This window comes from Megascapheus bottae, chromosome 18 (genome assembly GCF_031878675.1).
Source record: "Megascapheus bottae isolate mThoBot1 chromosome 18, mThoBot2.hap1, whole genome shotgun sequence".
Lineage (NCBI taxonomy): Eukaryota > Metazoa > Chordata > Mammalia > Rodentia > Geomyidae > Megascapheus > Megascapheus bottae.
Window position 1 is genome coordinate 28,545,370 of NC_143526.1, and position 69,972 is coordinate 28,615,341.

Sequence of the window (69,972 nt, forward strand, 5' to 3'; positions counted from 1 at the left end):
CAAGCAGAACCACGCAGTGCTGGGCAAAGCCAGCCCTACTTAACAAGGGCTGTTTCCACTGGGGAATCCCCATGGTTAGTTTCTGGTGGTTGAATGAATGCATTTAATACTACTTTCTTGTAGACTTACCTAACATGTCTGTCTGTCCCTCCTCCTCCTCCTCCTCCTCTTCCTCTTCCTCCTCCTCCTCTTCCTCCTCTTCTTCCTCCTTCTCCTTTTTTTGTGGGTCATGGGGCTTGAACTTGGCCTGGGCACTGTCTCTGAGCTCTTCAGTTCAAGGCTATTGCCCCACCCTTGAGCCAAGTCTCCACTTACAGTTTTCTAGAGGTTAATTGGAGATGAGAGTCTCGGGTCCTTTTGTGTCCCTGCTGGGTTTGAACTTTGATCCTCAGGTCTCAACTTCCTGAGTAGCTAGGATTACAGGCTTGAGCCACTGCGCCCAGCCATGTCTGTTCATTTCAAGGAGTTCTTAGGAACTTTGAGTGCATTATGTTTGAGTTGTCCTCAGACTTTCAGTCCTCTTGACTAAAACTTTCCCAGTACTGGGATTAGTTGTGCACCAGCTTGGCTTAACCTTTCCAGCTCTCTCTCCCTTCCTACCCCTCTTCCTTTCCTCCTTCCTTTCTTTCTTTCCTTCCTTCATCCCTTTCTCTTTCCCTCCTCTCCCTCTCTCTCTCTCCCTCTCCCTCTCTCTCCTACTCCCTTTCTGTTTCCCTCTCCCTCTCCTTTCAGCTTGAATTTGAGGTCTGGGTGTTGTCCCTGAGTTTTGTGTTTTGTATTGTTTTTCTCACAAGGCAAATACTCTCCATTTTCAATTTTTTGGTAGTTAATTGGAGATAAGTATCTCATGAACTTGCATGGGTTGGCTTTGAACTGCACTCCTCAGATTTCAGCTTTCAGGTGTGAACCATGGACACCCAGTTCCTATTGTGTGTATGTGTATGTATATATGTATATATATATATGTATATGTGTGTGTGCACACACATGCATGCTTGCTGGTATTATGGCTTGAACTCAGGCCTTGTGCTCTTGCTAGGCTTTTTCCTTTAGGGCTGGTGCTGTACCACTTGAGCCATGCCTCACATCTGCTTTTTTGCTGAGTAATTGGAGATAGAGTCTCGGAGATTTGCCTGCTGCATCTTGCTCCAAACCAAGCTTCCCAGATCCCTTAAATTGTAGCCTTCTGAATAGCTGGATTATAGGCATGAGCATGGTACCCAGCTTCTAACTCACTTTTGAGAAAGGGTCTTGGCCTCGAACCATAATCCTTCTGTTTCTGCCTCCTGAATAGTTGGAATAACAGATGTGGCCTATCATGCCATTTTCTTTCTTTTCTTTCTTTCTTTTTTTTTGGTCAATCCTGGGATGTGAACTAGGCTATTGCCTTACTCCTTGAGCTAGGGCACCTGCCACGTCTGGTTTTCTAGTGGTTAATTGGAGATAGTCTCTTGGACTTTAATTCTGAGACTGGCTTTGAACCTCAATCCTCAGATCTCAGCCTCCCGAGTAGCTACGATTACAGGCACGAGCCACCTTGCCCAGCTGTTTTTTTTGTTTGTTTTTGTGTCAGTACTGGGGCTTGAACTCATGGCCTAGGTACTATCCCTGAGCTTTTCTTTTCAAGGCTGGTGTTCTGCCACTTGAGTCACAGCTCCACTTCCACCTTTTTGGTGGTTAATTGGCGATAAGAGTCTCATGGATTTTCCTGTCCAGGGTGGCTTTGAAGCTAGGTCCTCAGATCTCAGCCTCGTGAGTAGCTAGCATTATAAGAGTGAGCCACTGGCACCTGGCTTCCTATGCTTTTGTTATTTTTTTTTTGTCAATCTGGAGCTTGAAGTTGGGGCCTGGGTGCTGTCTCTGAGCTTTTTTTTTTTTTGTGTGTGGCTTGAACTCAGGGCCTAACTTGAGCCACTTTGTGCCCAAGGCTAGGGCTCAACCACTTGAGCTACAGGTTAACTGGAGATAAAGAGTCTCTAGGGAGGCTTTGAACTACAATCCTCAAATTTCAGTCTCCAGAGTAGCTCATGAGCCATAGCTTGGCTATTTCTGAGCTCCTTTGCTCAAATCTGGTCCTCTAGCCCTTTGAGCTACAAAGCTACTTCTGATTTTCCGATGGCTAACTGGAGATGAGTCTCACAGAGGGCCGGGAGTTTGGCCTAGTGATAGAGTGTTTGCCTAACATGACCCTGGTTTGATTCCTCCGTATCTCATACATAGATAAAAGCTAGAAGTGGTGTTGTAGCTCAAGTGGTAGAGCTCTAGTCTTGAGAAAGCCCAAGGACAGTGCTCAGGCCCCAAGTTCAAGCCCAGGACTGGCAAAAAAATAATTAAGAGCTTCGTTCCAGTATTTATAGTAGTATCCCTCTCTTGAAGTTTAGATAATTTCAATTGTTTTCTACCTTCCAATTGTTTTTTTTTTTTTTTTTTTTTTTTTTTTTGGCCAGTCCTGGGCTTGAGCTCAGGGCCTGAGCACTGTCCTTGGACTTTCTCAAGGCTAGAGCTCTGCCACTTGAGCTTCAGCACCACTTCTGGCTTTTTTTTTCCTATGTCTGTGGTGCCGAGGAATCGAACCTGGGTCTTTGTGCATGCTAGGCAAGCACTCTACCACTAGGCCAAACTCCCGGCCCCCAATTGTTTTTGAAATGGGAATGCACTTTAAAATCCATTCTCCATCTAACCTACTGTGTCCAGAGAGCAGTGGAGCCCAGTGCAGGGGGCAGGTAGGGTGGTAGTGGTAATGTACACTGTGAAGGAATGCAGCCAGCAGCTGTGGCTAGATTTGTCTGGGAGGAAAATGGGTTTAGGACTGACTCCAAGAAGAGAACTTCCATTTTGAGTGGGAGAAGACTGTTTCTGAAGTCTGAGGGCAAAGCATGGTCCAGAGTTGCCTATTGGGCACCTAAGTGGAGAGGCTCCATTAGCCAGCTGGGTGTATGTGGCTGGCATTGAGAGAGTGGTCTAGACTGGAGTTATGAAGCTGTGTGGCAGGTGGGCATAGATGGCATCCCAAGCCATGAGGCTGGAAGGGAACAGGAGTGGAGAAAGAGCAGACCAGGAAAAAGAGGAGAGGGCTGGGACTGAGCCCTCGGATAGTCAACATTCAAGGGGGAAGAAGGCTGGGTGGCAGTGGCACAAACCCAGCTATTCAGGATGCTGAGATCTGAGGACTGAAGTTCCAAGCTAGCCCAGGCAGGAAAGACCCCGGGACACTTTATCTCCCGTTAACTCCCGAAAAGCTGGAAATGGAGCTGTGGCTCCAGTGGTAGAGCACTTGCCTAGGGTATGCATGCTCAGGGACAGGGCTCGAGGCCTGAGTTCAAACCCTAGCAGACACAGACACACCAGGAGACGAGGACCCTTTAAGGGAGGTGGGAAGGCACGCAGGAGGCCACTCCAGGGAGAAAGGGTTTCAGGGAGAAACACAATCCGTTCGGATCTGGGTGAACACAAACTAAAGGCCATTTGAAGGTGGGGGGTGGGGGCGCTCCATCCGCCCGCCTTCGGAGATTGGTTCTCGGGACGCCCCGTAGTTGGGCGTCTCGTTTCCATGGAGACCACGAAGAGGGCGAACAACCCGGGTCTGCCTGGGAAGTCTGAATGAATCCGGTGACGGTTGGATCCTCTGGAAGACGAGGAAGTCTGGGCCATACGGGCTCACGACTGTTCTATTTTCCTTAATGGCGAACCTCTCCCAGAGGTAAGGAGGGGGAGGAGGGGAGGGAGGGGGAGAGGGCCTGGCCGGAGTGAAGTGCGCATGCGTGCTGCTCTTTGGCCTTACCCCGGTAGCAGCCCCTCCCTCCCATCACTCAAAACCTCCTGACCCCGCCCCCTTGCCCCCCCCACCCTGGAGCTCTTTGGGCCTGGGATGATGGGAGTTTTTACCCCCATTCAACTCTTCACAGATCTAGCCACTCTGGAACGTTCTCTACCATCCATAGGTTTCAGGTGAGTCCAGGAGGATGTGTGGAGGGTCCTGGGGGTGTGTGTGGGGGAAGGGGCTGCATGACCCGACCATCTGCTTACCCTCAACTCCCATGACATGACAGAGCCCAAAGACCTGAATCCCAGGTCTAGCCGCGACTCACAGTTGTGGCACCTGGGGCAAGACGCTGAACCACACCGTCCCTACTGCTTTGTCAGAATGTAAAGGCCTGTCAGGGGATCTCATGAGCAGGATAGAGCCGCCTATTGGTGTCCTGGGGGTGAGTGTTGGGTCCTTCTCAGGTCTGCCGTTCTTACTTAGCACTATATGGTGTGGTTTTCCTTAAGAAATTCTGATTGGTGGGCCGGGAGTTTGGCCTAGTGGTAGAGTGCTTGCCTAGCATGCATGAAGACCCAGGTTCGATTCCTCGGCACCACATACATAGAAAAAAAAAGCCGGAAGTGGTGCTGAGGCTCAAGTGGTAGAGATCTGGCCTTGAGAAAGTCCAAGGACAGTGCTCAGGCCCTGAGTTCAAGCCCAGGACTGGCAAAAAAGAAAAAAAAATCTGATTGATTAAAATAAAAGAAGTGATAACCAACGTTTATGGATTCCCTTACCATAGGTTTTTTTTTTTTTTTTTCCCAGTCCTGGGCTTGAGCTCAGGGCCTGAGCACTGTCCTTGGACTTTCTCAAGGCTAGAGCTCTACCACTTGAGCCTCAGCACCACTTCCGGCTTTTTTCTATGTATGTGGTACCAAGGAATCGAACCCGGGTCTTCGTGCATGCTAGGCAAGCACTTTAACCACTAGGCCAAACTCCTGGCCCTACCATAGGCTTTAACTCACACAATTATATTGGGATATAAGATCACCTTACAGATGAGAAAACAGAAAACTGAAGATATCTGGTTCAGGGATCAGGTATCTGAAAAGAGTGGGGCTGGGAGTTGAACCCCTTGTGCCTTGTGACTGTGTTTCCTGGTTAGATTATGTTCCTTTGCAGCAGTCCAATCAAAAATTGAAACAATGGATTCTGCCCCCACTCCATCGAACTGTCAGCCACAATAAAGGCAGAATGAGGAGTTCGAATAGAGCCCAGCAAGGTAGGTAGAGGCCCTTGAGGCTGTGTGAGTGTTGAGGACCAGCTAAAATATCTAGTATTGAGGATGTAGCTGGTATGGTTACAAACACATTGAGGCATAGTGCCTTATTTTTTGTAGTATGAGGGTTCAAATTCAGGGTATTGTGCTTGCCAGACCAAAGATGTACCATATGAGCCATGTCTGGAAACCTCTTCCTCCCCAGCTCCTACTTCCCTGCAGGCCCTCCTGGGCCTGCATCCTCCTACTCTTGCCGCCCTGCTGGCTGGGACTGCAGAAGGTGCTATCATACTGGGCCTCATGGTGACTTCTTGCCCACTTCTCCCCACTTATTTTATTTTTATTTTTTTCCAGTCCCGGGGCTTGAACTCAGAGTCTGGGCACTTCTTTTGCTTAAGGTTAGCACTCTTATCACTTCAGTCATAGCACCACTTCTCACCTTTTCTGTTTATGTGTTTACCCATGCATCTAGGCAAGCACTCTCTACCACTAAGCCACATCCCCAGCCCCATCTTCTCTCCACTTTCTTACCTGGTCTTCCTGTCTGCCAGGTTGGGAGAGCAGGAATTTGGACTGTAAGATTTCTGGATTCTTCTAGCCAGGCATGTGTGTGTGTGTGTGTGTGTGTGTGTGTGTGTGTGTGTGTGTGTGTGTGTGTGTGTGTGTGTGTGTGTGTGGAGGTGTCTGCTTGGTTTCTTTTAGCATTTCCATTAAGACTTTGAAGTTTACTGTCTCAGGGGAGGGTCTGCCCTTGTTAGTCCATCAAGCTCTCTGCTCATTCCTATGGTGACTACTTTCCCCTGGGCGGGAAAGGCCTAGAGTGGGGCTGGGAGCTTCTTGGCTGGTGGGAGTCTCATCCTATGATGATATCACATCTTAAGGCTGTCAGTCGGTGGGGCTGGGCTCCCTCTCCTTCCCTTTTCACCCCCCTTACCTTCTTCTTTGTGTTCACAGTGGTGCCCTCCAAGGCTGTCTTGATATCACCAAGCCAGCTGAAGAATTTAACAGAAGTACAGGGAAGGGAGCAGCCACACCCTGGGAAGATCCAGGCCAGACTCCGGCTAATGCGGGTAGGAGGGGTGTCATCCCCAGTCCTAGGAACCAGGAATGGGGACAGGGACATAACTGTCTGCACTGAGCACTTCCTGGGTGCCACTCATTTTCTCCTCATCGCAACCCCATGGGTCTGCTTTCCATTTCTATTTTACAGATGGGGAAATGGAGGTACAGGGACATGCAGCAGGCCACATAGCCAAAATGTAGCAGTGCCAGGTGTGGAGACCCAAGTTCAAGGGTTTGCCGCTGTGATTAGACTCAGGCTGGCCTTGAACGCTTTGATTCTTCTGTCTCAGCCTATTGAGTGTGGCTTTGGGCAGCCTGGGATGACTGGAGAATCTGGCATAGGTCAGGGGTATAGTTGGACTTTGGTTTCCACAGCAGTCCTTGCTTTGTAGAAGCTGGGGGGAAAGAGGGAGGGAGATGGAAGATGTCAATTCTGACAGTCTCAGGATGCTGGTTTTGTCTGCCTGCTGTAATTCTGCAGGGAGAGCCTTGTCTGTGCCAGGCACAAGGTTGAGGAAATAGCTAAGGAATTTGGAGTTCATGCAGTATGTCGCTCATAATTTTTTTTTTTTTGGTCAGTTTTGGGGATTGAACTCAGGGCCTGGGCACTGTCTGTCTCTGACACTCGTGCTCAAGGCTAGTGTACAACCACTTGAGCCACACAGTGCCACTTACACTTTTTGAGCAGTTAATTGGAGTCCCATGGGGATTGTTCTACCTGGGCTGGCTTTGAACCTTGATCCTCAGGTTACAGCTTCCTGATTACAGGCATGGGCCACCAGCACCCAGCACACATCACGCGTATGCACGCTACACACACACACACACTCACACTCACACACAAAACACACTTCTAATCCAATGGAAAACCGACCAAGCAGACAAGTAGAGAGGACCCAGTCACGCAGAAAGGAACTCACTCTCTCCTGGACACACACAGGAAACAAGCAAGCTGATCAAAAGAAAAATACTCAGGAAGAAGTCCTAGGAGGAAAATAAGTTGGGAAAGGGAGTATAGTTACCTGATAGTGGAAGAAGGGAATAATCTGGAAGGAAGGGAGTCAGGGCTTGGTCACTAAATCGTCTGTTTCAGTCGTCTGGGGGTGGGATGTGATAATATTTGCTATTCCTGGTACTGCCCAGAGAGGTTGGCTCCATGAGCCTCAGTCTTGGCCATTCATTTCTTCATAGGCTGTTTCTGCTTATTTTTATCTAGGGACAGGGAGGTAAGATAGTGAGTGGGTGGCCAGGAGCCCAGACCTGGGCGCTAACAGCTCTGTCATGTGTGACCTTGGCTAATAATAGTACCCACCTCCTCAGGCACAAGTCAGCACTCAGTAAATCTGCATCGTTCTGCAAGGGGTCTAGGAGCTGAGGGCTGGGAAAGGGTAGTGCCCTGTGAAGGACAAAGGAATGAGGAGAACAGAGGGAGGAAAAGAGAACGTAGATAGGCCAGCACCAGATACAGTGTCAGTTATTGTCTGTTGAGCCATATGGAGTGAACACTAAATGACTTGCTTGTGACATTTTCTCTCTCTAATAGCAGCTTTCTGAAGTACACATTACTTATTGGCAGCATTAGATTGAGTAGAAATGGGTTCTAGGAGGTTAATTAACATCTGTGACTTAGGTAATGAGCTGCAGAAGTGAGATTTGAAGTAAGGTGTGTTTAGGCCTCACATCCCAGGCACCCTCAGGCACTCCCAAGCACGAAGGCTATTCTGTTCTTGTTTTACTATAGTGGAAAGACCCAAACGGGGGCTTAGGAGCCTGGCTCTCCAGGCCAGCACTACTTCTTGGCTGTGTGACACTGAGCAAGTCATTGAACCTCTCTGAACTTCTCTAAACCTCCACTTACCAACTGGAGGATGAGCTGAGTCCACGGGTTGCCTGCCTGGCATGGCACAGGCCCTCCATGCTTGTTAGCATCAGTTAGTCGTGTGTGCCTGCTGAGTGTAATCTTAGGGGAGTCACTTAACTCTTCAGAACTCCCGTGTCCAAGCTGGGGCTGTCATCTGATGACAGGATGTGAGTCCAATTCATCTTCTCCAGATCTGGCCGATCACCTCCTTAACCTACTGGGGCATCATCATCATCATCATCATCATATCATCATCATCATCATCATCGTCATCATCATCATCATCATCATCTCATTACATTACACTGATTCCAAAAAGCCTCAGAAAACAAGGCACATCTCTCCCCCCGCCTTTTCTTTTTCTGCTGGTCCCTGAGCGTGAACTCAGGGTCTGGATGCTGTCCCTGAGTTCCTTTTGCTTAAGGTTAGCACTCTACTTCTTGAGCCGCAGTGTCACTTCTGGCTTTTTCTGTGTTTAATTGGAGATAAGGGTTTCTGGGACTTTCCTGCTGGGCTGGCTTTAAACCTCAATCCTCAGATCTCAGCCTCCTGAGTAGCTAGGATTACAGGTGTGAGCTACTGGCCCAGCCAAGGCACTTTTTTTTTTTTGCCAGTCCTGGGACTTGAACTCAGGGCCTGGGCACTATCCTTGGACAGGTTTTTTTTTTTTTTTTTTTTTTTTTTTTTTTTTTTTTGCCAGTCCTGGGCTTGAGCTCAGGGCCTGAGCACTGTCCTTGGATTTTTCTCAAGGTTAAAGCTCTACCACTTCAGTCTCAGCACCACTTCTGGCTTTTTTCTATGTATGTGGTACCGAGGAAACGAACCCAGGTCTTCGTGCATGCTAGGCAAGCACTTTAACCACTAGGCCAAACTCCCGGCCCCTCTTGGACAGTTTTTGCTCAATGCTAGCACTCTGCCTCTTGAACCACAGTGCCACTACCTTTTTCTGTGTATGTGGTACCAGGGCTTCATGCATGCTAGGCAGGCACTCTAAAACTAGACAACACTCCAGGCCCCTAAGGCACAACTTTATGTGCCCACAAAGCTTCATGCCTAGCTCAGAGATGCGAATTTAGGGGGAGATATGCATTTCAGGTTAATGGAGCACCCCATTTCCTCCCTCTTACATAGACAATGGGGAAGGGAAGTCCTGCATTTATGGGGTACGTGGAAAACCAGAAGGGTGGGTTGGGAGGCAGAGGAGTGGTCCCCAGTTTCTGCAGCCCCCATCTTTCCCGTCCTGCTCTGACCCCTCCCATCCTTGCCCTGCATCCCGCAGATGATGGTCCGCAACCAGCGGGCCTCCGTCCAGGAGCTCAGCAACCATGAGGTCTTCCTCAGCAAGCTCAACCAGGATCTGGTGAAGACCATCCAGGACATGGAGGACTCCACGGCCCTCAGCGTGCGGGCGCTGCTGCAGCAGCAGTACGTCCTCGCGGTGAGGATGCCTCTGCCTCCGCCCTCCCACAGCCCTGCTGCGCCATGCCTGCTGGCCACGCTGCTTTCCCAGCCCCCGAGCACCCTCTCCTGGCCACACTCACACCTGCACGTGCGGCTTCCTCCAGCCTAAAGTTCCCCCAGCTCTCCTCTTCCCACCTTGATGAAAGAGTCGTGTAGTGTATGACACTCAGGGTCTGCAGGGAAGACAGCCCAAGAAACATGCTTTGTCCCCTGATAGGAGAGACTTGGTGACACTGGGGTAGGCGTGCATGTGTGCTGGGTTGGAGGGTGGGGAGTTGGGGAGGCCAAGGGGGTTTTCTGATCTAGACACAAGAGCATCAGCAATGCTTCTTGGTAGAAAAAGTATTCTGGGTGGGGCAGCCCCATGGCTCACGTCTGTAATCCTAACTACTGAGGAGGCTGAGTCTGAGGATCTCGGGCACAAAAGTACGTGAGATGCTTATCTCCAATTAACCACCAAAAAACCAGAAGTGGTGCAGTGGCTCAAGGGGTAGGGCAGTATCTTGAGCTGAAGAGCTCAGGGACAACACCCAGGTCCAGAGTTCAAGCCCCACAACTGACCAAAAACAAAAACAACAAAAGGACTTTGGTTGAAATCTGCAGGGAAGGCATTAACTGGTAGAGATGGGGAAGGGTGCTTGAGTCTTGAGGTGAGAGGGAGCAAAGCTGTCCGCCCTCCCCAAAAAAGATCCACATGTTGCTGAATATGGCTGAATGAAAAGGAGTGAGGAAAGGATAAGAGAAAAATAAGTTTAGGGGCTGGAAGTTTGGCCTAGTGATAGAGCGCTTGCCTAGCGTGCATGAAGACCTGGGTTCAATTCCTTGGTACCACATACATAGAAAAGCTGGAAATGTTGCTGAGGCTCAAGTGGTAGAGCTCTAGCCTTGAGAAAGTCTAAGGACAGTGCTCAGGCCCTGAGCTCAAGCCCAGGACTGGCAAAAAAAAAAAAAAAAGAAAAAGAAGTTTTAATGCACTGGCCAGAGCAAGCAAGCCCTTGTCAGCCAAGGTAAGTTGTTGGTTGAGTTCCAGAGTTAAATGTCCCTTCTTGGGGTAGGGGTGGTGTTTGGGGCTGGGGACTCCCCAGGAAGCCCAGGAGCTGGCCTGAGCTGACCCTTGCATGTTCTCAGAATGTCATCAACATCTTGAAATACTCCAACAAGAAGAGGGTGCAGCAGTTGAGCTCTGACCTGGAGGATTGGAAAGAAAAGGAGGTGCACGTAATGAACAGTAAGAAGCCCTGGGACCAACTCCTGGGTTCTCACCCTTGACCTTCAGCTTCAGGACCTTCACCCTGCACCTGCCCTTCACATCTCGTCCCTTCTAAGCACGTGGAGTTGCTAGACTGCTGACCTCCTGGCTTACTGACAGAGCCCATAGTGTTTCCTCGGCCAGCCTGCATTTTTTTTTTTTTTTGCCGGTCCTAGGGCTTGAACTCAGGGCCTGGGCACTGTTGTTGGGCTTTCTCAAGGCTAGAGCTCTACTGCTTGAACCATAGTGCCACTTCCACTTTTTGAGTGGTTAATTGGAGATAGAGTCCAATGAGGACTTTTCTGCCTGGGGTGGCCTTGAACCATGATAATCACATCTCAACCTCCTGAGTAGCTAGAATTACAGGCATGAGCCACTAGCACCCGGCTCCTGCCTGCATTTTTTTTTGCCAGTCCTGGGGCTCGAACTCAGGGCCTGAGCACTGTCCTTGGGCTTTTCCTTCAAGGCTGGCACTCTGCTACTTGAGCCATAGCACTACTTCCAGCTTTTCTATGTATGTGGTACCAAGGAATGGAACCCGGATCTTTGTGCATGTTAGGCAAGCACTCTACCACTCGTCCAAACTCCCAGCCTCCTGCCTGCATTTTTAAGGGAATACTTACTTGGTTATTTTAACCATTGTATAGATGAGGCCAAAGCTGTGGGAGGTCATATAGCTAGGAGCCTGAATCCAGTCCCAGCCTGGCTCTGCTTCCTGTCAGTGTTTTAGATAGCTGAGCCAGGATCAGGTCTTTGGGCTTGTGCTGGTTGTGGTTCTTATCCCTGAACACACTGGATGCCTTCTGAAAGAGGTGTGAGGGCTGGTGCATCAGACAGCACAGGCATTGGTGATCCCTTCTGATGGACGAAAGCAGGACAGACTTTTTTTTGGGGGGGGGGGCGGGCGGTGTACCAGTACTAGGGCTTGAACTTAGGGCCTGGAGCTCTTGCACTGGGCTTTTTCCATTCATCTTTGGCACTTCACCACTTGAGTCACAGCTCCATGTCTGGCTTTTTGCTGGTAAATTGGAGATAAGAGTCTCTCAGGGGCCAGGAGTTTGGCCTAGTGGTAGAGTGCTTGCCTAGCATGCATGAAGACCCATGTATGAAGTGGTAGAGCATTAGCCTTGAGAAAACAAAAGAAAAACAACAAAAACCCCACAAGGACAGTGCTCAGGCCCTGAGTCTAAGCCCAGAACTGGTTTTGTTTGTCTGGGCTGATTTAAGCCCTTCCCTTTCATTGGATCTCAGTCTCTTGAGTAACTTGGGTTACAGGTATAAGCCACTGGTGCTCAGCCAGACTTGGCCAGGGACTGATTTCATGTAGGCAGCCAGTGTCCCTCCATCTCTGGGGAGACTGGAGTCTGGAGAAGATTGGTCTTGGTGGGGCTCACAGACTCCATGGCAGAACTTGCCAGGTGGACGAGGAAACGTCCACTGGTGCCATTTCTGTTTGTTGCCTGCAGGCCTGAGAAATTGTCTTGGGGCTTAACTTTTCACCACTTTGAGCCTATCCCAACTTGACTCCAGTCCCTTGGCCATGGAGAGCTGGGTGTCCTGGGCCTCCTGGGAAGCTTCCTCCTTATTTCTGGGGTTTGAACTCAGGACCTTGGTGCTGGCCCCTTCACTTTCTTTTTTTCCTCCACTCAACGCTGGCACCCTACTCACTGCACCCTACTGCTTGAACCACCACTTCACTGCCAGCTTTTCCGGGCTGGCTGCCAACTCCAGACCTAAGATCTCAGTCTCCTGAGTAGTGAGGATGACAGGCGTGAGCCCGGGACACCCAGCAGTGGGAAGTCTCTTGGAAGGAATTGCCTGCCTCCCGCTCCTCCTGTTGTGCCTTCTCTCCCAGGTCTGGAGCGGGAGGTGCAGGAGCTGAATGAGCAGATCAGAGCGACGCAGAAGGAGGTGAACTTCCTGAACACCTATATGGACCACGAATATCCTGTCAAGTCAGTGCAGATTGCCAGTCACATGCGCCAGCTGCAGCAGGCGAAGGACAAGCAGCAGGTGTGTGTGTGCCTGGCCCTGCCGTGCCGGGCCATGTGTGAGGTGGGACCAGTGGATACCCCTTCCCTTTCTCCTGCCCCCCCCAGGACGAGCTGGAAAGCCTCAACGAGATACGCAAAATGGCCTTGGACTCCTTGTGCAACATGATTAGAGAGAAGCAGAAAGAAATTCTGAAGTCCCTGATAAGAGTGAGTAACCAGCTGCTGGGCTGGACGGGCTGCCAGGTCCTGCCACAGCCCTGCCTTTCTCCCTGTCCATCTGCCTGCGCCTCGTCTAGGCCCACTGCCAGTCTCTCCCAGGCACTGCTGCCCAGTGAGAGGCCCTGAGCCATGTACCTCCTCCTCCACCCGCAGAAAATCCAGCAGCCCTATGAGAAGCGTCTGTGGCAAAAGGCCCGGAGCAACCAGAACATGAAGAAAAGCATGGTCTTTCTGGAAGAGGTGAGTGGAAAAGGGCAGCCAGGGTCTGCAGTGAGGGAGAGGCAGTTTGTGGGGTACTAGCTTGTCCTGATTGAGCTTGGGAGCTCCCCTGCTCTGATGCCAGCTTGTCTCCTTGCCAATACCACAGTACCTTTTTTTTTGGTGCCAGTCCTGGGGCTTGAATTCAAAGCGGCCTGGGCACTGTTTCTGAGCTTTTCTGCTCAAGCCTAGCTCTCTAACACTTTAGCCATGGCTCCACTTTCACTTTTGTGTGTGTGTGTGTGGTTAATTGGAGATAAGAGTTTCATGGAATTTTCTGCCTGGACTGGCTTCAGACCACGATCCTCAGATCTCAGCCTCCTGAGTAGTAAGGATTACAGGCGTGAGCTTCCTTTTCTGACGTCATTCATCTGGGAAGAGGAGTGGTGCTGACCTAGACCATGCCTCAGTGATGACTGTCACTGGCTGTGTCCCATTAGCAATATCACTTGTCACCTGCTCAGCCAGTAACCCTCTCCCCTCATCCTTTCATTCTCATTCCTGCCACTCATTATCAGGGTTAATGAACGTTGACCACTATCCCCTCTGGAACTGATTTTCATCATCAGTTCCTAATGTGTTAGTCTCCCATAATTCTCACAATCTGGCCCTCCCACCCCATTGTAACATGGCTCCATTTCCCCCCACCCCCTTGGTATTAAGAGCTCTGTCACTCACTTGACAAGCCCCGCCCTCAACAGGGAACTTGGAGTCCAAGAACAAGCCCATCTTCCATACCCCCATACACTTTTGTCGGTCCGTCTGGTGGGTTCCTCATGTCTTCCCTCTATGCCTCTCCCCACTCAGTTTATGAAGCAAACAAAGAAGAAAATGTCCAGATTAGCTGATGAGGTGAAGGAGCCCAAGTCCCAGGTCTTGGACCCCCGAGAGGTCATTTTTAAGGACGTTTTACTTCGGAGACCCAGGTGTGTGATCTCTTCACAGCTGGCCGTGCTAGGCTCAGGGAGTGCAGCCTCACATAGGCAACAGAGCCCCATCCAGGGGGGCGGAAGCCTTGGGATCAGCTTTGCCACTGGCCAACAGGCACGGTGACTTGTCCCATCTCTGACCTCATTCTCCTGTTTTAGTTGGTCCTGCTTTTCAGCTCAAGGTTAGGGCTCTACCACTTTGAGCCACAGCTCCACTTCCAGTTTTCTGGAGGTTAATTGGAGATGAAAGTCTCTCCGAGGGCCTTTTCTGCCTGGGCTGGCTTCAAACTGCAGCCCCTAGATCTCAGCCCCCTGAGTAGCTAGGATTCCAGACGTGGGCCACATTGCCTGGCTGTCATTATCCTGTTATGTCCAAGAGGCTGGGTTCTGTGATCCCTAAAAACCCTTCTAGACTCCTGACTTCTTGTGTTGAGCAGGTGGGCTGTTGGGGAGGGCTGGGGTCTTGACTCCAGTGATAGGGTATGGCCCAAGTGATAGAGCCTTTGCCTAGCAAAGGGAAGCCCTAAGCTCATACTCTAGTACAAGAGAGAGAGAGAGAGAGAGAGAGACAGAGAGACAGAGAGAGAAAGAGAGAGAGAGACAGAGAGAGAGAGAGACAGAGAGAGAGAGAGACAGAGAGAGAGAGAGAGAGAGAGAGAGAGACAGAGAGAGAGAGAGAGACAGAGCGAGAGAGACAGAGAGAGAGAGACAGAGAGAGAGAGAGAGACAGAGAGAGAGAGAGAGAGACAGAGAGAGACAGACAGAGAGAGAGAGACAGAGAGAGAGAGAGAGACAGAGAGAGAGAGAGACAGAGAGAGAGAGACAGAGAGAGAGAGACAGAGAGAGAGAGACAGAGAGAGAGAGAGAAAGAGAGAGAGAGAGACAGAGAGAGAGAGAGAGACAGAGAGAGACAGACAGAGAGAGAGAGACAGAGACAGAGAGAGAGAGAGACAGAGAGAGAGAGACAGAGGAAAAGAGAGAACCTAAAGCAAGTGGTCCTGACCTCACAGAATGATTGTCTTCAGAGTCCCCAAGAGTGAGTGTTCCCTGTTGACCTCAGTTTCCTCCAGGGAAACATCGGTTCTGCCAAATTAATTTCCTTTTTTTGACATTTCATTTACACACGTTTGTGTATGTGTGTGTGTGTGTATGTGTATGAATATGGTTGGGTCCTTCCAGTAAGCATTACTGTTGTGAGAAACTGGGGGCTTTGTCAGTCCCATGCCATTTGCACTCCTTGCTGCTTCCTGTCAGGTGTCCCCCAGACATGGCTGTCACCCTCAACATCCCCATGGAAGACCTGCTGTTCTAGGGGTGGAGCCCAGGCCATTCTCCTCCCAGCACCAGGAGCTTTGCTTGGCTCATTTTCAAGATGGCGTCTCCATTCAGACCCTTATCTGTAGTTGCTCCTCCCTTTTCTCTGCCCCCCTTCTGTTTATAGTTTCATTGTTTTCCTCATCTCTCCCCTTTCTCCCTTCTTGAAAGTTGATGGGGCTACTTGACTCAGGTGGGCATGCTATTCAAATCCACCATTCTTTCCTGCCAAATAAAGCTGGACTTGCCTTTGCTTTGGGCTAATGTGTGCCCTCACTGTTTTCCTCCCTGATCACTTCCTAGTTCCCTGATAGTCCCTCTTCTGCTTAATGATTTCCACACAGCAGGCATTACATTTTAACTTAATTTTTATTTTTGCCAGTGCTGGGGGCTTGAACTCAGAGCCTGAGCACCACGGTCCCTGAGCTTCTTTTGCCCAAGGCTAGCACTCCACCACTTGCGCCACAGCTCCAGTTCCAGCCTTTCCTGTGTATGGGGTACTGAGGAATCGGTGCATGCTAGGGAAGCAGTCTTCCCAGCCCTGCGTGGTAATTTTCGTAGGAGTGTTTGAGGTCTGTTCTGGGTCCGGCTCTGAGCCCGTTCCGTGCGCTGGGTAAAGCGTGTCCTGGATTCAGTCCGCTCCCAGCAGGAATGGTGAATGTTTGGTGGTTTCCAAAAAGCCAAGGTGCAAGTTGGCGTCGCCTTGCCGTGCACGGTCAAGTGCGGCCAGCAGAGGGCGGTAAAGGCCGGTAAACGGGACCTGATGGGGGACTGGGGCGGGCTCGGGAAGGCCGCGTGCTCGCGTGCGTCCGGGCCCTCGTGCCCACCCCTCGCCCCCTACCGCTCAACCGCAGCTGCACTTCGGGCCTTTGGCTGTTTAATTGGACTCTGTCTACCAGGACTGGCTTCGAACCTCGGCTCTCGGCCTCCCGAGTGGCCGGGATGGCCTGGGACAGCCCGGCGCGCCCAGCCTGGGCGGGCGTCTGACAGCAGGCCCCGGTGCCAGCCTAGCTAGGATTACAGGGCTGAGCCCCGGAGCCGCCGGGCGGGCGGCGTCATCACCATGGCGACGGGGCGGGGCGGGGCGGGGGGACGGGGGCGCCCGGGGACAGGGGCCCAGGCTGGGCCGCCGCCTCCGCCTCCCCGGAGCGCGCCGCCCGCTGCCGCCCGTCCTCGACCTTGCCTCATTTGGTAGCTTTAGAACCCAGCTCCCACTTTTGAAAGTCTTTAGGTGCTTATGGGTACTTCTTGTATTAAAATTCTCAAAAGCTGTTTTAAAACATCGGGAAATTAATATCACCGTGCAGACATAGTTTAAAAAAATAGACAGTTCATTCCCTTAATCATTTCATTCAATGCAATTTGAGTTCTTAGGATTTTATAGTATTATTCATGTTCAAGTTCCATTCATTTATTTACGGGATTTCTTGTGGTACTGGGGCTTAAGCTCAAGCTTGGTCTGCATTCTAGGATAGGTTCTTCCTCCACATTCTCCGCAACTTCATAGAAATGGAAACATGTATAGTATTTAACTTATAATTAATATATACAATATGCTACATAATACTACTTAATGTTATAACATGTCATGTAACATGATTTATATAGTTCATAATTACTACAACATATATTATAAAATATGTAATATATTAATAATATATGACAATACAACATTATATAGTATATACTAAATATGTTATAATATACTATAATGTATGTAGTATATTATATAGCACATATATTGTATCATAATATATTAATATACTATATAGCAATAAAGTATATTATGTTATGTAGCATAATATGTCTGTTATATTAACTAAATATATAATATATGAAATATTTGGTGGTGAATCATTCAAAATGCAAATTAGAACCACAGAGTTAATACTATACTTCTACTAGTGAATTAAAATGAATATTAGGAATAGGAGTGTAGCCTAGTGGTAGAGTACCTGCCTAGCATTATGAAGTTCTGGGTTCAATTCCTTGGTACCAATACACAGAAAAAGCCAGAAGTGGTGCTGTGGCTCAAGTGGCAGAATGCTAGTTGTGAGCAAAAATGCATCAGAACAGTGTCCAAGCCTGAGTTTAAGCCCAAGGACTAGCAAAAATAATAAAATGAATATGACTATAAATGCAATTGGTGGTAAGGACAAGGATAGATGGAACTTCTGTAGCTTCTGGTGGGCATGTCTGATGACAGCAATTTTGAAAATAATTTGGTATTTTCTTTTCTCCTTCCTTCCCTTTCTTTCCTTATCTTTCTTCTTTCTTCTTGACTTTTTGGCCAGTCCTAGGGCTTCAACTCAGGGCTTGAGTGCTGTTCTTGGGCTTTCTCAAGCAAGAGCTCTACCACTTGAGCCACGGTACCACTTCTGGCTTTTTCCGAGTATGTGGTACAAAGGAATTGAACCCAGGGCTTTGTGCATGCTAGACAAGCACTCTACCACTAGGCTATGCTCCTGGTCCCCTTGGTATACAAGTTAAATACTTACATGATCTGATCATTCCACTTGTAGAAATTTAGCTGTGAGATAATGAATGCATGAATCCACACAAAGGAGAGCATGAATATAGATTTACTTATGGCAGCAAAAACTGTTAGCAACCAAAGGTCAGTCAACACATTAGTGGATAAATCTAATTTTGATACATCCATAAAATGGAATGGTACTGCAAAGAAAAGGGGATGAACTATTGATAGACCTGATAAGATGAATGACTTTCACAATGACGTGTGTGTGTGTGTGTGTGTGTGTGTGTGCGCGCACACAAGTGTGCATGCGTGTATGCTCTGGGGCTTGAACTCTGGGCCTGGGGGTTCTGTTCCTGAGCTTCTTTTCCAGCAATGCTGGGGCTCTACCACTTGAAGCACAAGATCACTTCTGGCATTTTCTGAGTACTTTATTGAAGGTAAGAGTGGAAAGGACTTTCCTGCACAGGCTGTCTTTGAACTGGGATCATCAAATCTCAGCTTCTTGAGTAGCTAAGATTACAAGCATGAGCTGCCAGCTTCTGGCTTCAAAATGGTATCTTTTGACATACACAAGTTTACTTTTATACCGACTAATCGATTCTTAACAAATTCTGTAGAACTTTCTTCCCAAATTAAATATTCGGCCATACAACATTTTTCAATACTTTGTATCATTATTTCTAAATCATCTGGAATTAATTTTTGTCTATAGTATGAATGAAATAGGGAATTTATGGTTTTTTTTTTTTGGTACTGCTAGCTAGTTTCTTGGATGGCTTCTGCTTATGTTGGTTTGACTCTTCTAGCTTCTCAGGATGGAGTTGATCTATGACACATGCATGTTCTGCAGACTAGAAGCAGAAATTTATGCATGATCCTCTCATTTTCATGAGTTTTGTCTCCTATGAAAGTACAAATTTGATATAAAGGCAACCATTGTCTACATGCAATTTTGAAGAATGTTCTTCAAGCATTTCTATAAGCATTTTACATTCACGATACAATGATATCTTCCATTTTCTCATCATTGAGTAAGTTAGGATAGACTCCCAGAAGTAAGGTCTACATGAAACATATAGGACTTGTTGCTTTGCACACTGATTTCCACACTGCCTCCCAAAAGGAAGTGCCCCCACCCTCCCAGCCTCCTCCCACCTTCCATCCTCCTCCTTCCCAGCTCTCTTCTATCTCCCAGCATCCTCCCTCCTCCCACCCTCCTTCCTCCCAGCCCCCTCCCGCTTCCCATCCTCCCTCCCAGCCCCCTCCCGCTTCCCATCCTCCCTCCCAGCCCCCTCTCGCCTCCCATCCTCCTCCCCCCCAGCCTCCTTCCGCGTCCCCGCAGCCTCCTCCAGCGCCCAGGGCCTGCTCCTGTCTCGGCCGGCAGTCGGGAAGGTCGGCGGATGGCGGATGCGGGAAAGGGTCGTCGGTTCTGCCTGGGCCGCAGCTCTGTGACCGGATGGAAGAGGAGGCCGGGCGCCCGGGGTCTCACGCGCAGAGGCGGGCGGAGCGCGGCGACTCGATCGGCTTGGGCAGGACGCCCTGCTCCACGCAGCACTGCTTGTAGCGGTCGCACAGGAACAGGGCCACCTCCCCGGGGTGGCACTGCAGCCGGCAGCGCCCCGGGAGGCCGCGCCCGCAGCGGGTGCCGCCCGCACCGCCTGCCAGGGGAGAGGGCGGGGAGGCTGAGATCCCGGGCAGGTTCAAAGCCAGCCCGGGCAGGAAAGGCCACCAGCGCCGGCCTGGAGCTGACGACCGGGCCCTGGGCTCGAGCCCAGTGTCCACCCCCCCCAAAAAAAAAGACGGCACGATGTCGAGGTGTGGCTTGTTTTGTCCAGTTCTGGACCAGACCGCAGACAGGAGGCGGAATCTCCCTTCAGTGATGGCCTCCGGGTCCAGCTCCGAGAGGCCCTGCACGCGCCCACTCGGCTGCCCTGCCCACCCTGCTGCACTGCCCACTCGGCTGCACTGCTCACCCTGCTGCACTCGTCCACTCTGCTGCACTGCCCACTCGGCTGCCCTGCCCACCCTGCTGCATGTGCCACTCTGCTGCACATTCCACCCTGCTGCACTGCCCACTCGGCTGCACTGCCCACCCTGCTGCACTCGTCCACTCTGCTGCACTGCCCACTCTGCTGCACTGCCCACTCCGCTGCACGTGCCACTCTGCTGCACTCGTCCACTCTGCTGCACGTGCCACTCCGCTGCACGTGCCACTCTGCTGCACTCGTCCACTCTGCTGCACTGCCCACTCTGCTACACTGCTCACTCTGCTGCACATCCCACCCTGCTGCTCGTGCCCACCCTGCTGCACATGCCACTCTGCTGCACGTCCCACCCTGCTGCACTGCCCACTGGGCTGCACTGCCCACTCTGCTGCTCGTGCCCACCCTGCAGCACTCGTCCACTCTGCTGCACTGCCCACTCTGCTACACTGCTCACTCTGCTGCACGTGCCCCCTCTGCTGCACGCACCCACTCTGCTGCACTGCCCACTCTGCTGCACGTGCCACTCTGCTGCATGTACCCACTCTGCTGCATGTGCCACGCTGCTGCACTCGCCCACTCTGCTGCACTGCCCACTCTGCTGCACTGTGCACTCTGCATATCCCTGAAGCTCCTACACCCCTCATTTTGATCTGTTTGGTATGACGTAACAGGATGTCTGGGTCCAAACAAGTGGGTGCTGAAACTGCCTTCTTGGGAGGATTTGAACACTCAAAAGGGGGAGTTGGGGCTGCTTGCTAGCCAGAAGCATTCATTTCATTTTACTATTGTTATCAACTTGATTGGTTGATCAAATTGCTCAGTACTGGGACTTGAACTTAGGGTCTCACTGGCCCATAGGCTGATGATCTGCCACTTGAGCCACGCCTCCACTTCGGGCCTTTGTGGGCTAATTGGAGATAAGAGAATTTCAGATTAATCTTCAACCCTCAGATCTCAGCCTTCTGAGTGGCGATGGTTACACACGTAAGCTACTTGTGCCCAGCGTCAGAGAAGCGTTTTCTAAATCATAATCTGTAGAATTTAAAACTAAATGCCAGCCGTTCCAAGGATGGAGGTAGAGTACTACTTTCTGAAAGTGGTATAGGCCTGGGCTCCAGTGGCTCTCATCTGTACTCCTAGTTCCTCAGCAGTTTGAGATCTGAGGATCTTGACTCACAGCCAGCCTGGGCAAAAAAAAAAGTCTCGACTCTTATCTCCAATTAACCAAAAAGCCAGAAATAGAGCTGTAGCTCATAGTGATAGAGCTCTAGCCTTGAGCACAAAAATCTCAGGGACAGTGCCCTTTAAGTGCAAGTCCCAGGAATGGCACACAGACACAGGCAAAATTCAAGTTCCAAAAGTGTTACAGGGCTATTATGATTGACAGGGTAATTCTGTATTCACTTGGCAAATCCCAGGGGCTACCTGAGCTCACCTCTGAGAACTTGGGCTCTGTGCTTTGAGCTCACAGCATTGGCTCCTCTCCACCACCCTCCTCCCAGGCTTTGTCCTCCACCGCAGTCCCTTCCTCTGCTCAACCATCTGTATGTCTGCCTGCCTATCTGTCTGTGCATCTGTCTGTCTGTCCTCTCTCTGGTCTGCATGAGAACCCTTGCCCCAGAGTTCAGGCTCAGCATCCCTGGAGAAGGCTTTTCTAGGCCTCTTCTTTTCTGTTCTTCCTAAATGCTAGCTCAGGGCTGGTCTGGAAGGCTGCACATGGTGAAGAGCTAAGCCTGGGGACGTGGCCAGGTGCTTGGGTAGGGGGAGCTCACTTGATGTGAAAGAGTGATCTTTTGGACCTGGTTGAGTAGAACTGTCATTTTCTTAGGATGGGAGCTAAGCGCTGGTCAGGTTGTGTCAGGGGTGGTGGCTGGGTATGAGGTATTGGAGTCAGTGCCGAATGCGGAGGGACCCCTGGCTTTGAAGGAAATCACTGGAGTGAGCAACCCCATTTGTCAGTGTTCCTGAGTCCCGCCTCCTCTCCCCCTCTCCAGCCACTTTACCTGAGGTCACCTGCAGCAGGATTCCAAGGGCTGCTAAGAGCAGGAGCGGGAACTTCATGACAGGGGGGTGGCCTTGGGAATCAGGGCCCTCTGTGTGATGAGCCTGTTCCTCCTGCTTTTATAAGGCTGACACGGTGCAGTGGACCAAAGCATTCTTGTCACCTGGGGCACTCAAACTAGATCACAGGGCCTACTGAACGGAAGGCTGGGCTGACCTGTTTGCAGGGGGACGCAGGACCCCTCACCTGGTCCCAGCCCCCTTCTTTGGTGCCATGCTTTCCAGACAGTGTTAGTGAGCGTGCTCTCTCGGGTTAGGATTGTGAAATGGACAATTTCCCTGTGGTTGAGAAATTGGGTAAGTATGTGCCCATCATCTTCACATGTGCCCTTCTTGGGAATCAGAAACTTGTTCCTTGGATTAGTGAAAATAATTGGGGAAGTACTTAGAAAGGATTTTTTCAACATCATTTACAAGAGTAGAAAAATGAAAGGAACTTAAATGCCGTGATGCATGGATCTAATTTCACATAGGAAATGTAGAATAGAATATTATGCCATTATTATAAATGATTTAGCAGGGTGTGGTGGTGTATGTAATTGTAGCAGCTCAGGAGCAGAGGCAGAAGGATTTCTTACAGGCCAGCCTGGATTATGTAGTTCCAGGACAGACTTGACTATAGACTCTCTGTTTTTAAAAAAAAAAAAGACAATAAAATTTGAAAAGTAATAGTCTTCAAAATATACAGCTAATATGACTTAATTTTTGGAAAAGAAACAAATTTATGCACATATATCCATTTGTCTGTCTGATTATATACATGTTTTAGTGACTGAGGATCATGTGTATTTTCAAGAGAAGAAAAACAAAAACTAGGAAGAGCCTGGCGGTACACATCTGTAATCCCAGCACTGAGGCAAGAAGATTCTGAGTTTGAGCCTAGTTTGGGCTACCTAGTAAGATACCATCTCCAAAGGAAAAGTGACAAAAGGATTTATTAAGGGAAAGAGAAAGCTATGGCTGGACAGGGTAGCACACACTTGTACTCCTGGCTATCTATCTGGAAGCTGAGGTAGAAGGATCAAAAGTTTAAAGCTAGTGTGGAAAACCTAGTAAAACGCTGCCTCAAAATAAAATATGAGAAAGACATGGCTCAATGACAAGAACACTTGCTTTCCTTCTCCTTTCCCTTTCTCCCCTCCCAGAGAGTCCAGCCTTTTTATCCTGAATACTTGATCAAATTGACTCAAGTGTATTTTAAGAGTTATCTAGTACTTATTGAAAAAAAAAAAAGACACAGACACCACTGAAAACCTTCCTTCTATAATAGATTTCTCTCCTGCTGAGTTTTTTGTCTCTTCCTCCCTATCACTCCATTCTCAATATGGAAGGTTCTGGGTCACTCAAAGTCATTGGAGACCTGAACCAGAGAGATATAAAAGCCAGAGGCAAGGACTCCATGCTTGAAGGACGAGATCGTGCCTGGGGCGTGTGCAGTGGGGCAGATGGGGACTGAGCTACTTGTGTCTCTTGCCTGCAGCCCCGATCGATATTGGGCTTCAAATGAGATCAGAAGTTGAACCAGGGATGATGCAGAAATTTCCACTCTCATGGTGACTACTGAACTGTATATGCTGAGCTTTCAGCATAGTGAGGAGTCTGGTACCCTGTCTTTGAAGAAAGATTTCTAGGGCTACATGTAACAGTGTTAGGGTCTGGGTTCCATTCCAAGCACTGTAAAGCAAGCAGAAAAGAACTTTTTTTTTTCCCCTAGCTTTTCATGGGGCTTGAACTTAGGGCCTGGGTGCTGTCCCTGAGTTTTTTTCGCTTAAGGCTAGTGCTCTACCACATTGAAACACAGCCCTGATTTTGTATTTTTGGCAGTTAACTGGAGATAAGAGTCTCATAGATTTTCTTGCCAGGCTGGCTTCAAACTGCCATCCTTAGATCTCAATCTTCTGAGTAGTTAGGATTACAGGCATATGCCACCAGCATCAGGCAAAAATAAAGTTTTAATTTTTTGGTTGTAGGGCTTGAATTCTGGGCTTAGTTCTTCAGCTCAAGGTTAGTGCTCTACTATGTTAAGCCCCAGCCCCACCTCCAGTTTTCTGGTGATTAATTTGAGATGAGAGTCTCATGGATTTTCCTGCCCCGGCTGGCTTTGAATCATAATTCTCAAGTCTCAGCCTCCTGAGTAGCTAGGATTACAGGTGTGAGCCACTGGTGCCTTACAACAATAAACTTTAAAAAAATGTCAGAAAAGAAAATATCCTTTCTAGCTCTCCCCGGCAACCCCCCAGGCAAAGATGAGGCAAAATAAGGACAACTGTGTTCTGTTTCTGCTTAAATTTATAAAAATATCTAGAAAGTAATATGTATATATGTACATCCAATATATTCATTTTCTCCCTAACTTCCTTCCTTCCTTCCTTTTCTCTTTTCACTTTTCATTTTTCCACAGCAATTCTGAGCAAGATAAATAATCAAATAAACAAACAGAAAAAGCAATCTGAATCAAAGCTGGAGGAATCATACTACCTGACACCAAAGTACACTACAAAGTAATGTTAACACAAACAGCAGCGTGTGGCTGCTAGATTAACATAACACCTTAGAGAACTGAGAAATACAAGCACATAGTTACAGTTAACTAATTTTTGACAATTTATTAGGAACTCACAACGAAGGAACGACAGTCTCTTTAATAAATAAAGTTTGGAAAACTGCGTGGCCAGAGGCTGAGACTATATTCCACCCTGCACAAAAATTAACTCAAGATGAATCAAAGACCTAAATATTTACTACTCTAATACCAGAAAAAAAAATAGAAGAAATGCTTCAAGGGGCTGAGAATGTGGCTTAGTGGTAAAGTGCTTGTCTAGCATGCAGAAAGCCCCCTGGGTTCCATTCCTCAGTACCACATAAGCAGAAAAAGCCAGAAGTGATGCTGTGGCGGAAAAGATAGAGTGCTAGCCTTGAGCAAAAGAAGCGTAGAGACAGTGCCCAGGCCTGTAAGCCCCAGGACCAGTAAAAAACAAAACCAAACTTCAAGGCAACAAATTTCTGGGTTGGACCCCAAATCTACAAGTAGCAAAAGCAAAAATCAAGAAATAGGATGTTAGGGGCCGAGAGTTTGGCCTAGTGGTTTGCATAGCATGCATAAAGGCCCAGTTTCGATTCCTTGATACCACGTACACAGAAAAAGCTGGAACTGGTGCTGTGGCTCAAGTGGTAGAGCTCTAACTTTGAGAAAACCAAAGGATAGTGCCAAGGCCCTAAATTCAAGCCCCAGGACTGGCAATAAATAAATAAATAAATAAATAAATAAATAAATAAATAAAAGAAATGGGATGTCAGCAAACTAGGAAGCTTCTATTCAGCCAAAGATTAATTGAATGAAGTGACAACTTACATAATAGAAGAAAATACTTGTAGTTCGTACACTTGGTAAAGAATTCATATCCAACTAAAAGACTCAATAAGCTGGGTGCGGTAGCTCATGCCTGTAATCCTAGCTACTCAGGAGGTTGAGATCTGAGGATCAAGGTTCAAAGCCTGCCTGGGGCACAAAAGGACCTGAGACTCATTTCCACTTAACAGGAAGTGTTTCCAGAAAACAGGAAGTGGGGCTTGGCTCAAGGATAGGGTGGTAGCCTTGAGCTGAAGAGCTCAGGGACAGCGCCCAGGCTGAGTTCAAGCCCCATGACCCATGGAAATAAAAAACAAACTCAACAGCAGGAAAATAGCCTGACTTAAAAACAGTATGAAGAGACATTTCTCAAAAATAAAAATAAAAATAAAAAAAGACATGCAAATAGCTGACACGTATGTGAAACCAAAGTGCTCAACATCTTTAATCATTGAAGAAAAGCAAGTTGAAAGCTGATGCCATATCACAGGTTACAAATGGATTCTCGAAAAGCCCAAAGGTAAGAATGTTTGTAAAGATATGGTGAAAAGGTAACCTTTACACCCTGTTAATAGAAAATAAGTAATTTGGACATTATGGAAAATAGTAGAGGAGGTCTTCAAAAAATGAAAAAGAGAACAGCTGGTTTTCTGTGTTTATGGGACACAACAGCCGAGATGTACAATCAACCTGTCTCCAGCACTGCCTGCATGGCTAAGGGAAAATTATACACATGTGCACTCATTCCCCTCCTGCCCCCATGCTATTCATACATAATAAGAGGACAAAAATCTGTTCTTTATGACAACATGGATGGATGAAACTGGAAGATACTGTGTGTTATGTTAAGTAAAATAAGTCAGGCATCATTATTCAAATATTGTACGAGCTCACTCATGAGATTGGAAAATTTGATCCTACAGAATTAGCGAATAAAACGATGGTTCCTAGCTGAGTTGAGAGGGGAGTTGTTAGTTGGAGGACGGCAGGTTGATGGAAATGTTGGTTAAAAGACAACACTGGGGCTGGGAGTTTGGCCTAATGGTAGAGTACTTGCCTAGCATGCACAAAGACCTTGGTTCGATTCCTCAGTACCACATACATAGAAAAAGCTAGAAATGGTACTGTGGCTCAAAGGGTGGAGCTCTAGCTTTGAGAAAGTCCAAGGATAGTGCTCAGGCTCTGAGTTCAAGCCCCAGGACTGGCAAAAAAAGAAAAAGGTCACAACATTTCAATTAGGTGGCTTTAGTTCACTGTGTGCTATATTTGTTGTTATTTGTCTTTGTGTACATGAATTATACAAGGTAATGGATTTGGTTTTGTTTCCATACATGCATTACGTTTTGATCATGTTCACCCTCTCAGGTTCTGAGGCTTGAACTCAGGGTTTGGGCGCTGTCTCTTAGTTTTTTTCGGTCAAGGCTATAGCACTCTACCACTTGAATCATCAGCTTTTTGGTGGTCATTTGGATATAAGTGCTCAAGCTAGTTTTGAACTGAGATCCTTAGCTTCTAGAGTAGCTAGGATTACCAGTACCTTGTTGAAGTTGTCTCCCCTCTGTGAATGTTTTTTGGCACCTTTGTCTGGGGTGCCGATAACTGTGTGTGTTTATTTCTGCGTCTTTTAGTTGGCTCTATTGGTGCCAGAGCAAACAAGCCAGAGTAGAGATGTGGCTCAAGTGGTAGAACACTAATCTTGAGCAAAAAAGCCCAATGACAATTCAAAGCCCTGAGTTTCAAGCCTCAGTACCAGCACCAAAAACCAACCCAATATTACACCTTGAGCTGTGTTTTCCTCTAGCCATATTGTAACTGCTATGCCCTGGAAATGTGGCTAACCTAAATTGTAATGTGCTTTCAATGTAATGTATGTATGATAGTCTGAAGATATACCATAAAATGCAAGCAAATGCAAATTGTTATTAATGTTTATATTGATTTGCATGTTAATATGCCAGTGATTTGGATGTTAAACCAAACTTCTGAAAATTAATTTTACCTGTTTCTACCTGTTTCTGGGGCTTGAACTCAGGACTTGCGTGCTATCACTTAGCTTTTCTTTTCTTTCTTTTTTCTTTTTGGTGGGTACTGGGGCTTGAACTCAGCCTGGGCACTGTCCCTGAGCTCTTCAGCTCAAGGCTAACACTCTACCCTTGAGCCAAGCCCCCCCATTTTCTAGAGGTTAATTGGAGATAAGAGTCTCAGGTCCTTTTGTGCCTGGGGTGGCTTTGAACCTTGATCCTCAGATCTCAGCCTCCTGAGTAGCTAGAATTACAGGTGTGAGCCACTGTGCCTGGCAACTTTTCTTTACTCAAGGCTGGCATTTGATGACTTGAGCCTAGCTCCACATCTGGCTTTTTGGTGGTTAATTGGAGATAAGAGTCTTAGGCTGGGAGTTTAGCCTAGTGGTAGAGTGCTTGGCTAGCATGCATGAAGACCCGGGTGCAATTCCTTGGTACCACATACATAGAAAAAAGCTGGAAGTGGTGCTGTGGCTCAGGTGGTAGAGCTCTAGCCTTGAGAAAAGTCCAAGGACAGTGCTTAGGCCCCGAGTTCAAGCCCCACAACTGGCAAAAAAAAAAAAAAAGAAAGAAAAAAATGTCTCATGAGCTGGGAGCTGATGGCTTATGTCTGTAATTCTGGCTACTCAGGAAAATGAGATCTGAGGATCGTGGGCAGGAAGATCCACGAGACGCTTATCTACAATAAACTATTCAGAAAAAGCTGGAAATAGCTTTGTGTCTCAAATGGTAAAGCACTAGCCTAGAGTTCAAGTCCCAGGACTGAAAAAAAAAATAAGAAAAAAAATCTCATGAATTTTCTTGCCTAGGCTGGTCTTGAACCTTGATCCTCAGATCTCAGCCGCCTGCAAGGATGACAGGCCCAACCCTCCAGTATACAGTTATGCTTTTTTCACTGCTTTGTGTTTGGGTTCTTCCCTGCTAGAAAGAAAGCAAACAAGTACATAAGTAAGCAAGCAAGCCTCTGATGCCTTCCTTCCTGTGGCTCCAGAAAAAGCACACATTGTATGAGTAGTGGAGATGTGATTTGGATCAGCCACGATTCCCAGGCTCCTCAGTGGAAAATTCCAACCCGCTCTCTCAGCCGCAGCTGTAAGGCCACCGTGACAACAATAACCTAACACGAACTGTAGGTGTTTGGGCTGTGTTTATTGAAAAACCAAGTGACCAAGGGCACAGTTATATATTTTATTTACTTGTGGAACTTGTTTCGTTTGAGCTTGGGCTTCTTTGAGTTGTGAGAAGAGCTTGAGGTGTTAAGGACAGGACCTATACCATGGGGTCCTGAGTTTTCTCCGGCACCAGGGGTGGTGGCAGTTGTTTATGGCGGTGATGGTGGTGAGGAGGCACTGGCAGGCTTTGAGGTTCCCTTGGTGACACTCCTGGGAAAAGTGGCCATGCATATCACAGATCTTGGTGTCCTGTTGCTATTGCTGCTGAGTTTCTCCGGGGAGGCCGTTGGGATGATGGTCAAATTGGTATTGGAGAAAGAGCTGGTGTTTCTCATTTTGGACAGAATAGAGGACTTGTATGTCTTTTGCATCGAGATACTAAGGTTTTTCTCATTCTTGAGCATTTCCACAAGGTTTTCTTCAGGGATTTGGGGTATTTCATGCTGTAGGTAGCTTTTAATCAGCTCAATCACTTTGGGTCCAACACAACATTTTTTCTTCTTGCATTTCTGTATTTCCTTTTCATCCACGCGGCAGGTGTTCTTGCATTTTCCAAAACCCATCAAACATTTCTTAACGGCCAAAAATTCTACACGGAGAAGAGAGGAAACCACTGGGCCATGGTTAGTAACTAGATGATGTTAAAACTGGAAAGTGCACCGAGCATGAGGGAGTTTGTTAATCCTTAAAAGGGATGGATAAATAGGATATTGACAGACACTACGGGGCAGGTCAAGAGCGTCTGTCTGTACCTGTGGAATCCAAAATAAACCTCTGTGTAATCTACTTTCCTCCAGTACCTTAAAAAACGAGCCAACAACTAGGAATACGAAGAAGAAAGAATACGAAACCCAAGTAAGCGCCCCACCCCCCCAGCATCTTAGCACCTTGCAGAGTCTTGTTATTGTATCCTATAACCCTAGGAATTACCACGAGTGTGAAATCCATCATAAAGCAACTCCAAGAAAGAATGAACATTATTTTTTCTGGTGTTATTCATTGTACATATTACTTGGGGTCTGGTATGATATTTTAATACATGCATACCTATGATCAAACATAGCCTTCTTTAGCCACCTTTTCTTCCTCTTGTTAACCTCTAGTAATGGTTGGGTTATATCGCATTGAGGTAGCTTATGGTGATGATAGTTTCTTTTTGGTCAGTCCCTGAGCCTCTTTGCTCTCAAAGCTAATGCTCTACCACTTGAGCCACAGTGCCACTTCCAAGTTTTGAGTGGGTAATTGGAGATAAGTGTCTCATGAGTACGTTTCTGCCCAGGCTGGCTTTGAATTGTGGTCTTCAGATCTCAGTCTCTTGAGTAGCTAGGATGACAGGCGTGAGCCACTTGAGCCTGTTCATGATGATTTTTAATTAAGAAAAACCTTCCGTGTGTGTGTGTGTGTGTGTGTGTGTGTGTGTGTGTGTGTGTGTGAGAGAGAGAGAGAGAGAGAGAGAGAGAGAGAGAGAGAGAGAGAGAGAGAGAGAGAACATGTAGTACTTGCCTTTCTGTGTAGCAGTAATGAAGAATGAAATTCTACCATTTATTAGTCAAGTTTCTGGCTAATAAACTCAGGAGGCTGAGATCTGAGGGTTATAGTTCAAAGCCAGCTTGGGCAGGAAGGTCTATGAGACGTTTTTTGATCGGTCATGGGACTTGAACTCTGGGCTTGGGTGTTGTCCCTGAGATCTTCAGCTTAAGGCTACTGCCCTACCCCTTCAGCCACAGTGCCACTTCAGTTTTCTGGTGGTTAATTGGAGATAAAAGTCTCAAGGACTTTTTAGTGCCTGGGCTGGCTTTGAACCATGATCTTTAGATCGCAGCCTCCTGAGTAGCTAGGATTACAGGCGTGAGCCATGAGCCTGGCTCTGTGAGATTTTTTTTTTTGTCAGTTGTGGGACTTGCTCTGAGAGACTTTTATCTCCAGTTAACCATCAGAAAAGTGGAAATAGCCCTATGGCTTAAAGTAGTAGATAGCTAGCCCTGAACACACATTGCTCAGGGACATTGCCCGGCCCCTAGGTTCAAGCCCCATAACCAACAGAAAAAAAATTCTACCACTTGCAGTAAAATGGCTGGAATTGGAGGAAACAGCCTAAAATGAAGTAAACTAAACAAGAACTTGACATGAGAGTCAGTAGGATTTCTCAGAGGTGCTATCTTCTCGTCAAACCCTGTGCTCCTCCACCTCTTTGTCGTTCACAGTCTAGACCTGGAGATAGATGTTGCGTTGCTTTCAGCCTCTCATTACACTCTGTCCCTCAAAGATCTTATTTTTGCCAGGCATAATGGCTCACACCTATAATCCTTGTTACTCAGGAGGCTGAGATCTGAGGATCAAGGTTCAAAGCCAGCCCGGGCACAAAAGGACCTGAGACTCATCTCCAATTAACCCCCAGAAAATGGGAAGTAGGGCTTGGCTCAAGGGTGCGGTAGCCTAGAGCTCAGGGACAGTGCCCAGGCTGAGTTCAAGCCCCATGACCCACACACACAAAAAAAATCAGAAACAATGACCAGTCATCTCACTCAGCCTTTTGTGTCTCCAGATCTCTGCAGTAGGTAGGATGGGTGGGTGTGGGGTTCCAGGAAGAGAAGAACAGAAAAAGAGTAAGTGTAAGAGTGTAGAAGTATAGAAGAGGTAAAATAGAGAAAAAAATCCTATGGGGGTGGGGGGGAAAGATTTTTTAAAGCCAGATGCTGTAACCCTAGCTCTTGCCTGTAACCCTAGCTACTCAGGAGGCTGAGATCTGAGGATTCATTGTTCTAAACCATCCTGGGCAAGCAAATCCACAAGACTCTTATCTCAAACTAGCTAGCAAAAAGCCAGAAGTGTAAGCATGGCTCCAGTGGGCTAGTACTAGCCTTGAGTACAAAAGCTAAGGGACTGTGCTTAGCCCCTGAGTTCAAGCTCCAGTACAAAAAGCACACACACACACACACACACACACACACACACACACACACACACACACACACACAACTTCTCATGGCCATTAAAGGTGGAGAATTGTTCCTCACTTAAACCTTAGCTTTAGGAGATAGTTTAAATTAGAAAGAAACCTGGAATAAGATAGACCTGGTATAAGTCTTAGGGTGACACCATTATCTGCTGGATATTTTCTGATATATAGAAAATAGCCTGTGGCTTTCAGGGTGTCACCATTGGACAAGGTCTAGGGGTTAAGGCTTAAGGAAGTACCGTGCCACAGGGGTAACATAGGACTGAGGAAATAGGCAGCTCCTCACCCATCTCTTTGCCTTCCTACTGTCACAAGCAGTCCAATTCCTGCTTCCTCATTACAAGCCCTTTTAAATCCAGAAGTTCACATTACCTGAATCCACCTGGTACTGTAGCATAAGGCTGGCAAAGATGGGAAAAAGTAGCTTCATGGCTGGGTATCAGAGGAGTCTTGGAGCTGGGTTGGCTTTGGGAGGTTCCAGCCTTTATTGTGTTTTTCATGGCCTGAGGCCATGAGCAGTGACGTCTAAAACACAAGGTCTACTTAGAGCATTTGGTTTTTTTCTCTGCTTTGTAAATTTTTGACAGTTTTCACTGCAAACGTAATTGTTTAATTGTTCCTCCGGGTGGGGAAGAGATGCAGACAGATTTTGGGACTCCTCCTTTTCTTCTGCCTTCTCTTCTTCCTTTCCTTGATGCTGGGGATGGAATCCAGGGCCTTGTCCATACTAGTCAAGCAGTGTACTGACCACACATGTTCTTCTTAATGGAGGAACAGGGGACAAGTTATGTTGATTCATTGTTTTTTTTTGTTGTTGTTGTTGTTGGTCATGGGGCCTGAACTTAGGGCTTGGGCGCTGTCCTTGAGCATTTCTACTCAAGGTCCTCTACCACTTTGAGCCACGGCTCTACTTCTGGTTTTCGGGTGGGTCACTGAAGATAAGAATTTCATGGCTTTACCTGCCTGGATTTGCTTTGAACCACAACCCTCAAACCTCAGCTTCCTGAGTAGCTGGGATGGGAGGTGGGAGCCACCAGCAGCTGGTTTGATTGGTTGTCTGTCAGCATAGTTATAGCTAAGGCATTCAGGATATGAAAAATCTAGAAAAAAAGAAAAAGAAAATACATAACCAGCTGGGGTTGGAGGCATGGCTTAGCTGGTAGAATGCTAGCCAATGAGTGACAACATTAGATTCTGAGTTCAATTTCCTGTTTCAGAAAAAAAGAAAGAAAGGAAGGAAGGAAGGAAGGAAGGAAGAAAGAAAAGGAAAAGAATCTGGAGTTAGAGAAGGCTAGAGAGTCCATCTTTTTAGTGGCCAAAGTGGGTACTGATCAACAAAGAGACTTACTATGTGTTCACTTAGTAACATTTAGGGAAGATAGTGCTTGGCACAATCAACTTTTGAATGTAAAATGACTCCCGGAAATCTTACAGTGCACTGCTATGACTTCTTGATCGTGGTTGATCGATCCAGGTGTAACAATAGAACAAAGTCTAATCAATGAGATACTTTGTTTTTTAAAGAAATTCAGATATTAAAATGATTGGTTCTGTCCTTAATTGTTCAGGTCCCCAAAACATCTTGGATTCATTGACTTCCTGAAGCTTGAGTAGTCCCAGGATTTCTTTTGGGTGGGTGCTGGTTCTAGGGCTTGAATTCAGGGCCTTTGGGCCTGGGCTCTGTCCTGAGCTTTTGTGCTCAAAGCTAGTGCAGTGCCACTTTGAACTACAGCACTATTTCTGGCTTTTTGGTAGTTAATTGGAGTCTCATAGACTGTCCTGCCCAGGCTGGCTTTGAACAGTGATTCTCAGACCTCAGGCTCCTGAGTAGCTAGGATTACAGGTGTGAACCAATAACACTTGGTTAAGACTTGAACTCTGACTCAGATTTCTTACTTATAGCTGGTGCTTTACCACTTGAGTCATGCTTCTAGTTTGGCACTTTGGAGATTGAGTCTTGCAGGCACTTCTCTTGGGCCAGCTTTAAACCATAATCTCCTAGATCTCAACCTCCTAAGTAGCTAAGATTACAGGTGTGAGACAGTGTGCCTGGCAGGAGCTCCTCTTTTACAATCCTCCTTCCCCCCCTCCTCCCCCTCTCCTACTTATTTCATTATTACTATGTGTCATAATTACCATTAACAATGTTTGGGCATTATTGCTTTATAATTTTCATTATTATGGTATTTTACTTTCTTAAATTTATTCCAAGGTATTTTATTTTGGCAGGTTATCCTGATTTATTCCTCAGTCTATTCGTTGTTGGTATGTTGAAAAGCTACTGATTTTTTTTTTGTTGTTGTTGTTGATTTAGTCTTGCTACTTTGCCAAAATACCTATCAGTTCTAAGTGTTATTTGGTTGAGTTTTTAGTAAAAGACTAAAAACTTAAAAGAGTATAGAATTCTATTATCTGTAAACAGAAATAATTTACTTTCTTGCCTATTTGTATCCATTTCATTTCTTTCTTTTTCCTTATGTCACTGGCTAGGAATTCAAGGACTGTCACTGTATTGAACAAGGGTGTATGGAGTGGACACTTTTGTCTTATTCCTGACATTGGAAGAATTTCAGCATTTCCACAGTTAGTATGATGTTGCTTTGTCATTAGTAGCATTTATTATATGGAGGTATGTTCCTTACATTCCTGGTTTCTTCATAACTTTTTTTTTTTTTTTGCTAGTCCTGGGGCTTGAACTCAAGGAACTCAAGGCTTGGGCAATGTCCCTGACATGTTTTTTTTTTTTTTTTTTTTTTTCCAGTGCTGGTGCTTGAACTCAGTGCCTGGGCACTGTCCTTGGGCTTTCTCAAGGCCAGAGCTCTACCACTGGAACCACAGCACCACTTCCAGCTTTTTCTTTGTATGTGGTACCAAGGAATCAAACCGAGATCTTGGTACATGCTAGGTAAGCACTCTACCACTAAGCCAAACTCCTGGCCCAAGGCATTTTTTTTTTCTTGGTTGGGGCTTGAACTCTGGATCTGGGCACTATCCCTGAGCTCTTCAGCTCAAAGCTGGCGCTCTACCTCCTTGAGCCACAGCACCACTATCCCTAAGGTTTTATCGTGCACAGGGCTAGTGTTCTATCACTTGAGCTACAGCTCTGCTTTCAGCTTTCTTTGGTACTTAATTGGAACTAAGAGTTCATGTAGTTTCCTGCCTGGGCTGGTTTCAAATTGCCTCTTGAGTAGCTAGGATTAAAGTCATGAGCCATCAGGGCCTGGTTTCTTCATAACTTTTTTTGGGGGGGTCACAGTGCTTGAACTCGGCCTGGGCACTGTCCCTGAGCTCTTCAGCTCAAGACTACTGCCCTACCCTTGAGCCAAACCCTATGTCCCGTTTTCTAGAGGTTAATTGGAGATAAGAGTCTCAGGTCTTACTGTGTCTGGACTGGCTTTGAACCTTGATCCTGAGTAGCTAGGATTACAGGCATGAGCCACCATGCCAGGTTTTCATAACTTTTTTTTTTTTTTTTAGGATGTTGAGCTCTGTGAAAGGCTGTTTCTGCACTGATTGAAATGATCACATGGCTGTTTCTGCACTGATTGAAATGATCACATGATGTTTCTTATTTGTATATGAATTTGTATAATTGGTATTTGTATCATGTGATTTTGTGATTATGTACTATATATATATTCATTGATTTGCATATATTAAACTATCTGTGTATCCCTAGGAACCAACTTAATACTGATGATCTTTTTAATGTGTTGTTTAATTTGCAAGTTTTTTTTTTAATGAAGAGTGCTCTTTATTTGAAACCTTCTCAACATTCACATCAATCATCTTGTGCTGCACTAGCTGTGCATATCACGTTTAGAACACAAATTAAGAAATGTATAGCTGGGCACCCATGACTTATACCTGTGATCCTAGTTATTCAGGACAGTGCCCAGTCCCAGAGTCCAAGGCCCAGGACTGGTAAACAATAAAAATTAAAAAATGCCCCCCTTACCAAGTATTTGGAACAATTTTCATGAAGAAAATCAGCTTATAATTTTCATTTTTCGTTGTGTCCTTCTGTAGTTTAGGTATCAGGGTAATACTAGGTTCACAGAATGTGTTTGGCAGTAATTCTTCCTTTTCTTTTGTTCTTTTTGTTTTTTATTGGTCATGGGGCTTGAATTCAGGACCTGGGCGCTATCCCTGTGATTTTTCACTCAAGACTAGTGCTCTATCATTTTGAGCCACAGTGCCACTTCTAGTTTTCTGGCAGTTAACTGGAGATAGTCTTACAGACTTTCTTGCTGTGGTTGGCTTTGAACTGAGATACTCAGAGTATCCTCCTGAGTAGCTAGGGTTATGAGTGTGAGCCAGTAACACCCAGCTTATTATTGTCTTTGTGTGTGTGTGTGTGTGTGTGTGTGTGTGTATTTTTGCCAGTCCTGGGCTTGAGCTCAGGGCCTAAGCACTGTCCTTGGACTTTCTCAAGGCTAGCACTCTACCACTTGAGCCACAGCACCACTTCCGACTTTTTTTCTATGTATGTGGTACCGAGGAATTGAACCTGGGTCTTTGTGTATGCTAGGCAAGCACTGTACCACTAGGCCCTGTTTTTTTTTTTTTTTGGTTTGTTTGTTTGTTTGTTTTTGCTAGTCCTGGGGCTTGCACTCAGGGCCTAGGCACTGTCCTTGGGCTTTCTCAAGGCTAGAACTCTACCACTTGAACCGTAACACCACTTCCAGGTTTTATTTTATTAATTTCTGTCCTGATCTTTATTATTTCTTTCTACCTACTGGTTTTGGCTTTGTCTTTATATTGGTTTTCTAAGTGCTGGAGATACATCTTTCTCAATTTATTTTACTGAGGTCTCTCTGATTTCTTAACATAGGCATTCACAGCTATAAACTTTCCTCTTAGAACCACCTCTTCTGTGTCCAAAAATTATATTTCCATTTTTTGTTTGAGCCTATGAATTTTTCAAAATTTGACTCATTTCTTCAGTGATTTATTGAGTGTTCAGCCATGTGTTGTTCAGGTCCATGTGTTCAAATATTTTCTGTGGTTTCTTCTGCTGTTGATTTCAAGTTTTATTCCATTCAGTCCTTGGGCTTGAACTCAGGGCTTGGGCACTATTCTTGGGTTTTGCCAAGGTTAGTGTCCTACCACTTGAGCCATAGCGCCACTTCTGGCTTTTTCTGTCTATGTGGTACCGAGGAATCCAACCAGGACTTCATGCATGCTAGGCAAGCACTCTACCACTAGGCCACGCTCCTGGCCCCACAAAAATCAATTTATTTATTTATTTTCCAGAGCTGAGGACTGAACTCAGGGCCTTGTACTTGCCAGGCAAGGGCTCTTCTGCTGAGCTAAATCCTCAACCCCCCCCCAAAATTTATTTCTATCTTAATATATTTGTTGAGATTAGATTGATGTTCTAAAATATGATCTGATTTGGAAGTTTCATGAGTTCTGAGAAGAATGTGCACGTACAGCATGCACATATATATATGTGTTATATATACTTACTAAATTCATTTGATCTATTGTGTTATTGAATTCTGAAGTTTCTTTGTCTTTTTGGTCTGGATGACCTATCTACTCGTGAGATATGGTTTGGGACTTGCCCCTTATTATTGTGTTGGGATCAGTCTGTGTTTTTATGTCCAGTAGTGTTTGATTTATGAAATTAAGTGTACCAGCATTCTGTGCATATATGTTTATAATTGTTTCACTTTTTCTTTCTTTTTTTGGGGGGGGTGGGGGGAACTGGTCCTGGGACTTGAACCTTTTGGACCTGGACACTGTCCCTGAACCTCTTTGTTCTCAAGGCTAGCACTCTACTTCTTGAGCCCCAGTTCCAGTTCTGGCTTTTTCTGAGTAGTTTATTGGAGAGAAGAGTCTCACGGACTTCCCTGTCAGGCTAGCTTCCAGCCGTGCTCCTTAGATCTCAGCCTCCTGAGTAGCGAGGCGTGAGCCATTAGTGCACAGCTTGTTTCAAATTCTTCATAGTCTGTTCCTTTATCAGTGTGAAGTGACTCTCTGTGTCTTCTGAGTAATTTTTGTTTGGAAGTCTGCTTTATCATATATGAGTGTACCTGTTTTAGCTATATTTGCTGAAAGAAATCTTTTTTTTTTTTGTCGGTCTTGGGGCTTAAACTCTGGGCCTGAGCACTGTCCTCGGTCTTTCCTCAAGGCTAGTGGCTCTACCACTTGAGTCACAGCACCACTTCCGGCTTTTCTATGTATGTAGTACTGAGGAATGGAGGAATCAAAGCCTTGCATGCTAGGTAAGCACTCTACCACTAAGCCAAACTCCCGGCCAATGGTTTTTTTTTTATTGGTGTGTTCTCTATGTCCAGGTGGACTGTGAAGTCACAGAATGGTTATGCAATTTTACTCCACAGGACTGGATGACAGGTTAGTAGTTGAACTTTCCCGCCATGCAAGTTTGGACCCTGAGCCAGACTCCGGGCATTACTGGAATGGAGGAAGATTATCTGGAGTCTCCAGTAGTTGTTTATTGGTTGGTGTTCTCTGTTAAATGTCCCCCTCGGGGGTCATTTATTCATGGCTGTGCTATTTTCACTTCACAAGCTACCTTTCTGTGTATACTGCAGTGGAGCCGTGGCTGTCTGTGTTGTTTTTTGTAGTTCGACAGCCATGCAGGTTTCCACTTGCTGCCTGGGCCTTCATTTATGCCCCTGCGTCACATGCAGTCCTAGGGATGTCTTCCAAATGCTTCTGCTAGCAGAGAGCATGGAGTCCTGCACTGGTGGTGGACAACTGAGGGGCTAAGTTTCTCTGCTTACAGGTCTCAGGTCTCAGTGCTGCTAGTCTCTGCCCAGTGCTCCGTCACCCCATAGGAACATGGGTGGGGGGGTGTTACATGAACCCTATGCCCTGTGTTTCAGAACTGTCAGCGCCACCTGGCATCAAGCATCAGGAGCCAACCATCCCCATTATAATCTTTTTTCTGTGTGTTTTTTGTTGTTGTTGTTTTTGTTGGTCATGGGGCTTAAACTTGGCCTGGGCACTGTCCCTGAGCTCTTCAGCTCAAGGCTACCACCCTACCCTTGAGCCAAGCCCCACTTCCTGTTTTCTAGAAGTTACTTGGAGATAAGAGTCTCAGGTCCTATTGTGCCCGAGCTGATTTTGGACCTTAATCCTCAGATCTCAGCTCCTGATACACTTTATTTTTATTTACTTATTTTTGCCAGTCCTGGGCCTGAACTCAGGGCCTGAGGCACTGTCCTTGGGCTTTCTTCAAGGCACATGCTTTGCCACTTGAGACACAGCACCACTTCTGGCTTTCTATATATGTGGTACCCAGTCTTCCTGCATGCTAGATAAGCACTCTACCACTAGGCCAAACTCCCGGACCTAATTTATTTTTTAAATACCAATATGAAAATCCCACGTATTTCTCATGCACATGTATATACAAGACAGAATGGCTACACTGAGCTAATTAACATAATGCATTTCTTTGTGCATTTATTATTTGTGGTGCATGTTTGGAAATGTCACAATGAAATCTCCTATGTACAACTGTGTATACTAATACTTTTTTTTTAATTTGCCAGTCCTGGGGCTTGAACTCAGGGCCGACCACTGTCCTTGGCTTTTCTTAAAGGTAGCGCTCTACTACTTGAGCCACAGCACCACTTCTGGCTTTTTTTTTATGTATGTGGTACCAAGGAATTGAACCCAGGTCTTCATGCATGCTAGGCAAGCACTCTACCACTAGGCCAAACTCCTGGCTACTAATACATTAAAAAAAAATAAAGTTGGGTGCCAGCATCTTACTCCTATAATCCTAGCTACTCAAAAGGCTGCAATCTGAGGGTCATGGTTCAAAGCCAGTTCAAGCCAGTGAGTCCATGAGACTCTTACCTTCAATTAAGCACCAAAAAAAAAATCCAGAAGTAGAACTGTGGCTCAAGTGGTAGAGCACTAGCCATGAGCAAAAATACACATTACAGCTAAATAAAAATATTGACAGTGACACTGTGTCCCGAGGGCTGTAACAGGTTGTCACCATGTCCTCAGATGTAACAACTTGGAACTTGGTGACTGTCCATAGAGCCAGAGCTCATTTCTGCTTGATGCCATCACCTTCCTCCTTCCTTCCCTCTCCTTCCCTCTATTGTTACAGCCCTGAGACAAAGAGAGAAATAAAGGAACTGCCCTAGCATAGGGAGACTGGATGACAAAACGGCCTCAGGAGATGGACTTGGCAACAAGGGCAGCTTTTTCATGTGTTACATGACTCTAGGGCCACTTCAGAGGTCAAGGTGGCCTGAGTGGACAGTACAAGGAGCCCTTGTGACTGGACAGATGGATCTGAAACTCCTAGTTCCTGTGCCTTATCTCTTCTGGTATGGTTCACACCGGGCACAGCACGATCTGTGTGCACTCATGTCCAAACAGTTCTATCATGGCCCTGAAAGCAAAGCCTCAGGAGAGACTTTCTCTCTCTTCCCACTGAACGAGTGCAGTATACCTCATGCATGGTACTGAGTGGGCAAAGGCAATTGTGTGATTGTGTGGTGGGAGTAAGGGATATTTTCCCACACACTCCAGCAGAGAAAAGAAACTACATATACATGCCAGAAACAAGATAGATTCCTTTGTAAACACAAAGAAAAAACTAGCCATGGCGAAGTAAGCAATAGTATATAAGTAACACTTCTATTTATGTTGAGACCATGGACAATGAAATTTAGTATTGCTATAACCATACTGAAGTAGAACATTTTACATTATGCAGTTCCAAACCAGCTAGAGTCCTGACTACTTAGCTGCACAATTATTTACTTACTTGGATTCTTGAAATACTTTGGCATAAAATTCTTGTTGGATTCCTGGATATACCCAATGGAAATCATTGTTTTCTTTCTTGATTGCTGTTTGGTTGAAACCTGGATGCTGGTGGCTCATACCTGTAATCCTAGTTACGCAGGATGTTGAGATCTGAAGATCACAGTTCAAAGCTAGCCTGGGCAGAAAAGTCCCCATGAGACTCAAAAAAAAAAAAAAAAAGCCATAAGTGGTGCTTAAGGTCTGAGCAGTATCCTTGAGCTTTTTGGCTGAAGTATAGGACTCTACTACTTGAGTTACAGCTCTACTTCTGATTAATTGGAGATAAGTCTTATGGGAAAAGTGGTGCTGTACAGGCTCAAGTGGAAGACCTGCCCTTGAGCAAAAGAAGATCAGGGACAGTGCTCAGGCCCAGAGTTCGAGCCCCAGGACCTGTGTGTGGGGAAACCAGGGGGCGGAGGGGGAGGGCTAGGGAGGAATGCTTTCTGACTTTCCTGCCTGGGTCAAACTGTGATCTTCAGATCTGAGCCTCTTGAGTAGCTATGGTTATAAAAATGAGCCAGCAGCACCCAGCTTTTCCCTTTGGTTATTTTTCCCTCTCATTTTCTTTTTTGTCTGTTGTGGGGCTTGAAGTCTGGACCTGGGCGTTGTGTCTGGGCTCTTCAGGTCAAGGCTACCCCTTGAGCTACAACACCACTTCTGGTTTTCTGGTGGTTAATTGTAGATAAGAGACTCAAGGGCTTTTTAATGCCTGGGCTGGCTTTGAACCTCAGTCCTCAGATCTCAGCTTCTTGAGTTGCTAGAATTATAGGCATGAGCCACTTGCACCCTGCTGAGCTGTTTTATTCTAATTGTTTTTGAGTTTATCACTTGTTTATTTGCTTACTGTTTGAGATAATACAAATGTTTGTATATGTCTCTTTAATCAATCATTACTATTATAATTATTTTTGAAGTTTTTATTTATTTGAAGTGTTTAGGTGTTTTTATTTATTAATTAATTTATTTTTGGTGCTGACTCTGGGACTTGAACTCAGAGCTTGGGCACTGTCTCTGATCTTTTGCACAAGGCTAGTGCTATACCACTTGGGCTACAGCTCTACTTCCAGCCTTTTGCTGGTTAATTGGAGATAGAGTCTCAAGGACTTTCCTGCCCAAGCTGGTTTCAAAATTCAATCCTCAGACCTCATTCTCCTGAGCAGCTATGATTACATGTATGGATCACGGGTCTAGCTTTTATTATTATTATTATTATTATTGTTGTTGTTGTTGTTGTTGTTGTTATCTTGGTCAGTCATGAGACATGAACTCGGGGCCTCAGAGCTATCCCTGAGCTATTTTGCTCAAAGCTGGCGCCACTTGGAACCACAGCACCCCTTCAGGTTTTCTGGTGGTTAATTGGAGATAGAATCTCATGGATTTTCCTGCCCAGGCTGACTTCTAACCACCATCCTCAGACCCCACTCTCCTGAGTAACTAAGATTACAGGCATAAGCCACTGGCACCTGTCTTAACTTTTATTATTATTATTATTATTATTATTATTATTATTATTTAATATATTTTTATTGTAATTAATGAAAGGGTCACATGATATTTGCCAGATAGAAGGTGCATTAATTCACATACATTGATACCCTTTCACATGTCTTGGTCCCCATTACCCTCCCCCCACCCCCCCATTAACTTTTATTATTACTAAAGAAGCCTTTTGCCAGAATCAAATGCAGCACATATAATGGGTATTATTATTAAAGAAATAAAAATTACTATGACAGAACTTGATTCAAATTTAAGTGGAGTTTGTCTTCTAAGCAGTTAATACAAATTGTTGTGAAATAGTACTTTTCTTTTTCCAGTCCTGGAGCTTGAACTCAGGGCCTGAGCACTGTCCGTGGGCTTTCTCAAGGCTAGAGCTCTACCACGTGAGCCATAGTACCATTCCTGGCTTTTTCTTTTTTTTTTCTTTTTTTTTGCTAGTCCTGGGCTTGAGCTCAGGGCCTGAGCACTGTCCTTGGACTTTCTCAAGGCTAGTGCTCTACCACTTGAGCCTCAGCACCACTTCCAGCTTTTTTCTACATATGTGGTACTGAGGATTTGAACCCGGGTCTTCGTGCATGCTAGGCAAGCCAAACTCCCAGTCCACTCCTGGCTTTTTCTATGTATGTGGTACTGAGGAATCAAACCCTGGTCTTCATGCATGCTAGGCAAGCACTCTACCACTATGCCAAACTCCTGGCCTTCCCACCATTATTTTAAGTATTGGCAAGGAATGCATTTATTGTGAGAGAGGTATGAAAATTAGAATGTGATTAGTAATACAAATACAAAAAGGGAGCTGGACATGGTGGCTCACATGTGTAATTCTAGTTACTCAGGAGGCTGAGATCTGAGCATCATAGTTCAAAGACAGCCTAGGCATAGAAATCCTGAGACTTATCTCCACTTAACCACCAGAAAACCAGAAGTGGCACTGTGGCTCAAGGGATAGGGTGGTAGCCTTGAGCTGAAGAGCTCAGGGACAGCGCCCAGACAGAGTTCAAGCTCCACAACTCACACACACACACACACACACACACACACACACACACACACACACCCAAAAGGGGGATGGAGAAATGTAAGGCTATTGGATAATGGGTACTAAAACATAATTATATGGAAGCAAGGAGATCTAGTGTTCTGTAGCACAGATGGGTGACCACAGTTCACAATAACATATTGTACAATTTATAATATGCTCTGAGGTGCTCTGAGATTCAAAGCACAAAGTTCTTTTAAGGACATGGAAGCATTAACTAGTTTGATTTTATCAGTTCACATTGTGGACATGTATTGAATGATCACACTGTACCTCATAAATACTTAGAATTAAACAACAATAATACAAACATAAAGGGAAGAGCTGTGGAACACAGGACAGGAGCTGGTTCTGTCAGAGGGAGTTAGGGAAACTTCAGAACCTTGAAATACAAGACAACTCTGGAGGGGGTGGTGTATACTGGCATTTGAAAACAATCACATAATTTGTTTGGAACCTTCTGCTACCTGTAGCCAGGGACAGCATGACAGGATACCAGGGCTGAAGAAAAGCGTGTGTGTGTGTGTGTGTGTGTGTGTGTGTGTGTGTGTGAGAGAGAGAGAGAGAGAGAGAGAGAGAGAGAGAGAGAGAGAGAGAGAGAGACAGCGAGAGAGAGAGCGAGGGAGAGAGTGAGTGAGAGAGTGAGTGAGAGAGAGAGAGAGAGAGAGAGGGAGAGCGAGAGAAAGAGCGAGCAAGAGAGCGAGCGAGAGAGAGAGGGAGAGAGAGAGAACCAGAGACAGAGGATAGAAAAGGGGATATCACGATGTCAGGGGTCCAGTGTGTACCACCTTCTGAACCCTGAGTTCCCGTTAGCAAACTTATTTAGTTCAGTCCAGGTGAGGTAACTACAGGTATCATAGCAGTGGACTTGGTGGTTACAACCATTAACATAAAATATAGTTCGATTACATTGTGATAATTGAGTCCTACATTGTGATAGGGAGAAGAGGGGAGTGGTAGACATTTACCTGGAACGTATTCATCTTATTTCCAAGGTCTCAAGCTTATAGTGTGTCGAAACAGCTCTAACTTAAACACACTCAGGAAGTAATTTACATCTTTCTTGCCTTGACTGTTTGACCTTTCAAGGGTCCAGTTCTGAGTACTTAACCTTTTTCTGGTCTCACAGCTTCGCTCCAGAGTTCCCTACAGGAACTTAGGATGCACAGGAGTTTCTAGAACCTTCCAGAATAGTACCACTAGCTGGAGATTGACATTTTTCTGTAGATGACAATTTTTGGGAGATATTTCATTTCCAAGCATAACGAGAACTTTTGTAGTTGTTGATATAGGTATTCATCTGATTATGCTGGATATGAGGAAAACGATTGTGAAACAATTTGTTTCAGTTAGTTAAAATACAGGTTTATGTAGAAACTTGAATCCTAATAGGCAAGTTCTATACTCAAAAAGTACTCAAAAATGCAAGGGAGAGTGAAAAATGAGATCAAACATCTCTCAACTAATAATATGATCAATGTATAATTTGGTTTGGTCATGAAGGGGTGACTGGGAGACTCTTATGCTTTCTTCTGGCAAAAATCAAGGATAAGCTTTTATGGCTTTCAGTTCTAGAGGTTAACAGGTTGGGCTTCCAATTTCAGAGACTTTTAGTTTCAAGCTCTGAAAACTACAGGCTTAGGGCTTCAAGGTTTCGGTGCCAGTGTCTCAGAGTCCAAGGCTGTGCCAGCACCCAGCAGGCAGAGCCATATCTCCTGAGCTGGGAGTTTCAGAACTCTCAGTTTTCTCAAACTCTCCTGGTCATCATGACCTGCTGTCAATTGTAACCTCATGTTTTCCTTCATCCCAGCATCTTCTGTCTCCCTAGAGTCTTACAAGTCTGTCCTCATTCAGTCTTTGGAACTATTGAACTAATGCAACACTTTAGGTATTGGGACCTGGGACCCTTAGCTTCTAGTAACTTCCGGGAACTCTTCAGATCCCTTTGCTGTTGCTTCTGTTGCCAGGGCTAGAAGCATTGTGTTTTCATCTGATTTTTCTGAAGCTAGCTAAACCCACTCTACCCATGCTAAATACCACAAGTAGCCAAAAGGACTATTTGGGGAAAGCATTGTGACACAATGGGGTGACATGTAAGAAAGAAGCCCCTCCCATATGAATTCAAAAAGTGGCAAAGTGATTATATAACTGGTGAAGGGACATGGGACACATGTGAAATGAGTACTCAGAGGGAGTTTCTAAGCCAGTTTAGGATTTGTAAGATTCCTTGTGTTAGATGTAGACTTGCCACAGGAAGGAAGGCAATTTGAGTGATCACAAAGGAATCCACAAAGGGAAGGGATCTGGGAGGGACAGGGCATCTCAGAAAACTCCACAGCACTTTGTATGAAAACCAGAAAATTCTAAGGTGAACTATGTGGAAATGCGACGTGGGCGCTGTGAACCAGCAGTGAGCTGGGTCCACAAGAATAGGATTGCGCTAGTAGGGAGACCACCAGCTATCATGGAGACAAGCACTAACAAAGGGGTCTCTACAATGGCCTCTGAGGATTTCTTTTCTTTCTTTTTTTTTTTTTTTTTTGTGTGTGTCTGGTACCCTCTTTGGAGTTTGATTGAAATATAAAACACCTGAAAATTAGAATGTATTATACAAAATACATAATTATGTGAAATTTAGTTGTTTTAAATCCCTCTTGGTTGGAGCAAAACCCTTTGGATTCGAGGAGGGAGAGAGGGAGAGAGAGAGAAAGAGAGAGAGAGAGAGAGAGAGAGTGAGAGAGAGAGAGAGAGAGAGAGAGAGAGAGAGAGAGAGAGGGAGAGGGGGAGAGAGAGAAAGGCAGTGGATGGGGGAAGTGAGAGACTGGGAAAGGGAAAGAGAAAAGGAAAGGGTGAGAGAAAGAATGTATCAGCCATATGTCTATTAACATAAAAGTTTTCATTTTTACAAAAAGAAAAGAGGGGCCGGGAGTTTGGCCTAGTGGTAGAGTGCTTGCCTAGCATGCACGAAGACCTGGGTTTGATTCCTCGGTACCACATACATAGAAAAAAACCAGAAGCGGTGCTGAGGGTCAAGTGGTAGAGCTCTAGCCTTGAGAAAGTCCAAGGACAGGGCTCAGGCCCTGAACTCAAGCCCAGGACTGGCAAAAAAAAAAAAGAGAATTATGTAAAATTTTTGTGGAAATTATCATCTGTATTAGGAAGTAGAGCATCTAAGATATACCTCTCACCCCACTTTCACTTACCCTGAATGTCCCCAATTTTACAAGAGCAGCTATCCATTTATGTGGCACATGTCCCCAAATGAGTGTGTCTTTGCATAAATTAGATGAATGCACTGGACTTTATTACATGGGTTAGTGAAGGGCATAGAAAGTAGGTGAATGTCTAGGTGTATCCTGTCACGTTCCACATCACTTCAGTGGAGTTCAGGGAACTCAGAACTGGTCTGTTATCATATTTGGGATAAATGAAGTATTTTCCAGTATACGGAAATCATATTGGTCCATTGCCGGCAAAGTCGGTTTAACTAGAGGAGATTCCTTGAGATTTCTTTTTTCCTCTTCATTCACGCAACACAATTTCTGCTGTGGACATTCTACTTCAGAGGTTTCCCATGGTTTGCATTGCTTTCTGCAGTAGCCAGTGATGCTATCGAAGCATTTTTTGGGCTTTGCCTCATCTGTACATAGAAAACAATTTGGAACCAAGGTTAGTTTCTGAAGGAGAGTGGAAGAGGTGAGTGATTTCCCACCAGTTATGGCTTCTGTGGTCTCCAAGTGAATGTTACACCAGAGTCCTCGCCTAGAAAATCACCTGAAATAATGGGAGCTGAAAGCCCTAGGCTCCTGGCTAATGTCCCCTTGGCCCTGAGAACCTTCAAATGCATGTGGATTAGAGAAAAGAGGCCTTGGTTCCTGGTTATTGGCTGTGGCAATGTCCTGCTCCTAGAGCCATAGCACAGGTGAGTCTGTACACCAAACTCTAGGTCAGCTTTTCCTTAGCCCCGACTCTCCTGAGAGCATCCATTTGTCACCACTGACACATTTGGGAGTCGTGTCAGCTTTTTAACAGAGTATCAGAGGAGTTGGGCACCAGTGGTTTATGCCTGTAATCCTAGCTAGTCAGGAGGCTGATATCTGAAGGTCTTAGTTCAAAGCCATCCCAGGAAAGCAAGTCCTTGTGAGACTCTTATTTCTAACTCACTACTAGGATACCAGAGGTGGCCCTGAGGCTCAAAGTGGTAGAGCACTAGCCTTGAGCAAAAGGAGCTCAAGGACAGTGCCTGGCCCTGAGTTCAAGTTCCATGAGTTAAAAAAAAAAAAACATCATAGGCAGGCAGTCATGGGGGCAACACAAATGTAATCCCGGCTACTGTGAAAATGGAGGCAGAATGATCATAAGCTTGAGGCCAGCCAGGCAAAGGCAGAGAGTTCTCATCTTAGATAAGAAAGAAAAAAACTAGATGTAAGAGAATAACTCCTGCAGGAGAGCTGTTACCTAACAAGGGTGAGCCTTGGGTCCAAACTTCAGTACTACACAGCAGCTATAATAACAAAATAGTACACCAGAAAGTTCCAGTCAGACTGTTCTCCAATTAACCATTCAAAAACCAGAAGTGGTGCTGTGGCTAGAGTGGTAAAGTGTTAACATTGAGCAAAAGAGCTCAGGGTCAGTGCCCAGGCCCAGAGTTCAAACTTTAGGGCTGACACAAAAAAATAAATAGAGGAATATCACAAACAGGATTTTTTTTGTGTGTGCAGACCAATACTGAGGCTTGAATTCAGGGCCTGGACACTGTCTCTTAGTTTTTTCACTCAAGGCTAGTGCTGTACCACTTGAGACTCAGCTCCTTTTTTGACTTTTAGGTGGCTAAGTGGAGATAAAAGCCTCAGAGACTTCCTATCCAGGTTGTTTTTAAAACATAATCCTGAGATTTCAGCTCCCTCAATAGCTTTGGTTACAGGTGTGGGCCAGCAGCATCTGGCTATAAACAAAACTTGTTATGCTGCCCCACACTCATTGAAAGCATTCTGAAGCTGTCTCCTGTCTCTCAATGTTCTTTATTGTACTATGCAATTTTCATTTCCATCCCTTCCTACTTTCTTTCTTCCGTCCTGCCTTCTTCCTGCCCTCCCTCCCCCTTCCTCTTTCTTTTCCTTCCTTCCTTCCTTCCCTCCTTCCTTCCAGATGATTTTGGTGCTGGAACTCAGAATCTGTGATAGGTTGGTGCCAACTTAAACCACACTGCAAGCCATGTTTGGGGCTGGTGAGGATGAAAGAAGGTGTGGCTAAGATTTCTTCCTGGACAACTTGAAAGTGGGATGTTTCCACTTTCAGTCCCCCAAGTAGCTAATATAATAGACATGATAAACCACCACAAGGTTTTTCACTCTCTACCTAAAGAAAATGTGTTCCCCAAGGCTAAGTCTCAATTGCATGAACATGGCCCCATTAGGATCTAAAATGTAGCAGGGTGCTTGTGGCTCAAGCCTATAATCTTATCTACTTAGAAGGCTGATGTCAAGTATTGGAGTTTGAATCTAGCCTGGGCACAAAGCCCATGAGATTTTTACCTACAATAAACCACAATGAAACCAGAAGTAGAGCTAGGGCTCAAGTGAAAGAAGGTACCCTGAACAAAAAATGCCCAGAACTTACACACTTACACGTGCTTCTCTCTCTCTCTCTCTCTCTCTCTCTCTCTCTCTCTCTCTCTCTCTCTCTCTCTCTCTCTCTCTCTCTCTCTCACACACACACACACACACACAAAGCATTTCAACTGTCACCTACTGAGAATAATCTACTCTAACACTCTTGTTTCCAAGCTTCATTTTGTCTCTCTACACAAAACATGGGATAAAGGGGGGAAACACAGATGTCCTATCTCTGTCCTAATCTCTCTAATCAAGAAGTATGTTCAGGGATTAGAGGGGTATAATTTGAGGGCCACAAAACCACAAACAATGTGCCTTCTTCCTAGCAAGACAGAAAGGATCTGACCTAGACAGGGACTTATCAGGAAGTGGGAGTCTCACATTTTTAAGCTGGTGTATGCTCAAGGGAAATAGGATCATTCTACTCCACAGATGAGAAAGTTGAGACTCAAAGGGAATAATTCGGTCCATCTCCACCACTAGACAACCATGAAGCCAGTGACAAAGCCACACGGATGACAGCCTCAGTGTGTGGTTCTCAGTCCTATGAGAGCACAGGCTGGAAATGAATCTGAGTGGAACAGAGCGATCTGGTGAAAACTGGATGATGGGTCACTGTGACCTTTGACACCGAGTCTTGAGTGGAGCCCTCCCTCCTTCCACCTCCTGCTTCCTCTCTTCTCTTAGTGATACTGCAGATATCAGGAATCTTTACCATCCTGTCCCCAGCGTGGCTAATGGCAAATGGCGACATATCTCCTCCTCCCATTTCATGGCACACTTTGGACAGATTACCTGTGAGTACCACAAACAGGAGAATAAGGAGAACCAGACACAGCTTCATGTTCGCAGACTTCCCAGGAGAAAGGCAGCACAACTCCTTCATCCAGTGTTCTCTGTCAGTCTCTGGGGATGAGCCACGGCTCTGAATTCTGTCCACATTCTTAGATCTGGTTTTAAGCTCCACGCACAGCCAGGAAGTCCATGTCCACCCCCACCTATACCCCAAAGGCGGAACTCCCAGTCCCAGAATGTTCCACCTCACAGCCTATTGTCCCTCTCCTCAGCTGTGCACCCCGGGACAACTGGACCATGATTGTGCACATGGCTGCCAGCCTGTGTGGGTCAGGCTTGGCTGGTCATGGGCTCTGGTGTGGATGGAACCTTCCTGGTGTTTCCTATTTCTGCCTTGCACTGACTGGCAAACCCCAACACAAAGATAAGAGGGCATGTATCTGAAATTGTCCATTTTATGAAATTTCCAGTTCATTTATCCTGGGAGAAAATTGCTTCTAGCTTGGGCTAGAAGAACTGATGTTATTTGACGATTTCCATAAAGCCTCACTTTTCTGGTAGAGTAGGATTCAACAATGAAATTGTTCAAAAGATGAAGTTTCTCCAGCACAATATTCAGCCTGGCATGAATTGGCCTCAGCTCTCCTGTTCTAAAGAGCTAATGAACCTCCAGACTAACTGTGATCATATGACTTGACTTCTGGTTTCTATCCTATTTCTTTTAGTTTTTGAAAACCCGTTTTAGTGCGAAGAAATACACCAATGTTAGTCACTGGACACTATGTTGAAAATGACTGCGCAACTTGTGGTTAGGATAGGAGAGAGAGCAAGGGAAAGGACGACATTGTCCAAATAGAAATGTAGGCTTTTACCTGCCTTAACTGTAACCCCTCTGCACATTGTCTTTATAATAACAATTTAAAAATTTAAGTGGAGGGTTGGGAGCTTGGCCTAGTGGTAGCATGTTTGCCTAGCATGCATGAAGACCTGGGTTCAATTCCTTGGTACCACATACACAGAAAAGGCTGGAAATGGTGCTGTGGCTCAAGTGGTAGCCTTGAGAAAGCCCAAGGACAGTGTTCCGACCCTGAGTTCAAACCCCAGGACTGACAAAAAACTTAAGTGGAGCTATGGCTCAAAGTGGTAGAATGCTGGGCATAGGGACAGTGCCCAGGCCTTGAGTCCAAGCCCAACAATAAAAAACAAAAGTAATCAAATAGTAGGTTTAATACTGATCTAATTCTTTGCCAGTAGCACCTTGAGAGCCAAACTAAGTTATAAATCCTTAAAAAAGAAAATTCCTTTTATATTTCTCTCCCCATCTCTTCCATCTATTTCACTCCTAATTGTTTTTCTGTTTTTTAAAATTTAATTTAATAGTCGAGGTGATGTACAGAGTGGTTACAGTTACCTGCATAAGCTAGTGAGTACATTTCTTGTTCAACACTGTTTTTACCCTCTTCCTCCTTTTTCTCCCTCATTCTCTCCTCCCAACTTCCCCCAAATTGTGAAATTCATTTCCAGCATGTTTTCACGTGTGTATCACTGTGGCGTTACTTCACCCTTTGTCCTTTGTCTCACCTTCCTGTTGTTTCTCTTCCTTTCCCTAATTCAGAAGAGCATATATACAATACACAGGCTACCAAATTCAAACATAGTGACAACAGGGGATAAACCATAGGGAAAAAAATAAAAGTAAAAAGAAATAACTTCAGGTAGCACATTAAAAACAACAACCACAAAGAAAACCCTTTTCTTCCCATATTTTTTTTTTTTTTTTTTGCCAGTCCTGGGCTTGAGCTCAGGGCCTGAGCACTGTCCTTGGACTTTCTCAAGGCTAGAGCTCTACCACTTGAGCCTCAGCATCACTTCTGGCTTTTTTCTATGTATGTGGTACTGAGGAATTGAACCCGGGTCTTCATGCATGCTAGGCAAGCACCTTAACCACTAGGCCTAACTCCCGGCCTTCTTTCCATATTTTGGAGTTAATTTTGCTTAGCATCATTTTTTCTTTTTTGCCAATTCTGGGCCTTGAACTCAGGGCCTAGCATCGTGCTTGGGCTCTCTCAAGGTTAGAGCTCTACCACTTGAGCCACAGCACCACTTCTGACTTTTTCTATGTATGTGATACCGAGGAATTGAACCCTGGTCTCTGTGCATACTAGGCAAGTCTGTACTACTAGGCCAAACTCCTGGCCCCAACATCATCTTATATGGTCATATGTACATAGCTGTTTAGCTATTGTGATCCTTTGCTAGGACTATGCTAAACATATACTTATTACAAATGAGAGAAAAAATCGAATCTATGTTTCTTCTGTTCTGGATTACTTCACTTAATATGATTTTTCCAAGTCTTTTCCTTTCCCTACCAATGGGGTGATATATTTATTTCTCCCTTCCTTCCTTCCTTCCTTTCTTTCTTTCAGTCTTTCTTTCTTTCTTTCTTTCTTTCTTTCTTTCTTTCTTTCTTTCTTTCTTTCTTTCTTTCTTTCTTTCTTTCTTTCTTTTGGTGGGTCATGTGGCTTGAACTCATCTGGGCACTGTCCCTGAGCTCTTCAGCTCAAGGATGTCACTCTACCCCTGGGCCTGGACGCTGTCCCTGAGCTCTTCAACTCAAGGCTACCGCCCTACCCTTGAGCCAAGCCCCACTTCCTGTTTTCTGGAGGTTCATTGGAGATAAGAGTCTCAGGTCCTTTTGTGCCCGGCTGCCTTTGAACCTGATCCTCCGATCTCAGCCTCCTGAGATTACAGATATGAGCCACCATTCTTTCTGAAGGCAGCATATAATTTCATTATGTGTATATACCACATTTTCTTGATCCATTCATCTACTGAGGGGTATCTGGGTTGGTTTCCTATCTTAACTATGGTAAATAATAGTGCAAGGAATGCAGTGGTGCTGGTAGCTTTGTTATGGCCTTGTTTGTGGTCATTTGGATAAATGGCAAAAAAGTAGTATTGCTGGGTCACAGGGGAACGCCTAACTCCTTTCTAAATCCAAGTTAATTCATCTCCATAGCTGTAGCGTTTTTTCTGAACCACCTGAAGAAAATGGCCCTGTGTCTTTCTGGTGTCACCTCTATTTTATGTATATGTTGGTTGGTGATTGTACCGTGTGATATTCTAGTAAGTAAAGGGAGTTCTTGAGGGCTCAGAAGAATTTGATGTGTTACTAAAAACTTATCTGCATTTTTTTATGGATTTCCCTGGCATTGATCCCTGTCTGCTTTTGGACACATTTAGGATTCATGCTGTTCAATAGTAAAAGAGGGCCTGGGAGTTTGGCCCAGTGATAGAGTGCTTGCCTAGCTTTTTTTCTCTGTATGTGATACTGAGGAATTGAACCTGGGTCTTCGTGCATACTAGGCGTGGTGATTAATTGGAGATAAGAGTCCCATGGACTTAGGCCAGGAGTTGGCCTAGTGATAGAGTGCCTGCCTAACATGCATGAATACCAGGGTTCAATTCCTCAGTACCACATATATATAAAAAAAAAAAAAACTGAAATGGTACTGTGGCTCAAGCAGTAGAGCTCTAGCCTTGAGAAAGCCCAAGGACAGTGCTCAGGCCCTGAGTTCAAGCCCTAGGACTGGCAAAAAACAAATAGTAAAAAAGACTTAACAGACGAGGACATCACTGCCTCCTGAATCCACGCTTGTCTTCCGAGACACAAATCAGGAATGCACACAGCATTATGGGTTTTTGGGAAGGCACTGCAGCAGAGGGGGCACTAGGAAAACCTATGTGACAAGAGGACCAGACGTATCTGACTACATTTGTTCTACAATGTGTTCTATCTTGGACTACCGACAAGTGAATTTCCCATCTCTGCTTTTTCATTGCTGAGTGGGAAGTATGAAGATCATACCTACTTCCAGAGAAGGTCAGAACACCAGGATAGAATGCGAATCTCATTATTAGGACTTAGCTACACAGATTGCTGATTCCCACAGGAGGACTGATTAGACGCATGTCCTTAGGGCCCTGTCCATTGTACCATGACTGTTTTCTCTATTGTTACCATTGCTTCTCAGCCAGTTCCACCTGGAGGAAAATCATTTCCAGGAACCCTGAGGGGCAGCATGTGATGGAGGTTAGGGGTCTGGGTACCCTTTGAACAGCCAGATGGGGCTTGAAGGCTCCCAGTGGTACTTGCTGTGCTTTCCCCTCAGGAAGTCCTTTGATCACTATATTGGAAAGACCTTAGAGCTAGAAGCACTTTGATTGTGGGATATAAACTCAGTGCTGAGATATCATTTTGTCCTCTTGCCTTTCAGCTCACCTCTTCCTTCTTATCATTCTTGAACTTCACGGGGAAAACTCTTTTCCTGCTTTGGGGTTCACTAATAGAGTTTGAGTGGCAAGGAGAAAAGAATAATTTACCATTCAATTAAAAAAATCACAATGCCATGAGTAATGTTAATCATCAAAATGGAGTAGCCTGGAGCCAAACACATTTTGAGTTTCATCTCTGAATACTTCTTAGTCACGTTCTGTCATCATTTGTTTATTATTATTTTTCTTCATTGATTATAGACAGGCGGATATAATTGTATATTTACCTGTCAGCATTCTCTCATACTTATAATAGCTAAAGAACCCAGTCTCCAGTATTTAAGTTTAAAAAAATAAGCTTAAAAAGGCAAGTGAGACATAGGCAATTCCCATTTAAAATAGCAATTTGGAGGGGGGGGTTCAGTCATGGAGCTTGAACTCAGGGCCTGGGCACTATCCCTGAACTCTTTACCTCGTGGCTAGTGCTACCACTTTTGAGTCCCAGCTCCACTTCCAGTTTCCTTGTTGTTAATTGGAGGTAAGCGTGTCACAGACTTTCCTGCTCTGATTAGCTTCAAACTACCATCCTCAGAACTCAGTCTCATGACTATCTAGGATTACAGGGGTGAGCCACCAGCACCTGGCTTAACTTACCAGTTTTTTGAAGTGAAATAGGAATTTTGTGTTTCAGAGACGAGGAGAATTTTGCACAAAGCAATTCGATTTGGAAGCCAATTTTGCCTGTACCCAAGGCCCCATTTCTACCTAGTCTCAGGCCAGTCCTGAAAACGCACTCCAAGCTTGATACCACCTGTCTAGCTTGCCATTTCCTATAACTCCAAGATTGGGTTTTTCTAGTTTGTGTTTGTATATCCATGTGCGTTCAGGAAGTAGTGTCTATGGACACATCGTCTATAATTAATGACAAGACATTGAGATTTTGGTGGTCATTAGAATTTATTCTCAACTGGATATTCAAAATCTTAATTCCTCTCTTGGGATAAGAATAGTGTTCCTGGGCCCTTTTGGAAAACATCTACACTTACCTGGTCAAACATCATATACATTCTACCTCTTGGGTATCAGTGGGAGTCTGAACTCCGACCTCCCACAAGGGGTAGCAGATGTGCCAAGGTGACACTTGTCTCCTCTGTTGGCAGTGGAGACCTAGAAGAAAGGCTAAACCCCTAACACTCACAGGCAGTATCAAGAATGTAGAACATCGACCCACCCCACCTGTAACGAGCCAGGAGAGACCTAGCTGAGAGTCCCGCATCCTGTGGTGTTAGTTCCTTATGTTGTCTGCTACACATAAATATCACAATGGAGAAAGATTTAAGTTTGGCTCATACTTTCCGGGGTTTCAGCCCCTTCTGGCAAGGTCTTGTCATCATTTCCTACTAGTGCTGTCCTATTATGAAAATGTCAAGGAATGATGCCTTTCCCTGGGTCATCTCTATCCTCATATAAATCTCTCTGGAAAGAACTTCACAGCATTCTTAATCTCATGGAGTTGACAATCGAGCTTAATGATCCCAGGTCCACCTCTTAGCAAAAGCTGACACCCAACATACCTCCTTCAGTCTTAATACTCCACCACCGACCTCCCAAAAGGCTCATGTAGGTCTCACATGGCCAAATGTATCAGTTCATCTCCATGAATTCCCAGAAGGCGGCCATTTTCCATTCCCCCTGGCGGGACTATGTTCCAGATGCACTGTGGGGATGTACGGAAATACCACAAGGAGATCCCTTGTAGGAGATCCCTTGTGCTGGAAACGAACACCACTCCAGAAATTAAATAATACAAGGTGTAAAGACTGTGGTAAGAAACTGCGGTGGTAATAAGTCCACCACAGTTCCGTCATCCATTCTCTAGTCCACTTGGCCCACACAAGACTTCATGCAGTCATAGGTTTTTCCTCTGCTTGGGTAACTCAACCTTTCAATTGCTACCTAGGCTGTGGCAGTTTTGCCTGAATTGAGTTGTTGTGGATGACTTTGGACGTTAACCCCAGATTTTGACAATAACAAGGGGCACTTGTGGGCAACGTCTAAGTTCCAGAAAAACCCTTCCTTACCCTCACTGTGTAGGCAGCCACCTACTCTCCCCTACTCGCCCATAACAGATTCCATTTTGCTTGTTGCTCAGAGACATAGAGAGTTAAACATTTTTCATAGGAGTCCAGATTTCAGCTCAAATGATTCATTGTTTATCAGCACGGAAACATTTCTTAAGGCTAGAAGATACAGGAAGCAAAACAGTTTGATAGTGGAGCAGTAGGGTCGATGTTGGGAGGAACCATTCTCCTTCTCTAGCTTGTGATTCCTGAACACTGACAATTGGAGAGTATGCTTGTACTTTGAGGGCAGATCTGTACCATAAACAACATCCTGAAGGATATTCCCCTAGCATGTATTTTCACCCCATTAACACTGTTTCCGACTGTTGAAAAGAATATTCCACTGACCTATAAACATGCTACGACCACTGATCCAGTGACAAGGACCACTCAGGATCTCCCTCCATATAACCAAAGCTCTGAAACTACAAACAAAACTGTAACAAGGATGGCAGGGTATAAGGGTCATGTGTGGGATGTTGCTGTAACAATTGCAAGGCCCTCAGGACTAGAAAACAATCTGGTCCCTAGGAGTAGAAAATAAACAAAAACACAACCTATAACAGGAGGTAACTGGAAACGAAACTTGAGGAAATGGACATATAATTCAGGAGACGAGAAGGGAAAGGGGAAATGAGTCCTCAGAGGAGATTCTGAGTAAGTCTGGGATTCATGAGATTCCTTGTGATATATAGAGTTGCCACAGGAAGTGTTAGGAGGGAAAGCATTGAGTGACCGCAATGGAATCTACAAAGGGAAGGGTTCTGGGAAGGAAGCTCCATGAGCACTTTGTTTGGAGGAAAAGCAGAGAATCCAAAGGTAAACTATGGGGCAAGTCTGATGTGGGCTCTGTGCATTAGCAGTGAGTTGGGAAGGTCCGAATAAATAGAAACAGCAGGGTAACCACTAGCCACGATGGAGACAAGCATTCCCAAAGTTCTCCAGCAAGGGCCTCTGAGGATTTTTGTTTTGTTTTGTTCTCATTACCCTCTTTGAAGTTTGATTGAAATATAAAACTGTTGGGGACCGACTGTGGGGTCAATGACCTTGGACCTGACCTTGGACCTACATAACTGTATACACAAGGAAGTAACTCTTATCAGGATAACTTTAAGCAATGTCAATCAGTTCTTATCAGGATGACTTTAAGCAATGTTAATCCTTTCTCATTTATCTTATATGTGACTTGTTTACTATTTTGTATGAATGTAGCCTCTGGCAGTTCCCTAGTTTTAAGAAGAGTATTTAAGGTCGGAATTTAAAATAAACAGGACAGTCTTAGGCGGCAGTCTGGAGCTCACAGCCTTCTTGGACTGCTGACTTGGGCTGAAGTCCTCCCGAACTCCATCTGTTTGTCTCTCTTTTAATTTGTCCTAGTCCTTGCCCCTATTTCAGGAATCCCAATCTGCGAACCCTGGTTTGCTGCCGGCTGGCCCCGGCAACTGGCGCCCGAACAGGGACCCTGAAAATCTGGGATGAAGGTGAAGGACCCCCCCTGTGGATTTAAAGAGTGCCTGCTCCCAACATGGGTCAACTGCCCCTTTTACTCAAGTAATATTGGAGGCCGCGTGTGCTGGTATTGCATGTCCAAATGACTGGAAGCGGCTTGCCAGAGCATGCCTTAGTGCGGGAGAGTACTTATTATGGGAGACAGAGTTCACTGCACAGTGCCGGGCTAAAATTGAAACAAATAGGTCTAAGAACCTGCCTTACACTTTTGATCAGTTGTTAGGAGAGGGAACCTATAAAAACACCGAAGATCAATTGGGTTATGCAAAGGAAGCCTATTCACAAATAAATGCTGCGGCGAAAGAGGCTTGGAAAAGGTTACGTAATTCCAATCGTACAAAAAATTTAGTAGAAGTTAAACAGGGACCGAATGAACCTTATCTAGAATTTTTGTCTCGATTAATGGAGACTGCAGACCGCCTAGTACAAGATGAGAACGCAAGGAAGATTATAGTTAGACACATAGCCTATGAAAATGCCAACGCCGCCTGTCAGGCGGCTATCAGACCCCATAGGAATAAGGGAGGAATCACGGACTTTATTTCACTGTGTGCTGATATTGGACCCTCCCATCTACAAGGCCTTACTTTAGCCGCTGCTCCTCAAGGAAAGACTATTACTGAATTTCTAAAATATAGAGGTCAGTGGCATTCTCGGGATGCTAGTCCTCCGGGGAGTTGCTTCTCTTGTGGACAAATAGGACATTGGATGACGCAATGCCCACGCCAGGCCAGGTTAAAGAGAGAAAAATCACCTGGCGCATGTCCACGCTATGGTAAAGGGAAGCACTGGGCTAAAGATTGCAAGTCAGCAACAAATCGCAATGGCCGCCCGTTTTTGGGAAACTGGAGAAGGGGCCAGCCTCTGGCCCCGCAAAACCATGGGGCAGTCCCTCCCTCTTCTCGGCCACAAGTACATCTTCTAACAACCCCCCAAAATCAGTCTCCAGCCTCTTCCGTGCCACCCCAGGCGGTGCAGGATTGGACCTCTGTTCCTCCACCTGCTCAGTATTGACCCCAGAGATGGGGACACAAGCTCTCCCCACGGGGGTCTTCGGCCCCCTTCCCCCGGGAGTGGCTGGATTGCTGTTAGGGCGAAGTAGCTCAGCCCTTAAAGGGATACAGATTACACCTGGCAAAATTGACCAGGATTTTACTGGAGAAATCAAAGTTATGGCCTCTGCCCCGAAACACATGGTATCGATCCCAGCTGGTCAAAAATTAGCACAACTAATACTTGTGCCTTTACCTCATGGGGAGACTGCTAATTCTTCTGCCCCATTCGGACAGAGAGGATTTGGATCCTCTGATATCTATGGGGTACAAAGCATAAAACAAGAGAGGCCTGAGATGACTATATTTATACAAGAAAAACCCTTTAAAGGAATATTAGACACAGGAGCAGATGTGTCTGTGATATCTAAAAAACATTGGCCAGCCCAATGGCCCCTGACAACCTCTATGACTTCCCTACAGGGGGTTGGGCAAGCAACTGACCCACAGCAGAGAAGTGCGATCCTTGTTTGGAGAGATAAGGAAGGGCACTCTGGTCATTTTCAGCCATTTGTCCTGGATCATCTGCCAATTAATTTATGGGGTCGTGATATCATGGAAAAAATGGGAGCGTATATGTTTAGTCCTAGTGCTGCGGTCACTAAGCAGTTACTTGATCAAGGCCTCCTCCCCTTTAGGGGACTAGGCCGAGCAGCACAGGGGGAGCCAGAGCCACTCCAACCCCAGTCTCACTCCCCGAGACAAGGATTAGGGTATTCTTTAACGGGGTCTGCTGTTTGTCCTGCCCCTCATGCTAATCCCATAAATTGGCTCTCTGAAGAACCGGTATGGGTCGAACAGTGGCCTCTCTCTCTAGAAAAGATCATTGCAGTACACCAGCTGGTACAGGAACAGCTGGACTTGGGACATGTGGCCCCTTCTAACTCTGCATGGAATTCTCCAATTTTTGTTATAAAGAAAAAGTCAGGTAAAAGGAGGCTGTTACAGGATCTGAGAAAGGTAAATGCAACTATGGAACTGATGGGGGCCTTATAGCCCGGCTTGCCTTCACCCATGGCAATCCCAAAGAATACTTATAAGATTATTATAGATTTGAAGGATTGTTTCTATACTATACCCCTGGCGCCTCAAGACTGTAAGCGCTTTGCCTTCAGCGTCCCCTCTGTTAATTTTAAAGAACCCATGAAGCGATATCATTGGCTTGTGCTCCCACAGGGCATGGCAAATAGCCCAACTTTATGTCAAAGTTTTGTAGCTAGAGCCATTTCTTCCACCCGTGAAAAAACTTTCTTCTGTTTATATTGTTCATTATATGGACGAAATCTTGTTGGCTTGTTCTGACCCTATCGTCGTACGACAAGCCTTTGGACAACTAAAGCAAGATCTGAGCCTCTTTGGCCTTATAATAGCAGCTGAAAAGGTTCAGGAACACCCCCCTTTTACGTATTTAGGCCATATATTAGGCCCACACTATTTTAAAAGCCAAAAAATACAATTAAAAACTTCACACTTAAGAACTCTTCATGATTTTCAGCAATTTTTAGGAGATATAAATTGGCTTCGGCCTTATTTAAAGCTGTCCACAGGAGAGTTAAAACCCCTCTTTGATCTCTTAAAAGGAGATACCAACCCTACATCCTTGTGCAATTTAAATCCCGACGCCAGGAGGGCCATCCAAATCGTAGAAAAGGCAATTTCCCAGCAACAAGTGACCTATTGTGACTACTCTAAACCATGGGGAGTTTACATTTTAGCTACTTCTCACTCCCCAACTGCTGTATTGTGGCAGGATGGCCCACTTTTATGGCTTTATCTACCATCAACACCCGGCAAAGTGCTGACCCCCTACTACGAATTGGTAGCTAATCTGATACATATCTGCCGAGTGGATTCCCGTAAATATTTAGGTCAGGAACCTCATTTTATCTGTGTCCCATATAATTTACAACAACAAGATTGGCTATTCGCCCATTGCAATTCTTGGGCCATTGCTTGGGCCAATTATATGGGAAAATTTTGCATCACTACCCATCTAACAAACTTCTCCAATTTGCTGCGTGTTATACGTTCCTATTTCCTTCCATAGTACGGGCCTCGCCTTTATCTTCTGCCGCTTTAGTATTTACAGATGGATCCTCTAATGGAACGGCTGCTTTGACCATTAATGGGAAAACTCAGTCTTGGGTTACGGGTTTTTCCTCCGCCCAAGAGGTAGAATTAGAGGCTGTTTTACAAGCACTCGTCCTGTTACAAGACGAGCCCTTTAACTTATACTCAGACAGTCAATATGTAATTTGTGCTCTTCAAGTCATAGAAACTGTTCCCTTTATTGGAACTACTAACTCCAATATCCAGACCCAATTTCGCCAAGTACAAACTTTGCTTTGTTCTCGCAACCACCCCTGTTTTTTTGGCTTTGTTCGAGCTCACACTAATCTTCCTGGCCCTTTAAGTGAGGGTAACGCAGTTACTGATTCTGCCACCAGAGTTTATTTAACTCAAGTTGAACTTGCTAAGCAGTCACATGCCATCCATCATCAAAACAGCCGAGCCTTGCGCCGACAGTTTAAATTATCTAGAGAAGCGGCACGTCAAATAGTTAAAACTTGCTCCAACTGTGTGCCCTTCTCACCAGCTCCTCATTTAGGTATAAATCCACGAGGACTGCTTTCTAATCACATTTGGCAGATGGATGTCACACATGTTCCATCATTTGGCCGATTAAAATATGTTCATGTTACTGTAGATACTTATTCTAATTTTATCCTGGCCACCCCCCTTGCTGGGGAAGCTACTAAACCTTGTATTTCTCACTGCATTCGATGTTTTGCTGTGATGGGGATTCCCTTGCAAATAAAAACAGATAATGGCCCTGGCTATGCAGGCCGAGCATTTCAATCCTTCTGCCATTCCTATAATATCACTCATATTACAGGCATTCCTTACAATCCTCAAGGTCAAGGCATCGTGGAGAGAGCTAATGGATTATTAAAACATCAAATTGCTAAAATACAGAAAGGAGAGTCGTATCCCGCTACCCCTGTGAATATACTTAATCATGCTTTATTTGTTTTAAATTTTTTGAATCTGGATTCAAATAATTTATCTGCTGCTCAGCGATTCTGGGAAAAAAGAGAGCAGCGTGCTTTTGCCTTAGTAAAATGGAAGGATCCCCTAACTGGTGCTTGGCACGGACCCGATCCTGTTCTAATCTGGGGTCGAGGGCATGTATGTGTTTTCTCACAGGAAGAAAATGATGCCCGCTGGCTGCCCGAACGCTATGTTCGGATTGTGGAGAGTGACAGTGGTCATCCAAGCAGCGACTCACTGGACCTTCACCCCCAACCCTCCAGTAATGCATCCAGTAATGGGGAAAAGACCTGAATTCATGTTTTTGTGTTAAGTGTAAAAGTCTCTGTTTCTTTGTCTTGTTCGTGTTACATATTTTTTCTTGTCCAGTTTTGTCTTTGAAATTGGTACCAGTTTTAAATATGGATCCTTATGGTTTTTCTAAAGTTTTGTTTTGAACCTGGTTCTCACCTGCAAGAGTAAAATTGGCAAAGCTCTCTTGACACAAATTTCCGGAAAATTAATGGCCAATATTAATTTTGTGCACTTTAAAATCTTTGAGTATGAATGTGTGTGAATGAGTGAGTGAACATGTTCAAGGTTTAATCAAGAAAATCATTTAGATCAGCAAAAAAAAAAATGAACTTGATGTTCGTATGACAGCTCTTAAGTCCCATGTAGAAGGTCGAATCAGTAGATTGGAGAGAGAACTCCGAGAGCATCAAGGGAGGCACTTAGAGCAGAGAAAAGAGCCTCAAGAACCTACTAGTAAGGTCCCAGAACAGCAGAGACAGATCACGTTGAAAACTACTGCAGCTTCTGAAGAATGAGGAATTGCCAGCACTTCAGATCCATCAACAGCCAATATTAAGCCAACTCCTGTTGTTTCTACTCTAAGTAAAGTGACAACTGAAGCTATGGCTGGGAACAAATCAACACCTATGGCCAGTACCCGTCCAATGGTCACATCTGCAACAGTCACCAATCGAACAACTCCGGAGATCTAAGCCCCAGATGGATGAATTCCCCCCCCCCCCCCCCCGAGAGGAATCGCAGTCAAGGACGGGATAAGAGGGGATGCTCTCTGACCAACCTAAGACAGGGCCTTCAGCTTGATCTGAAGAAGTTCCCCATGACGGGTAAGGCAGAGTCAGCGATCCACCCAACCTAAGACAAGCGAGTCCGCATCTTTTAAAAGAAAGACAGGGGATAAAACACCTGGAAATTAGTATGCATTACACACACTGCAGAATTATGTGAAATTTAATTGTTTTTTAATTAAACCTTTTTATTAACACTGAATTTTTATATCCTATTTCAAATGTCATGTTCTCCAAACAAGTATTCAAGAAAAAAATCTCTATATGCAATTACTGGAAAATAAATTTAAGAACATAATTAAAATTAAGCTGAGTCTTTGTATGTCACAGGTACATATCGATCTACATAATGTGTCAATATATGTCTATAGAGCATATATCTTATCTTTGTCCTGCATGTCTAGACAAATATATTTATATCTCCAAATTCATGCCAATGACCTGGAGTACCTGAATATTGAGTCATCGCTCTTGTACTGTTTGGATCTAATATCCACATATCAAGGATACCATGCGCCTTTTGTTCCTTTGGTCTTGGCTTATCTCACTCAACATGATTTGCTCTAGACCCACTACTTCCCAGTGAATGCCATTATTTTATCTTGTCTGGTGGCTATGTAGAACTCCACTGTGTATATGTTTCACATTCTTTGGTATGCATTCATTTGCAGTAGGGCATCTGGGTTGTTGTCATCGCTTGATTATTGTGAATGGTGCAGCGATGAACATGGCTGTGCAGGTGTCCTTAGCATACCCTGGGTTATGCTGCTCGGGGTAGATGCCCAGGAATGGTATGGCTGGTCATAGGTAATTATTATTTTGAATTGCTAGTTGTTAGCAAAACCTTTTGGATTCTAGAAGGGAGGGAAGGGACTGAGGGAGGGAGAGATGGAGAGAGGGAGGGAGAGAGAAGGAAAGAGAAAGACAGAACCTGGCATATGTCTTCATACACATTAAAAACCATTTGTATTCAGGGAGAAAGAGAAGCTGAGTCAGAGACATGGGGCGGGGTGGGGAGGAGAAAAACAATATCAGCTATATATCTTCATTGACATAAAAATTTCATTTATACTGAAAGAAAAAAAATACCTAAAAATCTCTGTGGAAATTATCATCTTTATTAGGAAGTGAATCATCTAGTTCCACCTCTCACAGCATCTGGATTGACCCTTCTGTCTTCAGTTTTATAAGAGCAGCTATCCATTTATGTGTCACATGTCCCCAAATGAGTAAGTGTGTTATTGGTGACTGTATTGGACTTTATTACATGGGTTAGTGAAGGGCATAGAAAGTAGATGAATGTCTAGGTGTATCCTGTCACGTTCCACATCACTTCAGTGGAGTTCAGGGAACTCAGAACTGGTCTGATGTCTCATTTAGGAAAAATGAAGCAGTGTACGTTGGAGCCCAATCATATTGGTCCATTATTAGAAAAGTTGGCTTAAGTATAGATTCCTTGAGATTTCTCTTTTCCTCTTTGTTCACGCAACACAATTTCTGCTGTGGACATTCTACTTCAGAGGTTTCCCATGGTCTGCATTGCTTTCTGCAGTAGCCAGTGATGCTATCGAAGCATTTTTTGGGCTTTGCCTCATCTGTACATAGAAAACAATTTGGAACCAAGGTTAGTTTCTGAAGGAGAGTGGAAGAGGTGAGTGATTTCCCACCAGTTATGGCTTCTGTGGTCCCCAAGTGAATGTTACACCAGAGTCCTCGCCTAGAAAATCACCTGAAATAATGGGAGCTGAAAGCCCTAGGCTCCTGGCTTATGTCCCCTTGGCCCTGAGAACCTTCAAATGCATGTGGATTAGAGAAAAGAGGCCTTGGTTCCTGGTTATTGGCTGTGGCAATGTCCTGCTCCTAGAGCCATGGCACAGGTGAGTCTGTACACCAACCTCTAGGTCAGCTTTTCCTTAGCCCCCACTCTCCTGAGAGCATCCATTTGTCACCACTGACACATTTGGGAATTGTGTCAGCTTTTTAACAGAGTATCAGAGGAGTTGGGCACCAGTGGTTTATGCCTGTAATCCTAGCTAGTCAGGAGGCTGATATCTGAAGGTCTTAGTTCAAAGCCATCCCAGGAAAGCAAGTCCCTGTGAGACTCTTATTTCTAATTCACTACTAGGATACCAGAGGTGGCCCTGAGGCTCAAAGTGGTAGAGCACTAGCCTTGAGCAAAAGAGCTCAGAACTGACAAAAATAAATAAAAGAATATTATAAAGAAGACTTTTGTGTGTGTGTATCAGTATTTACGATTGAATTAGGGCCTGGACACTATTCCTTAGATTTGTGGCTCTTCCCCTTCTGTCATTTAGATGGTTAATTGGAAAGAAGAGACTTCCTATCCAGGCTGGCTTCAAACCGTAATCCTGAGATTTCAACTCCCTGAGTAGCTAGGATTACAGGTGTGAGCCACCAACTTCTTTGTTGTAGCACACTCATTGTAAGATTTCTCCTGAAGGTAACTCAGGTTTTTCTCACTTTTTTTTTTTTTGGCCAGTCCTGGGGCTTGAACTCAAGGCCTGGGTATGGTCCTTGAGCTTCTTTTGTTCAAGGCAAGTACTCTACCCCTTGAGTCACAGTGCCATTTCTGGCTTTTTCTGATTATGCAATATTGAGGACTTTAGCCCAGGGCTTTATGCATGCTAGGCAAGTACTCTACCACTAACCCAGATTCCTGGATGCTCTCTCACTCCTTTATATTGTTAATTTTAAATTTTCAGTTTGTTTTAATGTTTTTTTTTTTTCATTTTCTTTTCTTCCTGGGCCTGGGTGTTGTCCCTGAGCTCTTCAGCTCAAGACTACCGCCCTACCCCTGGAGCCACAGCCCAACTTCCAGTTTTTGAATGGTTAATTGGAGATAACAGTGTCAGGGACTTTAGTGTCCAGGCAGCTTTGAACCACAGTCCTCATCAGATCTCAGCCTCGTGAGTAGCTAGGATTATAGGCATGAGCCGCCGCATCTGGCTTCTCCTTTTTTTTTTTTGTGGGTCCTGTGGCTTGAGCAGTGGCCTGGGCGCTGTCCCTGAGCTCTTCAGCTCAAGGCTACCACCCTACCCTTAAGGCAATCCCCACTTCCCATTTTCTAGAGTTTTCTAGAGATAAATTGGAGATAAAAGCCTCCAGTCCTATTGTGCTCGGGCTGATTCTGAACCTTGATCCTCAGATCTCAGCCTCCTGAGTAGCTAGGATTACAGGCATGAGCCACTGGGACCAGCTCTTTTTTTAAGGTGGTTTTGGCCTTGTAACTCAGAGTCTGTGATAGGTTGGTGCTATACCACTTAAGCCACACCACCGGTCATGTTTGGGGCTGGTGAGGAAAAAGAGGTCTGGCTAGGGTGAGAGTTTGGCATATTGGTAGAGTGCTTGCCTAGTATGCATGAAGACCCTGGTTCGATTCCTCGGTATCACATACACAGAAAAGCTGGAAGTGGTGCTGTGGCTCAAGTAGTAGAGCTCTAGCCTTGAGGGAAAGTCCAAGGACAGTGCTCAGGCCTTGAGTTTAGTCCCCAGGACTGGAAAAACAGGTCTGGCTAGGGTGAGAGTTTGGCCTTGTGGTAATGTGCTTGCCTAGGATTCATGAAGACCTGGGTTCAATTCCTCCATAGCACATTCATAGAAAAAGCCGGAAGTGACGCTATGGCTCAAGTAGTAGAGTGCTAGCCTTGAGCAAAAAGTGTCCAAGGACAGTGCCTAGGCCTTGAGCTCAAGTATAGGAATAGCAAACAAACAAAAAAAGGTGTGGCTAAGATTTCTTCCTGGGCAACTTGATGTTTTCATTCTCAGTCTCCCAAGTAGCTAATGTAATAGGCATGACAAACCACCACAAGGTTTTTCACTCTCTACCTAAAGAAAATGTGTTCCCCAAGGCTAAGTCTCAATTGCATGAACATGGCCCCATTAGGATCTAAAATGTAGCAGGGTGCTTGTGGCTCAAGCCTATAATCTTATCTACTTAGAAGGCTGATGTCAAGTATTGGAGTTTGAATCTAGCCTGGGCACAAAGCCCATGAGATTTTTACCTACAATAAACCACAATGAAACCAGAAGTAGAGCTAGGGCTCAAGTGAAAGAAGGTACCCTGAACAAAAAATGCCCAGAACGTACACACTTACACGTGCTTCTCTCTCTTCTCTCTCTCTCTCTCTCTCTCTCTCTCTCTCTCTCTCTCTCTCTCTCTCTCTCTCTCTCTCTCTCTCTCTCTCACAGACACACAGACACACACACACACACACAAAGCATTTCAACTGTCACCTACTGAGAATAATCTACTCTAACACTCTTGTTTCCAAGCTTCATTTTGTCTCTCTACACAAAACATGGGATAAAGGGGGGAAACACAGATGTCCTATCTCTGTCCTAATCTCTCTAATCAAGAAGTATGTTCAGGGATTAGAGGGGTATAATTTGAGGGCCACAAAGGATCTGACCTAGACAGGGACTTATCAGGAAGTGGGAGTCTCACATTTTTAAGCTGGTGTATGCTCAAGGGAAATAGGATCATTCTACTCCACAGATGAGAAAGTTGAGACTCAAAGGGAATAATTCGGTCCATCTCCACCACTAGACAACCATGAAGCCAGTGACAAAGCCACACGGATGACAGCCTCAGTGTGTGGCTCTCAGTCCTATGAGAGCACAGGCTGGAAATGAATCTGAGTGGAACAGAGCGATCTGGTGAAAACTGGATGATGGGTCACTGTGACCTTTGACACCAAGTCTTGAGTGGAGCCCTCCCTCCTTCCACCTCCTGCTTCCTCTCTTCTCTTAGTGATACTGCAGATATCAGGAATCTTTACCATCCTGTCCCCAGCGTGGCTAATGGCAAATGGCGACATATCTCCTCCTCCCATTTCATGGCACACTTTGGACAGATTACCTGTGAGTACCACAAACAGGAGAATAAGGAGAACCAGACACAGCTTCATGTTCGCAGACTTCCCAGGAGAAAGGCAGCACAACTCCTTCATCCAGTGTTCTCTGTCAGTCTCTGGGATGAGCCACGGCTCTGAATTCTGTCCACATTCTTAGATCTGGTTTTAAGCTGCACGCACAACCAGGAAGTCCATGTCCACCCCCACCTACACCCCAAAGGCGGAACTCCCAGTCCCAGAATGTTCCACCTCACAGCCTATTGTCCCTCTCCTCAGCTGTGCACCCCGGGACAACTGGACCATGATTGTGCACATGGCTGCCAGCCTGTGTGGGTCAGGCTTGGCTGGTCATGGGCTCTGGTGTGGATGGAACCTTCCTGGTGTTTTCTATTTCTGCCTTGCACTGACTGGCAAACCCCAACACAAAGATAAGAGGGCATGTATCTGAAATTGTCCATTTTATGAAATTTCCAGTTCATTTATCCTGGGAGAAAATTGCTTCTAGCTTGGGCTAGAAGAACTGATGTTATTTGACGATTTCCATAAAGCCGCACTTTTCTGGTAGAGTAGGATTCAACAACGAAATTGTTCAAAGGATGAAGTTTCTCCAGCACAATATTCAGCCTGGCGTGAATTGGCCTCAGCTCTCCTGTCCAAGGCCCTTTTATGGAACCCCTTGTGTTTATTTCAAGCTTGCTGTGGATGCTGTTACCCGGCTTGGAATGTCCATCCCCTGTTCATTTTCCCTTTTAAGCATCCCCCCCTGAAAAATTACATGACATCTCTCCATTATCTCCACATACATTGTCTTTTTTTTTTTTTTAATGTTGGTTGTGGGGCTTGAACCCAGGGCCTAAACACTCCTCCTGAGCTCTTTTGTTGGAAGCTAGAATTCTATCACTTTGAGCCACAGCTCTACTTCTGATTTGAGGATGTTTAACTGGCATTGAAGGTCTCATGGGCTTTCCTGCCATGGCTGGCTTTTACCACAATCCTCAGTTCTCAGCCTCCTGAATTGCTAGGATTGCAGGTGTGAGCCATTGGCACCCCACCTTTCAAAGCTAAGTTAATTCAACTCTACCTCTGTTAACACCCTAAGAGAGCTTTCATGTTCTTTTCAGTGTCACCTCTATTTAATGGATATGTTTTGGTTGGTGCTGGGGTCTGGGAGACCTTCGCTGGTGAGTTCTGTTCTTGTTTTTTTTTTTTTTTGGCCAGTCTTGGGGTTTGTACTGAGGGTCTGGGTGCTGTACTTGGACTTTCTCAAGGCTAGAGCCCTACCATTTGAGCCACCACACAACTTTGTTGTTTTTTTTTTTGATGTGTGTGGTAGCAAGGAATCAAATCTGAGTCTTCATGCATGCTAGGCAAGCATTCTAGCACTAGGCCAACTCCTGGCCCCTCTTGTTCAATTTTGATTTCTTCACTTTACAACACACAAGTCATTTTCTATACTCATATTTCCTGAATACGTGGTTGGAAATGACTCAACACTTATTGCTCTGTGATACCATAATCTCATCGGCTGGCCACAACTTCTTTCCAGGACATCTTGTTCCAGTCACAATGACTGCAGTCCCTACCAGGCCTGGAAAACCACATTATCTGTGAACTATGCTTTACTCCAATCAGGCAATAGTTTCTTATCTGCGATAGAAGCCCCCACCACTGCTATCAGGTCTACAGATCTGTGTGTTCTGCACCAGTGGTGGTCCTGCCAAGTAAACTCCTAGCCTCTTGTCATGGCATCAGACCCTGTTTGATTTCTTGAGGGAGGCCTGTGCTCCTCTGTATACAGCCCTTCCCAGCCTACCTCCACTCAATCATGTTGTCTTTGTCACGCCATATGTTCCGGTGTAGAAGCCCAATTTAAGATGAATATCAAGTCCACGCAAAGGTTCTTCCAAAAATTGCATTCAAGGTTGATTAAGAAAAGCAGTGACCTCCCTGAGAAAAGTTACCGGCCCACACTCTCCTATCACACTCCAGTGTGGGTTGGAAGCAGCTCCAGACAGCACAGCTTGGATTCTTTGTATTACTAATGACTGTTTTTTTTCTTTTTAAAATTAAATTGTGCTTAGCTCACACAGTCAGTTCTCACACAGAGAATGTTCCTTTTTTTTTTTTTCCCGTGCTCCCCAGACTCCATTAGTCAACCCTGAAGCAGGAAAGGAGATTTGTCCCCTCAATTCAAGCATGGTATGGAGGAAGAGATGAAAGACAGGAAGATAAGAAGCCAGGATAACACTGAGATTATGCCTCGTAATCAAAGTGTTCATCAAGCTAACGTCTTTCCACAACAGTGATCAAGGTAATTCCTGGGGGAAAGTTCAGCAAGTGCCATCGGAAACCTTTAAAACCCCATCTGGGTGCTCAGAGAGTGCCGGTCTCTCTCCTCATGCTCTTTTCTGCATGTGAATGAGTTTTCTCCCAGGTGAAACTTGGACTGAAATCACTTGAATCAATGCCCAGCAGCCATGACATGGGAGGGTGGGCAGTGCATTGTTAGACCTCGTGGGGGAATCAGCAACTTGTTTAGCTAGATCCCTGTGAAGCTACTAATGTAATACACTACTAATGTAACCCTCAAAGTTCCTTCTTTGGGATTATAGATGTTCTCTATTCTTTACATTCATTCAGAAGCAAAGGTTCAGAGCTGGGACATCTATTTGTCTACAGTCTAAGAGTAAGCACATTTCCAGGACCACAAATAAGGTTAGATATAGCTGACCCCAAAGTACACATACATTTTTCCAGTGTCCTCTCCTCTTCTGAAAAGAGAGGACATGTGTCCATCCTTCTGAATGCTTGCACGACTTCTGCCTTCAAGGACTGGCTAGAAATACAGGAGG

At 45.4% G+C, this 69,972-nt stretch overlaps 3 protein-coding genes and 1 pseudogene across 8 annotated transcripts; 1 reads left to right on the forward strand and 3 right to left on the reverse strand.

Moving 5' to 3' along the window:
• The first annotated feature begins 2,624 nt into the window (after positions 1–2,624).
• C18H20orf96 (chromosome 18 C20orf96 homolog) lies at positions 2,625–24,524 on the forward strand. Of its 5 annotated transcripts, none has more exons than XM_090352126.1 (11): positions 2,626–3,700; positions 3,906–3,948; positions 4,928–5,027; positions 5,979–6,094; positions 9,227–9,385; positions 10,537–10,636; positions 12,513–12,670; positions 12,757–12,858; positions 13,024–13,110; positions 13,936–14,054; positions 24,298–24,524. In XM_090352126.1, exons 1-11 carry the CDS (start codon positions 3,681–3,683, stop codon positions 24,317–24,319), a joined length of 1,026 nt encoding a protein of 341 aa, XP_090208252.1. In that variant the 5' UTR covers positions 2,626–3,680; the 3' UTR covers positions 24,320–24,524. The 5 variants fall into 5 exon arrangements, with proteins under 5 accessions (XP_090208250.1, XP_090208252.1, XP_090208251.1 ...); XM_090352125.1 differs by lacking the exon at positions 24,298–24,524 and adding an exon at positions 15,312–15,463; XM_090352124.1 differs by lacking the exons at positions 13,936–14,054; positions 24,298–24,524 and adding an exon at positions 15,312–15,625 and having other exon boundaries at positions 2,625–3,700; positions 4,931–5,027.
• Positions 24,525–28,401: 3,877 nt separating this feature from the next.
• Positions 28,402–31,894, reverse strand: Defb129 (defensin beta 129). Its single transcript, XM_090352814.1, has 2 exons — positions 31,770–31,894; positions 28,402–29,027 (listed from the first exon to the last, which is right to left on the reverse strand). Exons 1-2 carry the CDS (start codon positions 31,825–31,827, stop codon positions 28,588–28,590), a joined length of 498 nt encoding a protein of 165 aa, XP_090208940.1. The 5' UTR covers positions 31,828–31,894; the 3' UTR covers positions 28,402–28,587.
• Positions 31,895–46,044: 14,150 nt separating this feature from the next.
• On the reverse strand, positions 46,045–49,263 carry LOC150050330 (beta-defensin 128-like). Its single transcript, XM_090352815.1, has 2 exons — positions 49,155–49,263; positions 46,045–46,384 (listed from the first exon to the last, which is right to left on the reverse strand). The coding sequence occupies exons 1-2, from the start codon at positions 49,243–49,245 to the stop codon at positions 46,140–46,142; spliced, it is 336 nt and encodes a 111-aa protein (XP_090208941.1). The 5' UTR covers positions 49,246–49,263; the 3' UTR covers positions 46,045–46,139.
• A 14,336-nt stretch (positions 49,264–63,599) lies between these two features.
• Positions 63,600–67,242, reverse strand: LOC150050331 (beta-defensin 128 pseudogene; annotated as a pseudogene). Its single transcript, XR_016538692.1, has 2 exons — positions 67,126–67,242; positions 63,600–63,841 (listed from the first exon to the last, which is right to left on the reverse strand). The product of XR_016538692.1 is annotated as a beta-defensin 128 pseudogene (transcript).
• Between the last annotated feature and the right edge of the window lie 2,730 nt (positions 67,243–69,972).

What these genes read in the sequence shown, in the direction of transcription:
- Defb129 (XM_090352814.1), bottom strand. Translation starts at nt 31,827, where the DNA reads ATGAAGCTACTTTTTCCCATCTTTGCCAGCCTTATGCTACAGTACCAG. An exon ending in ACAGTACCAGGTGGATTCAG is followed by an intron (nt 29,028 to 31,769) that starts GTAATGTGAACT and finishes TTCTCCGTGTAG; the next exon opens with AATTTTTGGCCGTTAAGAAA.
- C18H20orf96 (XM_090352123.1), top strand. Translation starts at nt 3,681, where the DNA reads ATGGCGAACCTCTCCCAGAG. An exon ending in TTCTGAAGTCCCTGATAAGA is followed by an intron (nt 12,859 to 13,023) that starts GTGAGTAACCAG and finishes CTCCACCCGCAG; the next exon opens with AAAATCCAGCAGCCCTATGA. An exon ending in GCATGGTCTTTCTGGAAGAG is followed by an intron (nt 13,111 to 15,311) that starts GTGAGTGGAAAA and finishes GCTTCCTGTCAG; the next exon opens with GTGTCCCCCAGACATGGCTG.
- LOC150050330 (XM_090352815.1), bottom strand. Translation starts at nt 49,245, where the DNA reads ATGAAGGAGTTGTGCTGCCTTTCTCCTGGGAAGTCTGCGAACATGAAG. An exon ending in CCTGTTTGTGGTACTCACAG is followed by an intron (nt 46,385 to 49,154) that starts GTAATCTGTCCA and finishes TTCTATGTACAG; the next exon opens with ATGAGGCAAAGCCCAAAAAA.